A 54223-nucleotide genomic window follows, 5' to 3' on the forward strand; every position below is an offset into this window, starting at 1 on the left:
TTCACAGATGTGGGATTCAACCTGGATGGCATTGGATGACTGTTTCAGGAGGATCAGGTTCACAGTGTAGGAGTGGAGTTAGACTGTTGAAGATATAAGTCACATCCCTGCTCCTGAACAGATGTTTTCAAGGGGGAGGGAAGGATGTGGAGCTTAGGCAAATAGCCACGAGAAGGGAGGAAGTTCTAGAACTTATAGACAAATTGCAAACTAACCTATCACCAGGACCAGATGGTATCTATCCTACAGTTCTTAACGAGCTCAAATGTGAAATTGCTGGTCTTCTGGCTAAGATATGCAACATGTCCCTAAGATCAGCCTCTGGTACAGGACTGGAGAGTGGCCAATGAAAACCTCCCCTTAAAAAAAAAGGAATCCAGGGGGATCTGGGAAATTACAGGCTTGGTAGTTTAATGTCTGTTCCAGGTATATTGATGGAAGCATTATTAAAAATAAAATTGACAAGCATATAGCAGAACAAGCCCTGCTTAATAAAAACCAGCATGGCTTCTGCAAAGGTAAGTCGTGTCTCACTAACCTTTTAGAGTTCTTTGACAGTGTCAATAAACATGTGGACAGGAATGAGCTGGTAGACATTGGCCTTTTATGCATGGCTGTTTTCTGTGCAGTCACCTCCACCTGACTACTTTGGAGCTTTGCTTTGATTATAGATGCATTTTCCGACCGTCAGAGGTCGCCTCGCTCTCCCCACACGTTTCCCCCACAGCTTTGGGAACGCATATTTGCCAAGACACTTTCTATGCTTGGGAGCACTTGTCTGAAGGGTGGGCCAGACTACATGTTATGGCAGTCATAGGTCGAACCCATGGCCACTGACATCATTTCAGAAAAAAAAATTGCTGCATGATGGGGTTCTAAGAACATATCTGTGCAACTAAAATCAATTTCCTTGTCACAGAGAATACTGAAAAGTTTAATTTTGTAAGGAGGAGGTAGAGGACAATTCTGAGCAAATCTACTGAGTCTTCTCAGAGAGAGCCAGTGTTGTGTAGTGGTTAAGAGCAGTGGTTTGGAACAGTGGAGTCTGATCTGGCGAACCGGGATTGATTCCCCACTCCTCCACATGAGCGGCGGAGGCTGATCTGGTGAACTGGATTTGTTTCCCCACTCCTACACTCGAAGTCAGCTGGGTTACCTTGGGCCAGTCACAGTCTCTCAGCCCCACCTACCTCACAGGGTGTCTGTTGTGGGGAGGGGAAGGAAAGGTGATTGTAAGCCGGTTTGAGTCTCCCTTAAGTGGTAGAGAAAGTCGGCATATAAAAACCAACTCTTCTTCTCCTACTCAAGTCTATTCAGTGAGGCTTACTCCCGGGCTTCTGCCCACCCATGCACTGTGCTGCAGTGGCACCAGGTGATTTCAAGTGCTGGGCTGCTTTGGCACTTGGAAAAGCTGCAGGTGATGATGGTGGTGAAACAAGACACCTGGTGCTGCCGCAGCGCAGGCCTTCTCAACAGTTTGTAAACTGCCCGATTTCCCTCTCAAATGGTGTCAGCAGCCACAGGTTGGACCCATGGCCACCATAACGTGTAGTTTGGCTCTACCTCTGGGCTGATTCTAGCCAACAGGCTTTCCCCATCCAGTTGCCTCCGTTAGCTGAGCAGCGATTTGGTTCAGGTTGCCCCACATGCAGACTCCTAACTCAAGCCGTGCTGAAAGTCACGGCTTCAATTGCCCAGTTAATTTCCACTAAAAGATAGCATTTCTGTTAGCAGTACATAACTCCTGTGCCTTCCCCTCTCATTGCAGCCCAAAACACTCCCATAAATGTTGCAATCCCTACTGGTAGACAGGGAGAATCTGCAGTGTGTGTGAGTGTGTGTTGAGTGTGTGTGTGTGGGGTGAAATCAGCAAATCACCCCCACCTTTTCTATTAGTGGAAATTTACTGTGGGATCCATGTCTCTGAGTATATCTTTGAGATTAATATTTCAAACTTTTGGGCAGGTTTAATTCACTTGGCTTACTCATTACAATCCCACAGTTACTGAATATAAAGCCAGTGTTCCTATCTGCTTGTGTCAAAGGTTGGGGTGTGATAACTTTGCTTGTGGCCACAGGAAATCTGGGTTGTAGGACATGTGAATCTACAAAATTAGCAAGATGTTATGACTATTTGGTCTGGCTGTCTTCTGGGGAAACAGCTGTGAGTTAGGCTGCAGAATGGGTCGGCTTGACCCACGTTGCTGCCGTGCCATTTTTCAATCATCCTCTGATAACAAACCAGACAAAAAATTAGAACCTTTTCTGCAGTGAAGTACAAGGAACGGGAAATTCATCAGAGCATATGAATCGCACTTCTATGTGATGGGTGTAAATGACTACCTCCCATGGCTGTTAAGAGGATGAACCAGATAACAATTGCAGAGGATTGTAACAGTGAAAATACACAGAGACAGGCTGATAAGTAGGGTTCCCAGGTCCCTCTTCGCCACCAGCGGGAGGTTTTTGGGGCAGAGCCTGAGGAGGGTGGGGTTTGTGGAGAGGAGAGACTTCAATGCCATAGAGTCCAATGGCCAAAGCAGCCATTTTCTCAAGCTGAACTGATCTCTATTGGCTGGAGGTCAGTTGTAATAGCAGGAGATCTCCAGCTAGTACCTGGAGGTTAGCAACCCTACTGATAAGAGGTACTGGGAAAACATGATATAATTCCGAGGAAACCCTGGGAAGTGTGGGGTTTGGGAAGGGAAGGGAAAGGAAAGGAAAGGACCTCAGCAGGGCGTAATGCCACAAAGTCCACCCTCCAAAGCAGCCATCTTCTCCAAGGGAACTCAACTCTGTTTTCTGGAGATCAGTTGTAATTCTGCAGATCCCATATGGAGGCTGGCAACCCTAGCTTGCATTTATAACTATAAATACCACAAACATTACAAAATACCTTAAATTGGTGTGTGTGCTAGGGTTGCCAGCCTCCAAGTGGGACCTGGAAATATCCCAGAATTACAAGTGCTCTCCAGACCACAAAGATCAGTTTCCCCAGGAGAGAATGGCTGCTTTAGAGGGTGGAAGGAAGGGTGGAAGCCTTGGATTAAGCCCCATTGAATAGACCTGAATAGGCTACTCATTAGACTTGCTTAGAATTGCCCTCTACGTAGGGTTGTCAGGTGGTTCCCCAGCCACTGATGAGGAAACCTCTGGACACTGGGAAACTCCTGGAGATTTGGGGATGGAACCTGGGGAGAACAAGGACCTCAGTGCCAAAGAGTCTACCCTGCAAAGCATCCATTTTCTCTAGGGGAACTGATCTCTATAGTCTGGAGATGAGGGGTACTTCTGGTTGGCACCCCTGTCGCTACATCTTTCTCACAGAATTACAATTTCCAGCATCCTCTGTGACAAAGAAATTGATTTTAATAGCATAGCTATGTCCTCAGAACCCCCGTATGGAGAATTTCACACAGGCTTCTCCCCTCTGGAACAAAACACTCATGGCTCGGGCGCTCCATTGTTATGAACCGAGAGTTCTTTTGTTCATAATCACACACTGTTGAAAGCTGATCATTCACTGTGATTAGGGAGACTACCAATTTCCTGAAAGGAAATGTATAATTTCAAACAGGATCCGAAACCAACTAGTTAATTGTGAAAGTTAACTTAAGAATCAGTTCAGCACTAGTTTCTCCCATTTTAAAACATGTACATACGAATGATGACAGTCCTGCCAAGAAAGATCGGTAAAGTTTGTATTATCTGAATATTGTCAAAGGCTTTCACGGTCAGAGTTCATTGGTTCTTGTAGGTTATCCGGGCTGTGTAACCGTGGTCTTGGAATTTTCTTTCCTGACGTTTCGCCAGCAGCTGTGGCAGGCATCTTCAGAGGAGTAACACTGAAGTCAATTGAATACTAGGGAGGAAGCAAACCACTGCCCACAAGACCAAGTGCTTTTAATTAAAGGGAACAGCTGAGAGTGAAGGCATCCTCATGCTACTTAAGCAATGCAGAGGAAGTAACATAATTTTACAGAAGAGAAAGAAAATACTGGAAATCTGGTGGACATTCTGTAGTGTTTTCATTTGTGACAGCAAAAAGAACAAAGAGGCTTGATGGATTTTAGTCATGTTTTAATGACATTTTCAACAGCTCAGGAACCAGGGTGGACCTCTCACATTTAATAGTGCTTCTCTTTACAGTGGTTGATATGACTAGCTTCCTGGTGAGAGCCATGGTTCCAAACGGGGGGTGAGGGGGACGGGGACGACGACGACGGATGGACCCAAACTAGAAACAAAGCTGGGTACCCAAAGGTTGGCTGGAAAAGAACTCAATTATACTCTGAAATATATTTATTATAAAGCACTCGTGCAGATATTAAAAACAAGCCTATATGGTAACAAATACGAGGCTTTGGCCCTCAGGCCTTCATCAGTGGTCTAATGTGTATGTGTGCATAAGATATTTTATTAATCAACAGACAAAACAATTTTGTAACAGCCTAAGTATGTATTTAAGGATGTATTCCAAATGAACTCTGTGCCTGTGGTGTCAGATTGTTATTAAGCCCCGTGGCGCAGAGTGGTAAACTGCAGCACTGCAGTCCAAGCTCTGCTCACGACCTGAGTTTGACCCCAATGGAAGTTGGTTTCAGGTAGCCGGCTCAAGGTTGACTCAGCCTTCCATCCTTTCGAGGTCGGTGAAATGAGGGCCCAGCTTGCTGGGGGTAAAGGGAAGATGACTGGGGAAGGCACTGGCAAACCACCCCGCAAACAAAGTCTGCCTAGTAAACGTTGGGATGTGATGTCACCCCATGGGCCAGGAATGACCCGGTGCTTGCACAGGGGACCTTTACCTTTTTTTACATTGTAAAGCACACAAATGTGAAATGCAGTCTGAATGTTTATTTCTGGACTGGGCTGACCTTATATACAAGGTGTGCATAATAGTACCAACCAAATAGATGGTCACACAGATTGTGTTAAGTGTATGCGCGCATAAGATTTTTTTATTAGATCACTGATGAAGGCCTGAGGGCTGAAACACATTTGGCATGGGGTTTTAGACTATCAACCTTATATTTGTTGCCATTCAGCCTGTTTTTGATATCTGCATGAGTGCTTTATAATAAGTATGTTTCATAGTATAATTGAGTTTTTTTCCATCCAACCTTTGGGTACCCAGAGAGCCATGGTTCACCAGTGCATAGTTCAGACTAGCAGTTTGGTTGCTCGCCTGAGTAGGTTTTCTCTGAGTGATAAATGATTGCAGGTACAAAAAACACCAAAGGTCAGGGAGAACCCCCTCAGCCAATCTTTCTTCCTCCCTCCATGAGCTACCAAGCCATTTTGCACAGCTGCCAGTGGGCTCCAGGTTAGGGTTGCCCATCTCCAGGTACTAGCTTGAGATCTCCTGCTATTACAACTGATCTCCAGCAGATAGATATCAGTTCCCCTGGAGAAAATGGCCGCTTTTGCAATTGGACTCTATGGCATTGAAGTCACTCCCTTCTCCAAACCCTGCCCTTCTCAGACTCCACCCCCAGAATCTCCGGGTAATGCCCAACCCAGAGCTGGCAACCCTACTCCAGAGGCTGACAGCCATCTTCCTATCACCCTGCTGTACCCCAAGTTTATACATTTGTGTCAGAGAGTCTGTAAACTCCCCCTCAAAAGGAAACAGCTTCCAAATTAGAAGCACCACTATCTGCAGCTAACATTTTATGGTACTGTATACGTGTATGAGCTGCGTGGCACAGAGTGCTAAGCTGCAGTACTGCAGTCAAAGCTCTGTGCACGACTTGAGTTCGATCCCAACGGAAGTCGGTTTCAGGTAGCCAGTTCAAGGTTGACTGAGCCTTCCATCCTTCTGAAGTTCGTAAAATAAGTACCCAGCTTACTGGGGGTAAACTGTAGATGACTGGGGAAGGAAATGGCAAATCACCCCGTAAACATAGTCTAGCTATCTGAAGAAGTGAGCTGTGACTCACGAAAGGTCATACCCTTCCAGAAATGTTGTAAGTCTTTTAAGTGCTACTGGACTCTTGCTCTTTTGAAGCTGGTCGTGCCTTTGAGTGACTATACTCTTAGAATGGACCTCTTCCTGAGAAGTGATATGAGAAGTGATATGTTATCTTATTCAGGTAGTCACCTACTAAGCAGGACTCAACGACTTTACCTGCTTTTAAAAAGCAAGTCTTTTTATTGATGTACTTCTAGTAAATATGCGTAAATGCAAGTTACAAAGACTTCATTCAGTTATTATGTGTGCAGTAACAATGTATTCAGTTACAATGTATGTAGTAAAGCAAGCAAGTCTTACATACTATTCAGTTTTAAAATCCTACTCTTAAAATATAACAGTCAAATAAGTCTGATTTAGTTCAAAGTATCTAATTCACAATATCTAGAATAAAATATTTTAGAGCCATACATACCAACACCATCTTCGAGACCCTCTGAGAGAGGTCTGAAAATCTAGCCTTTCTGTGCCTGTATTTATACTGTTTCAAACCGCTCAATAATGCTGATCTTGAGAAAATTTGTACTGCTTAGTAGTCCTCCTTTCCATTACCAAATGTGGACTTCCTTTCCTTTAGTCTATTTTACTAAACTATAAACAATCAGTTTTGAGTTTTGTGATAACTCTATATACTCAATTTTAACATCATTCTCATCTCCAGCATAATACACTTTCATTACATTCATTTATGAATCAGTAGTATAATGTTTACAATGTTTAAATCATAAAACACAATTATTGCTTATATTGCATTATGTCATCATTAGTCAGCATTGAATAGCCTTGTAGTGTGGAGGGTGGAGAGCATCTCTATTCTTGATGCCATTGGAAAGGCAGGAAGACAGAACACTTTGTTCTTTAGCTGAAAAAATATGAAAAGGGCTACCAAGGTTTCTGCTCTTCTCCATTGAAATGGCTGGGGAAGGTCAGGAAAAAATAGGAAAAGCTCAGCAAGTCAGTCAGCTCTGACCCTGAAATATTTGCCAGTATATTTCAGAAACATAAGCCTCTGGTTTAATATTTCCAGGCTTTCTTCTTAAAAGTAACTAAAACTTCAGCTATATAGTTTGCAGTTTATATGTGTAGTTTTAGTTTGTTGTTTGTATGTGTAGTTTTAGTTTTATAGTGAATATTTCTGCATATGTACAACACAATATTATAGTTCATGTGCTGTGAGATGTCAGAGACTGTGACACTTTTCTATTGCTATAGCCTGCCTAGTAAACATTGTGATGTGATGTCACCCCATGGGTCAGTAATGATCTGGTAATAGGGTTGCCAGCTCTGGGTTGAGAACTTCCTGGAGATTTTTGGGGCAGAGCCTAAGGAGGACAGGGTTTGGGGAGGGGAGGGACTTCAATGCCATAGAGTCCAATTGCCAAAGCAGCTGTTTTCTCCAAGTGAAGTAATCTCTATCGGCTGGAGATCAGTTGTAATAGCAGGAGATCGCCAGCGAATACCTGGAGGTTGGCAACCCTACTGGCCCGTGTTTCCACATGGGACTATCTTTACCTTTTTATATGTGTAAATAAACCCAAAGGCATAAATTGTGTAGGTTAACAGCCTGCCATACCCAGATAATGATATTTCCCTTCCCCTTTTTATGTAAGTAGCTCCCACTCACACCCCCGCTTCCACACCATCTAGTCCGAAATTTCCCTCCCTCTGACTCCCCTGTGAAGTCTTCATTTTCTCTTCTTTCCAATTTACAGCTACTAGTTGCTCTTTCCGATATATGAGTTAGAATTATAAACCAGAGCCTGTGGTGTCGATGAATTATTAACCAGCTTTCCTCCTTTGGACCCCCCTCCCTTTCATCTTGCTGTTTTCCTTTGACGTTTATTCATATGCTTGTCTTTCTCCCGCTTTGCTTCCAACAATGATAAACTGATTAACTACAAGCCTTGGCATTAATAGCTTGCTTTTCCTTCCACCCCACTACATCTGGAAGGGTTTAGGAGAAGATCAGCCTTTTTCTCATATGCTGCAGATGAGGCAACAGTAATCCTAACTCCCAGCTCCACAATGAGTCAACTCTATTACGTAGCAAAGTGTTGGATGAGGACCAGGTAGACTTGGATTCAAACCCCCACTCTGCTAAATAGCTCATTGGATTATCTTTGGTTGGTCCCCCTCGCTCAGCTTAACTTATTTCGCAAGGTTGTTGTAAGCACAATACAGAATCATAGAGATGGAAGGAGTGACCAGGGTTATCTAGTCCAGCCCCCTGCACAATGCAGAAAATTCACAACTACCTCCCCCCACACCCCCAGTGACCCCTATTTCATGCCCAAAAGATGGCAAAAAACAAAGACAAAAAACCCTCCAGGATCCCTAGCCAAAATGGCCAAAATAGAGGAAAATTGCTTCCTGACCCCAAAGTGGTGATCAGCATTATCCAGGAGATGTAAGAAAGGGCCACAAGTGCCACAAACACTGACACAACCCTTCCTGCCCTCCCTCTCATTATTTGCCTAAATTCACAGAAACAGCATTGCTGTCAGATGGCCATCTAGCCTCTGCTTAAAAACCATCAAAGAAAAAGAGGAAGGAAGAACTATCAAAGTGGAGTGACTCAGGGATGTGTCCTGGGCCCTGTGTTGTTCAACATCTTTATAAATGATTTGGATGAAGGAATAGAGGGGATACTTATTAAATTTGGAGATGATACTAAATGGCGAGGGGAAGCAAATACGGTAGAAGACAGAGCCATGATACAGGATCATAAAATCATAGAGTTGGAAGGGACCACCAAGGTCATCTAGTCAAACCCCCTGCACAATGCAGGAAATTCACATCTACCTCCCCCCCCACACACACCCAGTGACCCCTACTTTGTGGGGGGGGGGTAGCCCAGTGTGATGCGGTAGCTAACAGGATGATATTGACAGGTTGAAAAACTAAACTAAAACTAATAAAATGAATATCAACTGAGATAAATGTAAAGTTCTACATTTAGGCAGGAAAAATCAAATGCATAATTATAAGATAGGGTACACTTGTCTTGGCAGTAGTATGTGCAAAAAGAATCTAGGGTCTCAGTAGACCATACTGAACATGAGTCAGCAGTGTGATGTGGTCTCTAAAAAGGCAAATGACATTTTGGGCTGTATCAACAAAAGTATAGTGTCCAGATCATGTGAAATGATGGTACTGCTTTACTCTGCTCTGGTCAAACCTCAGTTTTGGGCACCACAATTTAAGAAGGATGTAGATAAGCTGGAACATGTCCAGAGGAGGGCAACAAAGATGCTGTGTGGTCTGGAAAACAAGTCATATGAGGAAAGGTAGAAGGAGCTGGGTATGTTTAGCCTGGAAAGGACACGACTGAGAGGTGATAAAACCATCTTCAAGTATGGTACTTGAAGGGCTGTCATATAGAGGATGGTGCAGAGTTATTTTCTGTTGCCTCAAAGTCTGACCAAAACTAACAGGTTTAAATTAAATCAAAAGAGTTTTTGGCTAAACATAAGGAAGAACTTTCTGACAGAATGGTTCCTCGGTGGAACAGACTTCCTCGGGAGGTGGTAGAGGAAGGGAGAACTGTCAAAGCTGCCCCGACCTCCTTGGAGAAAGGGTGGAATAACAATGTAATTATTAATAACGAACCCAACACACCATACTATGTAGTTCTTCCACTGTGAAATTGGCTCTGAAGAGCTGATTTCTGAGCTTTTGAACATGCATCAGATTTTAAGTGTATCTCAATGCTCATCTGATTCATCTCTTATGCAACCAGATCAGTTTGCAGTGAAATTATTTTCTACACACCACATCCTTTCCTAAAAATGGACCTGTCCATGAGATGGAGTAATTGAAGGACTACTTTGCCATTTAGCCAACTGCATTTTTTAATATTTGCTTCTGTGAATTGGTCCTGGCTTTATCAAATTGACATGCAGAGTGTGTGGGCTGGATCTATGCAGAGTTCAGCATGGACTGAAGCAGTGGCTCAGTTGCTCAACTCAACTGACATTTAATATTTATCTACTGTTACTATATCAACATATCACTACAGTATGTGATGATAGTTTGTGATTTATTATGATATTTATTATTTATAGGAGCCCCGTGGCGCAGAGTGGTAAGCTGCAGTACTGCAGTCCAAGCTCTGCTCATGACCTGAGTTCAATCCCAACGGAAGTTGGTTTCAGGTAGCCAGCTCAAGGTTGACTCAGCCTTCCATCCTTCCAAAGTTGGTAAAATGAGGACCCAGCTTGCTGGGGGTAAAGGGAAGACGACTGGGGAAGGCACTGGCAAACCACCCCGTAAACAAAGTCTGCCTAGGAAACGTCGGGATGTGACGTTACCCCATTGGTCAGGAATGATCCGGGGCTTGCACAGGGGACCTTTACCTTTTTACCTTTATGTGATGATAGTTTAAGCAGGTTCTCTGAATTCCCATGTTTCATTAAATAAAAGAAAAGTAAGTCTCTAGCTCCTCCCCTCATGGATATATAAGGAAAAAGGATGGGACGAGATGTACTGGGATTACAACTGATCTCCAGGTGTCAAAGATCAGTTCACCTGGACAAAATGCTTTGTCACCCTCTGCTTTGGAGGGTGGATTAGAGGGAAAAGATTAGAGACTTACTTAAAAAAAAAAAAAGAAAGAAAGCAAGCAAGCTGGGAATTCAAACTATCATCACAACACTACAGTGATATATCGATCTTTTAGGGCCTTTCAAAAAATAAAAAATCTTAGCTGATTTATGGCAATCCCATAGGGTTTTCAAGGCAAGAGACTTCAAAGGTGGTTTGCCATTGCCTGCCTCTGCATCGAGACACTGGACTTCCTTGGTGGTCTCCCATCCAAACATTAACCAGGGCTAGCCTACTTAGCTTCCAAGATGTGTCAAGATCAGGCTAGCCTGGGCCATCCAGGTGAGGGTGCAGTAGATGACCCCTTTTCTTCTGTCTTTTTTCTTTCTGTTGTCAGGTTTCTTTTCTGTCTCCTCCTCAGGTCTCACCTCTTGCACACATTTTCATTCTTCTTCATTCCATTCCAGGGATGCTCTCAGCGGGTCTTAGCTTTCTTCCTCTACCTAACCGTGTGCTATATCCTTAAGCTGGTTTTTCCACCTACAGTGGTTCACTCTCCTCAGAATGACAGGTAGGAAAACTTATGAATACTACATGCTTTCTCCCCACTTCACTCCCAGCGCCAACTGAGCTCTGTAGAAAGCCCCGAGCCCTCTTCACATAAGGATTCATGCCACATAACCAGAGACATACAGGATCTACACCAAGAAATTAACTGGCCTTTTTATTTATATCAGAGTGAGTAAGAAATTCCAACTCGCTGTTGTGAGCAATGCTCTCCAGTCCCTCAGGTCTTTGTGACTAGTTCTCAACAAACAACTGAGATAGTCTGCATGATTAAGATGGAAATAAAGGCAGGCAATGCAAACATGCAAGAGGCACAAAGGAACAGAGCCCTAACTGAACAGGACAGCTTCAGAATATGCGGAAGATTTCAGAATTATCACACAGGAACGGCTTATGGCACCAACACTATCTTATAATAGATACATTTCTGAAAGCTATCAAGGATATTAATTACAACCATATTGTTATCTGTCACAAGTAATAATCAGCTAAGGTGGCCAACCTCTTGAAGTTCTCCCTGGAGATAAGTGGCAGCTTCAGAGGATGGACTGCATGTCATTACATGTCATTACATCCCAGCTGAGCCCCCTCTCCTCCCTAGACTGCACTCCCCAGGCTCATCCCCAAATCTCCAGGAGTTTCCCCTCCCAGAGTTGGTATCCCTACAATCACAGAACCAATGATGAGGTGTCCCTTTTGCTGCCATAATGGTCTCTGGTAGTTGAACAAGCAGCTGCTATATCGCTGTTCTGCTTAATTTAGGGCAGCACTGTGAAAGCATGCCATCTGGTTCTTTCATTCTCCCTTTACTCCAAAGAGTCAGCCCTCTCAAGCTGCCATTTTTTCTTAAAGGAACTGATCTCTGTAGTCTATAAATCAACTGTAATTCTGAGAGAACTCCAGGCCCAACCTGGAGGTTGGTATCCCTAGACTCTACCTTCTTTCACTGCAGAGATATAAGGGGAAAGGCACATATCTTCGATGAAAGAGGCTAGAGACTTTTTTTTTTTTAGTGAAAGCTGAGAATTCAGAGAACCCAATACAATGATTGCCATGTTATTAGAACAATACTCAATTGCAGGTTTTAAAAAATACTGAAAAAACTGTGGTGAGGCGGGGAGGGGGGGAATGGCTGCTGATGGGTGACCGGGACAGGGAAACTATGGGAAAACCTGCCAGGAGAAAGCCCCCTTGCCACTATGCTGTATTGACAACTGCAGCAGCAATGGGGAAACTACACAAACCTGTACCCATGTGGAAAATACTTGAGAGTCACACTGTCAGGGCTAGGGTTGTAAACTCTGGTTTGGAAAATCCCTGGAGATTAATCGGTGGTATCTGGGGAGGTCAGAGTTTGGGGAGGGGAGTCAGCAGGGATGTGATGCCATAGACTCCATCTTCTGAAGTTGCCATTTTCTTCAGGGAAAATTATTGTCTGAAGATCAGTCCTAATTCCAGCAGAACTCCAGCCCCCCTGCCCCTCACCTTGAAGTTGGAAACTCAAAAAAGGACTTGAGCCTGCAATGATTCCTGAAATTGTTTCAACTCAACTAAAAATCTTAGACTATGGTAATGTTTTTTAAAAGGCTACACATTTCAATGAATTAACTTTCATAAGTGAACAATAAGCCAAGAATGTTGCTTGCCGGGAGGGAAGCAGTTGTCCTCAGCTGCTGCGGGAAGACCAGGCAGTGAGTCGAGATTGCAGGATATAAATATTTTAAATTAAGTCAATAAAGCCACAGCAGGCATCACAAAGCAGGGAAGCAAAACCTCTTTTTGTACGATGAAACCACACCTGAAACGTTACATTTGGATCTAATCATTTTCAATCTTACTGGAGAAGAAGTTGTATTGAACTCAGAGGGGCTTAATGCTGAGTACATACACATATTCTTGGACTGCATGAATCACATTGGCAGAAGGATGTAGAGAAACTGGGTATAATTCAGAGGAGGAATAGAGAAAATGATTTATTATGGGATAAGATTTAAGTAATTCAATTGTAAATAGTTCAGATATTAAGAGAAGGCTGTACAATAATCCTTCATAGGCCCAACCAACTCAATATAATCAAAGCCCTAGAAAGGTCATGATATGCGTAATAAAGCCCTAATGATATGTCTGAATTTAAAAAAAAATACTGGAAGAGGATTGGCAAGTACACACAAGTTAAGCAGATACAGAAAGAGTGAAAGGAAGGTGAAGGGAGGCAGATGAACACGTTAAGACATGTTGCCCTTTTCTTTGTATCAAATGAGGTCTAGAATCTTAGAGTAGAATCCAGTAAAATGTAAACTCTTGTAAGCCCCATTGACTTCACCAAAGGAGTTAAACATATGCTTGATTCTCTCACTGCCTCCCTTGGCCTGGATTCTACCCATAGCTTTTAAAAAGGAAGGATTCATTTCTAACAAATATTCTCAGTCCACAGAATAATGTTCAGCCTGCTGCATATGGCCCAAAGCATTCCTGTTGACCACAGCTGCTACAGGTATTTCCAGACAGATCGTATTTTTTTGAGCCTGAATATATTCTGATCCCCAGGATCTATCAGGTAATTCTCACTTTCTCTTCTGCTACTGTGACACGCATATTGGATTTTCTAGATTGTCAGAGAGTGCTTCAACGTGTACCTGTGAAAAACAAGGACAACAACTGAAAAATGCGTTCACAGGCCACTTTCTTGTGATGCTACTAGCTAGAGTAGCACTGTACTTGGGGAATTTAATTATAGGTGCATGCCTTTTTCACACTGCCTTCCCCCTCCCAGAACAGATTTAAAACATTATCATCCTTACATAGGGTTGCCAGCTCCGGGTTGGGAAATACCTGGAGATTTTGGGGGTGGAGTCTGAGGAGGTGGGGTTTGGAGAGGGGAGGAACTGCAATGCCATAGAGTCCAATTGCCAAAGCGGCCATTTTCTCCAGGTGAACTGGTCTCTATCAGCTGGAGATCAGTTGTAATAGTGGAAGATCTCCAGCCACCACCTGGAGGTTGGCAACCCTACCTTTACAATGTTTTTGGGGTAGATATACACTTGTCCAAGCAGGTAGCAAATCTGATCAGAATCTCAGATTTAAGGGTTGAGGCATCATCCGCAAAGCAACACCAAGCCCTGTTGTCACCTTGCTAGTTAGGTATTAACATATTTGAAATGCTTAACACCCACTTCTGGAACCCAATAAGAAAAGCGGCTTCTGTAGCTCACTGCACAACTCTCACTCTCTTCAAAACAAGGAAACACTTTTGAAACAACAAAAAATAGAGGGAAGAGATTAAAAACTAAAACAAAGCAACCAGTTTTACGCAAGAATGCATTGCTAAGAAATGAGATTTGGATCATAACGGCAACTAGTAGGGACTCGGGAGATAAAACAGCCGCCAAACATCCCTTGTGGCACAGGCAAGGCAAACCCAAGACATTTTGGCAAGGAAGGCAGAAAATCCACATGTTGCTGTATGGCAAGAACTCATTACAATAAATGAAATCATTTGCTGCCACATCTGTCACAGGAGGCACCAGCCTCAGGGCCACCCTTGAGCAAAATTTATCTCTGCCTTTTTTTAAAAACACAAGGAGGCACAGACAAGATCTACGGTGACACAATTTGAATACAGAACACCACAGTGCTATACAGTCTTTTAAAAAGCACCATTCAGATTTTTTTTAAGCTTATTGGTGCAAAAGCTCTTACGCATACCTAAAAGGTACAAAATTGAGGAAGGAATACAAATATTTCCAGTGAAGCCAGCTGGTGTATGGGCCAGTAACTTGTTTTGTTCCCAGACAAACAGCCTTGGCATAATACACATGGGCAAAAACGCACGGTCGCTTTAGCCTCCTTTATTCCCTGTTTCAGCCAGGATTCAGCCAGGATCGAACGCATGCGTTTTGCTGAACGTGCGTTCAATCCTGGCTCAATCCTGGCTGAAACAGGGAATAAAGGAGGCTAAAGCGACCATGCGTTTTCGCCCAAGAACATTATGTTAGGATGTGGAAAGGTCTGTGACCAGAGGTGGGCAGCAAGATTCTAGCCTCCCGCTCACAAATCTTCCCAAGAAATCCCATGTTAATTTTCTATTCTCATGTTTTTCACACTGTTTCAACCACTGCATGTTTAGCAAGTTTAAAATGATTTGAGCAGCAATGCTCCTTATTCCACTTTTCTCTCTGTTAAAAAGATTTTGCAGGGTTTTTTTTTGATGCGGGGGTGGGGGGAGGATTGTTCCAAAAACTGTAAAACCTATTTGACCAGAGGGGATCCGGAGACAGAAAAAAATGTTTGCTCCTATTATAAGGGGGGGGGGAACCTCTCTCATACAACTTTTACTGTAAAAAGTATCTTTAGCCTGAGCCAAATTCTGCAATATGGTCTTAGGAACTAATCCCTTTCTAATGAGGCTGACTAAAAGGTCAGCCTGATGAATTCCCAAACCTTTTGCGACTTAAGCTTCTATTATTCTATGAACTGGAGGAGTGAGAAATGCAATGTAATAAAAGCAAGCTTTGCAATAATTCTTTGGAGTAATGACATCCAGTACTAATAAACCATTTATATGAACTTTGCTCCCAGTTGAGGGATTAGAAACAGCGTGGAAAAGGCTCTGCTGAAAGGCATAAGCGAGAATCTAAGGATTAACCCCCAAATGCTGCCTGATGAAACAGCAGTTTTCAGAAAGATGGGAGACAGAGGAAATGGTAAAGGAATTATACTGCATATGATTACGGTGTCATTATCTGTATTTTTTTTCCTTTTCCTGAGCACAGTTGCTGCTTTCCTGCCTATAAACCCCAGACTTCTAATCAAAATTTCAGATTTAAGGACTGATGCATCACCAACAAAGCAAAATAGAGTTCTGCTGTCACCTTGGTCATTAGATATTGACATATTCAAAATGCTTAAAGAAGGGGTCCTCATAGGGTTGCCAGGTCCTTCTTCGCCACTGGCGGGAGGTTTTTGGGGCAGATCCTGAGGAGTGCAGGGTTTGGAGGGGTGAGGGACTTCAATGCCATAGAGTCTAGTGGCCAAAGCGGCCATTTTCTCCAGGTGAACTGATGTCTATTGGCTGGAGATCAGTTGTAATAGCAGGAGATCTCCAGCTAGTACCTGGAGGTTGGAAACCCTAGGTCCTCAACATGGTGCTCGTGAGTGCCATGATGACTACTAACACCTTTCCTGGCATCTGCCTAGTCTTTTTAGAAAGTGGACGGGGCCAGGTGAGGCTTTTGCCCAGCAAGGCTTCGGATTGGTCACTGTAGATCTGATCTGCTGTGCAGATTCAAAAAGAATATTTATACCTTGCCTTTCTCTGCAGTGAGGACCCAAAAGTGGCTTAAATTGATCTCCTCTCCTCTTTATCCTTAGAACAGGCCTGTCAGGTAGGTTAGACTGAGAATGCGTGACTAGCCCAAAATCACCCCAGCCACATTCCATGACCAAGTGGGGAATAAATATTACTTAACAGTGAAGAAAAAAATGCACCCGTTTCTTTCTGTGTACTAAGGATTACTTAACAACTAGGCAATTTTGTTCTGTCTTTCTTTCGTCTAGTGAGACCCATGATTTCTACAGCAGCATGCATCAGCCTTTTGGAAATTCGATTTATGCTTTTTTGTAGTCATTAGTGCAAGAACAGGGTATAACTGGTACTATTAAAATGCAGCCTCAATCGCCAATGTTGACATTTTTACTGAGGAGTTATGGGTAGTTTGACTGTACTGATAAAAGTTCACTGGAGTTCGCCTGTTCTCCACCAATCCGTCTGATACGATGGATGAGATAATGATTACCGTGCTGAGAGGAATGGCTCTTCCATTTATAGTATCTGCCATGGTTAAGTTAGAATCCTCCTCCTGTATGTTGAGGAGTTCTGTGTGATGTGTCAGCCAGTGGGGTGTTGTTAGTTTTTCCGGGATCTTCTTCATCCACCAAATTCTGCTGATCAGAGAGGGCTGTGTCTTCTAACTTAAGAGGCCATGCCTCAGGAAGAACCCCTTCTGCCTCTTTCAGCATCAGGCCCTGGTAACACCTCATATTTTCCTCCTGGAGCTGGGTTACCTCAGTGTTCCCTCCATAGAACCCCCCCATATGGTTGACTTGACCATTGGCCACATTGGCCACATGGACCTTGTTGTCAGCTTGCTTCTTTCTGTTCTTGTCCTGAATGAGAAGACATGTGAAGACCTGCTTGAATCGCTTACGGAAATGCTTGGAGATAAGAGCGTAGACAATTGGGTTGAGGCAAGAATTAGCATAGGACAGGCAATGGGAAGCCAGACGACAAACATAGGTGGCTCGGTTAAAAGGAAAAGAGCCAAACCAAAAGCACAAGATCACTAAGTGGTGAGGCAACCAGCACAAGCAGAAGAGAACGGCCACGGCAACAATCATCTTGGTGACCCTGCGCTTGGCTTTACGGGACTCTGAGATTCTCTCAATGGGGTCTACAGAAGTCCACAAGAACTTAATGGTCCTAGCATAAGCCAGGCTGACGACAAATACGGGGAGGACGTAGCCAAATACAAAGGTGAGGATGTCCAAGATCTTGCGGCGTTGGTCCTCCCAAATAGGGATGCAAACTGGCATCTCCTGATAGTGGACTATTTGGTAGTAGCTGAGATAGGGTCCTGCAAAAAGCAGCGACAGTGTCCAAATTAGTACCATGGCAAGAGCTGCATTGCGAGAGGTACGAAGGTCCCTGGATTTCAGTGGGTATCGAATAGCCAGATACCTGGAGAAGGAGATAATGTTTAATACAAGAATTATTGCTGTTGTTGCCACAAACATCATTGTTCTTTTCTCCCTTCAATGTCCCATAACCCTTAAAAACGTCACCCCCTAGATATCATGGTGACCGTCCCTTTCCACGGTCTTTACTGACTCTGGTTGGTCATGAAAATTTCCAGCATAACCCAGTATTTGGACCTACAACAATTTACAAAATGTAGACTTGATATGTTGGATCCAGACTGAATTTTCCAGTCACAGAATGGAACTTTCCTGGCTCTTCCCTCCCATTTCCACCCACCCAAGAAATACAGTGACAGTGAACCCTGACGACTGTCATGAAGGGGGTTTGCAGCAGGAAGGGGGGATCAACAGCAATTGCCAATTTAGTCTGAATCCAACTCAATAGGCTCCAGCTGCAAAACTCCCACTGAATTTGATGTGCCATTTTCTAGGTTTCTCTTTCAATATACAGTACACAGAATACAGACTGATCTCTGAAACCTATAGGCCTAGGGGATGCGAAAAACCTAACTTTCACTGGGAAAATTGGTGTTCTGACAGGAACCTTTTCTCTGTGAAGAAACAAAAAAGTGTCCTAAGTAGGATGAGGTTGCTAAGGAAAGTGCCAAGGCCTGCCAGGGAGGAAGACCTATGAGAAGGATATAGAGTCACAAAACTGGAGCAAGTTTAAGAGGAAAAAGTAAGAAATACTCAATGTGGCAGAAGATGGGATAAAACTAGAGGGAAATGAATACTTGTGAAACAGGTATAAGAGGGATACTTTGGTAGTATGGTAGAGCCAATATGGTTAAGCGGTTAGAGTGTTGGACTAGGATCTGGACAACCCAGGTTCAAATTCCCCCTTTGTCATGAAACTCATTGGGTGACTTTGGGCCAGTCACTCGCTTTCAGCCTCCTCTACCTCAGAGGGTTGTTGTGAGGCTCAAACAGAGGAGGGGAGAATTATATACACCATCCCAATCTCCTTGGAAGAAGGATGGAATAAACATGTACTAATTAACTAAATACAACGGCTCCTCTTCCTGCCTCCTTCTATGGAAGCAGCAGCAGTCCTACATGGATCATGCCTGTTGATTTGGGGGACAAAGAATTGGCCTTCCCGGAGAGACGCTGACATTTACCTGTCCACAGAGACAGCCGCCAGGGTGAAACTGCTGGCATACATGGTGAGGTAGATAAGAAAGTGCACCGCCTTGCAAGCAAAGGCACCAAAAAGCCACCCATCCAGGGTGTAGATGGTGGCCTGGAAGGGAACACAGAAGATGATGAAGCACAGGTCTGCCACGGCCAGGTTGAGGATGAACAGGTTGGTGGTGTTGTATTTCACTTGCCCATTGCGTAGCAACACGACCAACACCAGGCCATTCCCTACAGTGCCCAAGAGGAAGATAAGAGAGAAGACCACCGGCACAATAATGCCCGCAGTTCGTGCTTCTAGGCTGTCTACCGATGAGTTCCAGCTGTCTGGCATCTCCCCATCTGCGAGAATGGGCCTGGCAAGACAGAAAGAAAGATATTAAAAGTGGCAGCCGCAGAGAGGAAAGTGGCGGAGGGTGTTCAGCTGACATTCACAATCCCAACAGGCAGAGAAATTACTGCCGGGCCCGAATTCAGCAAAAAGAACCAATGTTGCCTATGTCCCCTGTCCCCTAAATTTATTATTCTAGCCAGAATCTTGTTCCCTTTCACATAAAACCTGTGACTCTAGCTAGAAACCTAGTTGGCCACTGTGTGAACAGACTGTTGGACTTGTAGGGTTGCCAACCTCCAGGTACTAGCTGGAGATCTCCCGCTATTACAACATATCTCCAGCTGATAGAGATCAGTTCACCTGGAGAAAATGGCAGCCTGGGCAATTGGACTCTATGGCATTGAAGTCCCTCCCCTCCCCAAACCCCGCCCTCCTCAGGCTCCATCCCCCAGATCTCCAGGTATTTCCCTACTTGGAGCTGGCAACCCTTATTAAAAGGCAAATTCATTGCCAAAAAGCATCACCAGACATTAATAACAATTAAAATTAGAGTATTAAAAGCTGCACCTGGCATACCCCCCAAAAAAATTCTGGAATAAAAATATTGTATTCTGACATCTCAAAACCTTTTAGCCTAATATCTAAAACTAAGAAGTCTGGCGGGAGACCATTCAACTGTTGAGAGGCCCCCACTGAAAAAGTCCTGTTTCAGAGACCTTACACCCTCCATGGAAGATCTTACCTCTCAGCTAAGTTCATACTGGAGCAAATGGTGCTTTAAGGGCAGGTGTCATGACTGGGAAAAAACTTGTTTCTTGTAATAATCTGGCTTCTGAAAAAACACAGAACCTGGATTGAAAAGATGACCTTAGTATAAGGTTGCAACTCCAGGCTGGGAAATTCCTGGAGATTTGGGTTGGAGCCTGGGGAAGGCAGGGTTTGGAGAGGAAAGGCACCTCAGTGGGGTATAATGGAGAGTCCTTTCTCCAAAACAGCCATTTTCTCAAGGGGAATAGATCTGTGCAGTCTGGAGATCAGTGGTAATTGTGGGAGATCTTCAGGCCACACCTGGAGATCCTACCTTTCTACCAGAAGAGAGTTATAAGGAGCACATATTTTCCCTCGACCCAGACTATAGAGCTCTACAGGTCAAGACTAGTAAACTGTTCCTGGCATGGAATATAACATCAACTAGTAACGGTCCATAGAACATCTTCTCCAGGCCAGTTGGCAACCTTACTTTCAGTGTAGCTCAAGCAAGAGTTGCTCATTTCTCTTTCTTCGCAGAGGTCCTGTGTCTGTTTATTTTATTTTTGTTTATTTATTTATACCTTGCTTTTCTCCATGATGAGAATCCAAAGCTGCTTACAGAATTGTTCTCCCGTCTCCATTTTATCCTCACAACAACTACCCTATTCTACCCTGTAGAATAGACTAGACTGAGAAAGTGAGTGGCACAAGATCACCCAGCGAACTCCCATGACAGACTGAAGCTTTGAACCTGGGTCTCCCAAATACTAATCCAACACTCAAACCACTATATCATGCTAGCTTTCCAAGTGCCTGATCTGTGTGCCAGGCAGGAATCCACCAGGTACAGCTTCTCCATCATTCCTATGAAGCAATTGAGAAAGCTGCAGCTGTACAAATCTATGGTGAGACCAGACCACACTTGGAATACTGTGTACAGTTCTGGTCACCACACCTAAAAAAGGATATTACAGAGCTTGAGACGGTGCAGAAAAGAGCAACCAAAATGATTAGGGGACTGGAGCAACTGTTCTATGGGGAGCGGTTAGGATGCTTGGGGCTGTTTAGCTGGAAAGAAGGCAGCTAAGGGGAGATATGATAGAGGTCTATAAAATTATGCATGGTTAGGAGAGAGTGGACAGGGAGAAGATTCAAAACAGATAAAAGTATTTTTTCACACAACGCATAGTTAAATTGTGGAACTCCCTGCCCCAGGATGTGGTGATGGCTGTCAGCTTGGAGGGCTTTAAGAGGGGAGTGGACATGTTCATGGAGGAAAGGGTATTCATGGCTATTAGTTGGAATGGATGCTGGTCAGGCTGTATACCTGTTCTCTCTAGTATCAGAGGAGCATGCCTATTATTTTGGGTGCGGTGGAACACAGGCAGGTTGGTGCTGCTGCAGTCGTCTTGTTTGTGGCTTCCTAGAGGCACCTGGTTGGCCACTGTGTGTGCAGACTGCTGGACTTGATGGGCCTTGGTCTGATCCAGCAGGGCCTTTCTATGTTCTTATGTTGAATTTCTGTTGGAAATGCAGTTGTTAAACATAGACAATTCCTGCCTGAGGAAGAAAAGACAACAATTTTAGCAGAGCTTATACTCTACTACCTAGTTTGTAAAAAATTAATCAACAAAACAATTAATGCATCCCAGGGCTTCCCTCCCATCCTATTAATATTCACTATAAGCATTTAATTCCCTCCTCCCATTCTGCTTCCTGGATGCCTGCACTGAGCCCTATTGAACAAAGGCAGAGATTTTAATTGACCAAAACACGAAAGAGGTTTAACAAGTAAAGAGAGTCAAGCACTGCCTGGCACAGGCTTCCTCGAGGAAGGATTGCAGCCAGGCTTTTTGCCTGCTAAGGAGGATGAGATTTTGCTCCCAGACACCTCAGGTGACCTAGAACCAATCCCGATCTACTGGTGCCAGTTACATCACAGAGGAGGAATGAGCGATACCTCTCCAGCTGAAAGGGTTGCCAGGACCCCCTGGTCACTGGTGGGAGATTGGGGGGTGGGGGTAGTGTTGCCAGATCAAGGCTGGGAAACTCCTGAAGATTTGGGGATGGAGCCTGGGGAGGACAGGGACCTCAGTGGGGCACAATGCCGTGGAGTCCACCCTCCAAAGCATCCATTTTCTCCAGGGGAACTGCTCTCTATACTCTGGAGATGCGCTGTAGTTCCAGGGGATCTCCAGGTCCCACCTGGAGACTGGCATCCCTACAGCTGTCAATGCAAAATCAGCTTAATGGCTGATACCATATAGCATTCACTGGCCTGGGGAGAAGGACTACAAGGTCATCAAACAGAAATTCCCAATTCAAACCCATGTAGAAGTGTACTGGGCATTACTGTGCAGGGCCGTCTTTTGGGCACAGAAGATGTGTCAGTGTGCAAAGCCCACACCACCCATAAATCTTGTGTCTACATTAGCACCTTGATCAAAGATGCATTTCCCTTTTCCTAGGTAGAGCTGCTCTCTGCTCATACCTGCAGCAGCCCACCACATATAAATCATTGTGCTTAGTGAAGCTTTCCCTAGCTGTAATAACCATGCAAGGAAATGGTTGCCTGGCTCCGATTTCTTGATCCCATTAAAAACACAGGGCTGACAAAAAAAGAAAAGAAAACGCCAACCTTGTTTGTGGGATTTGTGTATGAATCGATCAGTGCCTCGGTGGCACCCCCAACTATATGTTGAAATATGCAGTGTCATCACTATGTATGCTGTATGTACCGCAGAGGCATGTACAGCACAGCACAGATATCTTAATAATATGGACAGCTCTTTCCTGCCACACACACACACACACACACACACACACACACACACACACACACACACACACACACACACACTGGGTTTAAAAAAAAGCCCCAAACGGTGTTTTTAACCCCCATGGGTTTTAAAATCAATTTGGGAGGTTAGCACAAGAGCTGGTGATAGGGAACCTGGTATGCGCTTACTTTTCTACTGAATGGGTTCTTCTGTTGGCAGCAGTTGCTTCCAGTCAGATTCCCCAGAAAACCCCTTTTGTGCGTTCTGCTGCATGCAGCACACATGCAAATGCTCACAATATGACCAATAAGAACATAAGAAAAGCCATGCTGGATCAGACCAAGGCTCATCAAGTCCATAGGGTTGCCAGGTCTCTCTTCACCACCGGCGGGCAGTTTTGGGGGCAGAGCCTGAGGAGGGTTGGGTTTAGGGAGGGGAGGGACTTCAACGCCATAGAGTCCAATTGCCAAAGTGGCCATTTTCTCCAGGTGAACTAATCTCTATCAGCTGGAGATCAGTTGTAACAGCTGGATAGCTCCAGCTAGAACCTGGAGGTTGGCAACCCTACTTTTAGTGGCTATGTTATTGGTTTGTTTTTATTGTAGATTTTACTTTATATGCTGCTTCAAGAACCATTGAGCTGAAAATACAAGCATGCAATGTTTTTGCGCATATACTGTTTCCCCAGCAGCAGCTTGCCAGCCCTTTTTCTTTAAAAAACAAAACAAAACTGACAGCATCTTTGCTTTGAAGGCTCTTGGGACACATTCAAAGGATTGTGCGGCTGTTGTGGTTTTTAAGGCGTTTGATATTGTTTTATAGTTTTCCCCCCTAAGATTTTGACATGGCGTTTTAACTGCGCATCAGCTTAAGAGCCCTTATAGACCAAAATTACCATTTACCAATCAAACATGCAAACAAGCCCCTCTTGAACCCTTTCCAAAAATTAGAGTGGATATGAATATTTGGGAGAAAAGGCCGCAGCTCTCTGATTACTTCTACAGTGACTCAATGTTGTTCCAATCTTTTAATCATAAAAGACGTGTGACAAGTGGTAATTTGTATGATCCTTTGCTCTGGACTCCCTGACCCTCTGGCTGTACCAGGCTTAGTCAGATGCCAAAGAGTCAGGTCCCTCTTCGCTACCAGCGGGAGGTTTTTGGGGCGAAGCCTGAGGAGGGCGGGGTTTTGGGAGGGGAGGGACTTCAATGCCATAGAGTCCAATTGCCAAAGTGGCCATTTTCTCCAGCGGAACTGATCTCTATCAGCTGGAGATCAGTTGTAATAGCGGGAAATCTCCAGCTAGTAGCTGGAGGTTGGCAACCCTAATATTCTATCTTACATTATTGTGTATAAAGGGAATTTGGGCAAGTGCCACTTATCACACAGTGAAGGAAAGTGGTATGTCCCTCCCTCGGTTAAAGGTACAGATCCTTATTTTCCTGTGGACCCCTTAGCCATATTGACGGTCGAAGATGGACACTGAAAGGAGAGTCGAGAATGGTTTTTTGGGAGAGGCATCACTTTCCATAGTGTCCCATAGTAGCCTTCAGTCAAACACATCTTTGAAATAATATACAACTCTGATTATCAGAGTTGAAAGTGGGAGGTGTATACAAGTAATCACTCTTATCAAATTGCTTACAGCTTTCTGAAACAAGCTATCATCTCTCTGAAGATGAAATTTTGTACACTAGCAATTTACTCCAGTCTAGACTCAGTTCAGGGTCATCATGGCCGGGCATCTGCTGCGGCAGAAGGATCATTACTGACCAGAGATGCTTGGTCTATCAGTGGTTTTCACTCAGAATGGGAGATCACAGGGACCGTTTGGGGGGAATCTTGCATTTCAGACCAAGGCACCCAGAAGGAGCACAGTATGAATTTTCCATGTTTCTTTTAGCCTTGGTAATGCTGATGGTGCTTAGAGGAGAGTGAAAGCAGGGTGTGAGCATGTGCGCATGAAGGGGTAGCGCTTAGTGGAAGGCATCTTGCCCAGGTCCTCCCAAACCTGGAGCCACCCTGTCCCAATTCTATCAGTGTCCACCAAGATCTGGTCGTGCAACTGTCTTGCTTGTAACCAATGCTTTAAAAAAGTTTTTTTTTCCTCAGCACCGATTTTATCTTTTCATGTCTAGTGGAAAATCTGACTCATCTGCTACAAGCCAAACCTGGCTGAAATTTTGTACATTCGTACATTTGGGGGGTTTATGGTAGCACACACAATTGCACAGTTCTGTTTGTGGCCCATGAGTCAAACAGCTGATTCATCATGACCAAGAAGCAGATACAGACATAAAGCAGGGTAATCATCTGCACAGGACCCTAACTGGGTTGAGGCTGGTTGGCTGCCTAGTGAAAAACAAACCGTGTAGGAGCCTAGGGTGTGAAGACAGTGAGACACCACTGCTGACCAAAATGACATCTGAATTAGGATCTGATTCAGAATCACTTATTTTGTAATATTCAGCTGCCATTTCCACAATTTACAACAAGAAAATATTCTAGAGAGTGAAAGGAGCAGAGAAAAAACCCACAATGGTTTAATGTGTATCATAGAGTTGGAAAGGGCCATACAAGCCATCTTGTCCAACCCCCTGCTCAATGCAGGATCAGCCTAGAGCATCCCTGACAAGTGTTTGTCCAGCCTCGGCTTAAAGACTGCCAGTGAGGGGGAGCTCACCACCTCCCTAGGTAGCTGATTCCACTGTTGAACAACTCTCACTGTAAAAAATTATTTCCTAATATACAGCAGGTACCTTTCCGCCCACAATTTAAACCCATTATTGTAAGCCCTATTCTCTGCTGCTCATATTTAACTTACGGTCCACCCATACCCCAAGATCTTGTTCACACCCACTGCTACCCAGAAGTGTATCCCCCATCCATTACGCATGTCCATCCAGTATGCATGTCTTTAAGATTAACACTGCTTATGGATTTTAATTAGTACTGCTGCATTTTTGTCTTGTCAGTTATACTAATGATTACAATATAAAGTGTACAATGATATTAACAGCATCTATACAATTAGATCTACTTAACAAGAAGGAGAGACAGAGAGAGAGAGAGATCAGTGCTACATAGGAAAGTAATATTGATCTTTCTGGAGCTGTGAACCGTTCAGCGTTTTCCTCATTAACTCTGAGGCAGAGATACCTCTTTGTACATGCAACCCACCTCCCCAAAATCTTTCCGAGGTGGTCGCTGTTTTGCTTGCCTCTGGAGAGTCTCCAAGACCTACTCAAAGGATGAGTTTTTGATATACTTCTCTTCTATATTATTCTTACCATATCCCATCTGTGAGGGCTTAGAGCAGGTAACAACCTTTATAAATGCAGTATATTGCAAAAAGCAGTACTATTTTTTAAAACGACCATGTAACAGAACTTCAAAAAACAGGCACTAAAACATACCTATAAAACACACCTTATTACAATATCTTACTAAAATAAACCCTTACATATTCCTGACCACTAAATCCATGTCCAAACAGAAAACTCTTGCAAAACGTCGCCTTTGGAGGATGCTTAGACTCTGCTGGACCTCTCCGTGGTGGACTATAATTTTATTCATCTCTAACTCACCTGTCTTGCAGTATAAAAGGGAACGGCTCTGTGCTCCTCCCACGCAAGCCCTTCTGTGTGCCTCTCAAACCCAGGCTGCCCCAACCTGGAGAGATGGTCACCAAATGCCCCTTTCAGTCTCAGACTGGGCAGTTTCACCCCTACCATCTGCAAAGGAGTGCTACAAGGAGGTACACTGCTGGAGTTCTCTCCCCTATACAAATAAGGAAAGGATGCCCTGCCTGCTGACTCTGGCGATTCTAGGAAGGATTGCTCTCTTTCTCTTCCCTTCTCGGCTCCTTCTGGGCCAGGTTGAACCGTCCCTCCTTTTCTGTCCTGTTTCTTCCTCCCTCCTCAAAAGGCAAGTACTCACTTGTTAGTTCGGAGGTGGCTTCCTCAGGAGACTCCTTCAGGCCTTTGCCACCCAGCAGCAAGGACTGGGCAACAGGGAAGCCCTGGCTCCCTTTTGCTCCTGTGCCAGGGCCAGAGAAACTGGGGAAGTCCGCAAGTTGGGATGAACAAGGAATCTCTTCCGTGTGCCTCTGTCTCTCTGGCTACTTCTCAGTGAATCTTTCCTCCCTCCAGCTGCCTCGGTTTTCTCTCTCGCTCCCTCCTCTCTCTCTCTCTCTCTCTCTGTTGCTGCTCCCCCACTCTTGCTCTGCCAAGCCCATTGATCCTTTCCCCCCTTGAGATTTGGTTGGGGGTTAACTCTTCTATGGCCAGATTTGCTTTTCAAGTATTCTATCTATCATCTATCTATCTATCTATCTATCTATCTATCTATCTATCTATCTATCTATCTATCTATCTATCTATCTATCTCTCTATCTCTCTATCTCTCTATCTCTCTATCTCTCTATCTCTCTAATTTTACAGACACTGCTCTTACTATTCTGCAGGAACATAGAACGGAATATACATATCCCAAGGGCTGGCCCCCACCTGAGAGAGCAATGCATATTTTACAGCAAGATTTAAGCTGCAGGGTATTATTTGCAGTGATCACAGAGGAAAGTATTTACACAACCACCCATGGAGGCCATGAGGAAAGCGATGTGTGATGCTTCCCTCACTGAGACAAGCCGGTCCTGTGTACCTTCTCCCATGCGGAGGATTTGGCTTCCAGCACACGTTGGAGATGTGTGGGCTCCTTCATACTTCCTGATGTTTGCTGAAAACTGGATTGTGGCATGTGCCGGCGAGAACAAATAATCAGCTCAGCATGGACTTGGCGTCACCCCCATATGCAAGCTTTTCATCATGTGTCAGAATGTGCCTGGCAGTGGTGCAAATAGGTTCCAAGTTCCAGTGATGCATTACTGCTGCAGCCGGGTGTGGGAACCAATTGAAGAATCTGGTAAAGTGCCCTGGATTCTGAGGTCTTAATTGGGCGATTAAAAACAAAAGAACAGATTTTCCCCTTGGTGTTGTAGTACTTGCACCAATCAAAATGCAGCAATACACAATCCAGTCCACACGAAGTAGCAAAGGAGAAAATAGGAATAGCCGGATGGGAAAGTAGCAAAACAATGAAAGATGGACTCTCCAGTACTGAAAATGAGTGGGAACATAATCCATTAAAGAAAACAGTAAAGAATGAAATACAATCAGGTAGGCAGTGGTGGGCCTTGCTGTGGAGGAGCGTTTTTTTTTTTCTGGGGCATGGCACTGTGTTGTTGCTCTTTTTTTTAACACGACACAACACAGAGTTGTGTTAAGTGCTCCTGGACTTGAGGATTATTCAAACAGTAGAAAGCTGAAGATCTGCTGAGCCTCTAAAAAACCAAATCATACTCATCAGTAGTGGCCCTATTAATAGAGTTGCTAACCTCCAGGTGGGGCCTGGAGATTTCCTGCTGTTACAATTGATCTCTTAATGACAGAGATCAGTTTCCCTGCAGAAAATGGCTGCTTTGGAGGGTGGACTCTATGGCATTGTACCCCACTGAGGTTCCTGTCCTCCCCAGGCTCCATCCCCAAATCTCCAGGAGTTTCCCAACCCGGATCTGACAACCCTACCCCCATCCTGTGCTGGTGGCCAGGAGACACCTGGTAGCCCTACCTATTAAGGTGCCACCACAATCACTGCCTCTTGCCACAACCTGTCCATCGCACTGCACAGCAGCTGGAGCTGATAACACTCCTTCTCTCCTTCTTCCCCCAGGACTCTTGAAACACATAATGGCAAGCCACACATACCCAACAGGGCTCCCTGAACTCTTGCATCTTGCAGGGGGGGGGGAGGCTGAAGAACATCTTTGCCAGCAGTACGATCTGGGCTGAGCTTCTATTGCTCCTGTGTCACAGGTATTTAGCCTGGCAAGGCCAGAGACATCAGCCAAAGGGGCTTTGGCTTGGGGCCTGTAGCCCTGAGTAAGCCAGAATACTGAAATCAGCATCCATCCAAGGTTTTGGAGTACTGTAGTGTATACGTGTTTGCAGGACAATACTCAGGACAATACTCAGCTCAAACCCAACCCCTTTCTGACTATATATTACTCTTCCTACACCCTTGACACTGAGAGACACTGTCCTTCAGTGTTACTACTCTGAAGATGCCTGCCACAGTTGCTGGCGAAACGTCAGGAAAGAAAATTCCAAGTCCACGGTTACACAGCCCGGATAACCTACAAGAACCAGTATACGTGTTTGTTTGTATTGCATTTTTGCATTTATCTTGTAAGCTGCTTTGCGTCCCCAGGTATGAGAGAGGACTTTTGGAGAATGTAGAGGGAAACAGCATGAGGTGCCCGGATGATGTGTGGAATTAGAATGGGTGGCAGAGACTGCTGCCCCAAATCATTCATCTCACCTCAACTCATTATAGAGCCAGCTACAACAATATACTAAATAGGGCTGTCAGCCAACTAAATAATTCTTAGTTGATTAATTATAGGTAAAGGTAAAGGTCCCCTGTGCAAGCACCGGGTCATTCCTGACCCATGGGGTGACGTCACATCCCGACGTTTCCAAGGCAGACTTTGTTTGCAGGGTGGTTTGCCAGTGCCTTCCCCAGTCATCTTCCCTTTACCCCCAGCAAGCTGGGTCCTCATTTTACCAACCTCGGAAGGATGAAAGGCTGAGTCAACCTTGAGCCGGCTATCTGAAACCAACGTCTGTTGGAATCGAACTCAGGTCGTGAGCAGAGTTTTTGACTGCAGTACTGCAGCTTACCACTCTACCCCACGGGGCTCTTAGTTGATTAATTACCCACATGTTAATTAATTTGTACCTATTTGTATATGAGCAGAAACAATAATCACAATAAAAATGTACTTTGTGTTTATGTGATGCACACACGGTCATAACAAATGTCATCTTGGAAGAGATGAAAACATGTTGCAGCTCTAATAATACTTTTAAACAAAGTTATAGTGGTTCAGGGATGGGGAGGGGAGGATGTTGTTAGTCATCAATTATGTCATAAGCACTGTCCCTGACACCCACGCAATCACATTCTGTACATGAAGTGGAAAGGCAAGCATTTGTTACCTGGCAGAAAGATTAGCATTTTCCCAATGTCTCAAAACTGTAATGTGAGCATGGGGGAAATATGATGCATTGACAACAAACACATCAGATTGGGAAAAGATGTCAGGATTCTCCCACAACAAATGATAATTATGCACTGCTTACCCTGAAAACACTACGGACAGGTGTTAGCCAATGTTAACTAACTTGAAGTCCCATTGATTGCAATAGGAGAAATATGAGCACATGCTTAACTCTCCTGTAATCATCAATGGGATTTTAGAAGCTTAATTTGGCTGGGCCACCTCAGGCCATATATCAAGGGAGGTCCTTTATTTACTCATACCATAAGTAGCTCAATTTCTTGCTGAGGTGCTGAAGATTAAAACTGTTTTTAACTAGTATATTTTGTAAATAATAATTTATAGGGATTATTACTAATCCCTAATTTAAAGGGTGCTGTATTTATATCCTGCTTCGATCGTTGGCTAAAGTATGTAATTATGCCAATAAAGGTATGTGTATGTGTGTACTCATACCATAAGCTGTGAAAATGTTTTATGTGTATTTGCATGCTGACTGAATGGGAAAGTACCTTTCCCTTACCCCAGTAACTATATATGCAGCTAACTGCAAAGCATTTAGGAGTAGGCATGAAATTTCCAGGTGAATAACGCCCTACTTTGCAAATTGAGCACATTGTCAAATAGATTTAGAACCTGCATTTTCTGTAGAATTTGGGACGGATTCGTGATATTTCCTTATTCTTCATCCATTTCTATAGCAGCCCCTTTGAATTAACTGAGTATTCCCATTAGGGAGCTGAAGTCAAGTTAGGGAGCTGAAGTCAAGAAAGAGGTTAATTAAAATAATTCAGTAAGCGTGTGGCAGGATTTAAACCCAGATCTCCAGGCTGCATTCCAGTGTATGGGGTGCATGTTCAATAATGGGATGCTCAGTAGTATGGAGTGATGCCAAACAATTTATGAAGACTGCAGTGTGGCAGCAAAAAAACAAACCCAGAAAGGGAAATACTCCTTCAGATTTTGATGAAACTCAAAACTAAAAAAGTATTACTGCCATATCATAATCCTATACCTGGTACTTTGAAAGTATGGTATAGTGGTTAGAGTGTTGCAGTAGGACTTTTCAAACTTTTACACTCCCATGAAACTCACTAGGGGACCCCTCTCACTCAGCCCCACCTACCTTGCAGAGTTATTGTGAGGATAAAATGGAAGAGGGGGGAGAACCACATCTGTTGCCTGAGTAAGAGGGGTCCCCAAGTGAGCTTCACGGGAGTGTAAAAGTTTGAAAAGTCCTACTGCATTACTCTAACCACTATCAGGCAGAAGGGCTTTAGTGCTTGTTTGTGTGTATATCCCAACCTTCTAAGCTGAAACTGAAGAACTACAACATTGCAGTATTTTATACCTGATGAACTGTTCCTGCTTGGACAGGCTGCACACAGCTGTTTCCATGTATAAGCATTCACATCATCTTCTTAGTATGAAAAATAATGCTATGACGAATTGTCCCCAGAGAAGGCTCAGAAACCATTTTTTCCCTTATCACATCAAAATGTAAGAATATAAGAAGCTGCCAAACTACATCAGCCTAACAGAACAGCTATCCTTTGACCGCCAGATTTTACTAACAGCCCATTATTTGGGATCTTAAGTAGAGATTTCTAAGGCATGCTATTCAGCTTCTCCTTTAAGTGGAGGGAGAGAATTGGGGACAGCATACATGCATACAATGGGCTCTAACAACATAATCACTCACAAAGTGGCAGCAGTAGGAATAGGAATTCAGCCCAATGCATCATTCATGTCTTTCTGGACTCTGCAAAGTTTGCTATCGGTATTTCTCCAGCTTAAAACAATGAGACGCCTCGAACAGACTTCATTCCTACTGGAACCTGAAGGGGTAGGCGTGTGTGTGAAGTGAGAATAAACAGGTGTGGCTACCAAAAAGCCAACCCAATAAATTAATTATATGTATATCCCACTTTCCTTTTTCAAAAGAAAATTTTTGGGCGGCTAACAAAAGCAAACTGGTGAAATGAGTGGAAGAGGCCTGGAGTGGAAGAGTTCCCCTGGAGAAAATAGATGCTTTGGAGGGTGAACTCTGTGACATTGTACCCCCACTGAGGTCCCTGTCCTCCACAGGCTCCACACCCAAATCTCCAGGAGTTTCCCAACCTGGATCTGGTAACCCTACACCCCCATCCCCCACCGGTGGTCAGGGAGGCCCTGGCAACCTTAGAGACCGCTGGCCACTGAATGTAGTGTGAAGGGAAGGTCCACATGACAGCCAGCCAGGCTGGCTGCAGAAAGAGCCGTGTTCTTTCATGACTACCATAGTTTTTTGTTATTTGACCTTGGGGTTCATCCCTGTGGGTACCTGACATACAGGTGTTACTCAGCCAGTGGCTAGAGTATCAGACTAGGATCTAACAGATCCACTTTGCCATGGAAGTTCTCCACGTGACCTTGGACCAGTTATTCTCTCACAGCCTCACCTACCTCAGGCTCACCATTGTGAGGATAAAATGAAGGGGAGTTGGTTTTTAACCCCACTTTTCTCTACCTTTAAGGACTCTCAAAGTTGTTTAAAATCACCTTCCCTCCGCACAACAGACACGTTGTGAGGTAGGTGGGGCTGAGAGAGCTGTGACTAGCCCAAGGTCACCCGGCAGGTTTCATGTGGAGGAGTGGGGAAACCAACCCAGATCATCAGATTAGAGTCCACCGCTCATGTGAAGGAGTGGGAAATCAAACCTGGTTCTCCAGAGTAGAGCCTACTGCTCCTAACCACTACACCACAGTGGAAGGGAGAACAATGTTGTAAGCCACTTTGTGTCCATGATGAGGAGAACAGTGGGAAATAAATGTAAAAATAAATAAGCTGATTCCAGATGTATTATGTGAGTTGGTTTGCGGCTGGGGAGGAGAAAAACAAGGCTGGATAAGGGCTACATAAAGAGTATTGTCGAAGGCTTTCACGGTCAGAGTTCATTGGTTCTTGTAGGTTATCCAGGCTGTGTGACCGTGGTCTTGGTATTTTCTTTCCTGACGTTTCACCAGCAGCTGTGGCAGGCATCTTCAGAGGAGTAACACTGAAGGACAGTGTCTCTCCTACCTAAAGAGTGTTTGTAAATGTGCTTGTTATGGTAAAAAAAAAAAAAGGTAAAGGTCCCCTGTGCAAGCACAGGTCATTCTTGACCCATGGGGTGATGTCACATCCCGACATTTTCTAGGAACTTTGTTTTTATGGGGTGGTTTGCCAGTGCCTTCCCCAGTCATCTACACTTTACCCCCAGCAAGACTCATTTTACCGACCTCAGAAGGATGGAAGGCTGAGTCAACCTTGAGCCGGCTACCTGAAACCAACTTCCGTCAGGATTGAACTCCGGTCATGAGCAAAGCTTTGGACTGCAGCACTGCAGTTTACCACTCTGCGCCACGGGGCTCCTTGGAACTTGTTATGGTTACAGCTCAATATATAATGAATGGCAAACCCAGGTAGGTTCTGCATAGCCCAGGTTGGTTCTGCATCTAGAACAGTGGTCCCCCACCCTTTTTGAGCTTGAGGGCATGATTGGAGTCATCACAACGTGCGGTGGGTGCATCCACACAATGGCTGCTGCAGGAAGGGGAGCCAGCCACAAAATGGCTACTGCAGCTAACCCACAGTGAAGAGCGTTGCGCTGTGATGGCAGCTGCTGCCAAAGCCATGTTCCTAAAAATCTGCACAGCCAATCAGATCTCTAATGGCCAATCAGAAACTTTGCTGGACCAAAGCCCCACCAGGCCCTGCCCACTTTAAAAACACTTGGCGGGTGCCAAAAAAAAAAAAAAGGGTTGGTGGGCGCCATGTTGCCCACAGACACCATGTTGGGGACCCATGATCTGGAATAACTGTGAGGGCAACAAGAATATTTTGAGATTGTAGCAGGAACTTCTGTGCTACTTTCTGAAGACACAGCACTGCACGATTGGCTCTGTTAGAAAATGGCTCCAAGCATGGTGTAGTGGTTAAGAGCACTGGTTTGGAGCGGTGGCATCTGATCTGGAGAACCGGGTTTGATTCCCCACTCCTCCACTTGAGCAGCAGAGGCTAATTTGGTGAACTGGATTTGTTTCCCCACTCCTACACACAAAGCCAGCTGGGTGACCTTGGGCTAGTCACAGCTCTCTCAGCCTCACCTATCTCACAGGGTGTCGGTTGTCGGGAGGGGAAGGTGATTTGAGTGGTAGAGAAAGTCGGCATAGAAAAACTTCATAATCTTCTCCTCCCCTGGAGGCTGGGATAAAAGGGGAGGACAGGAGAGCTTCTTGAAGTGAATCAGACTGGCAGGAGGCCATCTAAAAACATCACAACCGTGACCAGTGGCCGTCCCAAACATTGCACCTCTGATCAAAATGCCTGCCCGAGCCCCACAAGAGATGAATGTTCCTGTCATGTATGAACTGTTCAACCTCTCATTACACACAGAGTTAAAAACGAATTCCATAGAAAGAAACAAAAGGACCCACAGGTTCATGTTCAGCGCAGTACTTTGTTGCTATGGAAACAGGTGCATCTGGAGGTATGTGGCCTTGTCAGTGTGCAGTTCAAGAGAAGAGTTCCTGTCTGTTTCTCACTACCCAACGTGAGTTTCAGATTAGAAGAAACCAGTGCTTCGCAAAATATTTTCTTCTCCCTGAAATCCAGGAGCAGTGCCTTGTTGAACAACAGAAGTGCAGGACAAGGCAAAAAGTACACTAAACTAAAGGCCTCGGTTGCCATCTTAACAAGAGCTCTGGCGAGAGCTAATGAAACGGGCACATTGCCGGTTTATGTGGAATTGCTTTTGTGGGAGCCTTGAACCACTACGATCCATTATGCTTGGCAAATGGTTGTTAGGCCCAAACTGCACATGAAGTTGGGGTCTGTGGTGCTGGAAAAAGGTGTGTTTAACTCTTTCCCCTCCCAGGGTTGAAAGCAGTGTGTGTATGTTTGCGCAGGGGTGGGGGGATATCCAATCAGGGAAATGGCTTGTGGGGACTAGACCGGCAACCTATTGCACCAGCCTTGTTTCCCTCCCAGGATCTACAGCAGCCTGAGATTATTGATATTTATTTTAGATCTTTATACTTAACTTTTTCCTCCCCACCAGAATGCAAAACAGCTTATATAATTCTCCCTGTCTTCCATTCTACCCTAACAACAACTCTGCGAGGTAGGTTACACTGAGAGTGACTGGCCCCAAGATCACCCAGTGAGCTTCCATGGCAGAGTAGAAATTCAAATCTAGGCCTCCCAGAATCCAGTCCTAAGAATAATGGATTTCCGATTAGGAAAACAATGTATATGTGCAGGAGGGGAGGTCATTTCCCCCTCCCCCAGTGCTGCAGCCCTACCCCATATCAACATTCCCACCGGCTACTTTTTTGCAGGTCAGCTGCATAGCTGGAGATCTGAACATAGCATCAACACAGCGTAGCCCTGGTGTTACTAGAGACTGCCCTAGGAGCAAACTGGAGAAGAACAATTCCCAGTTGTTGGCTAATGGCTTCTACCCAGTGGCTGGATCCACTTTCTGAATGGTTGCTACAGGATCCACAGCCCACCTGCCAGACCTTCCACTTGTTCTGAAATGCATGCTTGTGTATCCAATGGCACCTTAATTAAGTGCTGTCAAGTCGCAACCAGCTTTGGAAACCCCATCAAGGGGTTTTCAAGGCAAGAGACGAGCAGAGGTGGTTTGCCATTGCCTTCCTCTGCAACAGTGGCACCTACATCCTAATAATATCCAGCAAGAATCACTCAATATCAGAAACCAAATGCATCCTTCACAGTTTTGCCTTTACAGTGGGAAAGGGCTCATATATTACAGGTAGAGTATTCCTTATCCAGACATCCCATATCTGGACTGATCTGAAAACCAGACCCTTCAAACCGGCATGTAGGCAGATCCATGCTGCCCGCTTTCAATGTTTCCTCTCCTCTATAGAGCGTACACTGCATTGTAGATGGAGACTAGGATTTCCAGGTCCTTCTTCGCTATCGGCAGGAGATTTTTGGGGCGGAGCTTGAGGAGGGTGGGATTTGGGAGGGGAGGGACTTCAATGCCATAGAGTCCAATTGCCAAAGCGGCCATTTTCTCCAGGGGAACTGATCTCTATCGGCTGGAGATAAGTTGTAATAGCAGGAGATCTTCTGCTATTACCCGGAGGTTGGAAACCCTAGTAGGGACTGAAAGCCTGCCGTTGTTAGTTAGTTTGTTGTTGCTCTTGTTTAACAGCTGATACAGGTATTCGGGTGAGATAGTTACACCTTTGCTTTCTGATGGTTCAATGTACACAAAATCATTAAAAATATTATTTAAAATTACATTCAGGCTACGTGTATAAAGTGTATATAAAACATAAATTAATTTGGGTCCCATCCCTAAGATATCACATTATGCATAGGCAAAACTTCCAAAATATTCCAATATACGGAAAGATCCGAAATACGGACCACTTCTAGTCCCAAACAGTCCAGATAAGGGATACTCAACCTGTATCCACTAAACCTGTGCTGTGGATGGAATAATCCACAGTGAACTGGCAAATCAGTTTCCTGAAGGTACAAGCTGTCAAAGTAGCTCTGTTTGCCTTCCCATATCTGCTTGAGATTGCAGCAGGGGCAGAGGTTTGTTTGTAACAAGCAGGCTGAAGATCCAGACCAGACCCCTGGATGCCAGTCGTCCACACCTGACCAATGTATACAAACTGTAGTCCTGGGGTGGTACCTGCTATCTCTGTGACTTCTTGAACCCCTTTACACCAGGGTGGACCATGGCATACCACAAACTGCCTAGGGACCAGACAGATACACAGTATATTCAGCGTTACCCTTCATGCCTTATGGTCACCAGAAATGTCCATTTGGCAAAGAGACAGTAGAATTGCATAGGCCCTGAGAAGCAGTAGTGCTGTCTGATATCAAAGCTTGTAACTAGGGAAAAGGGGAACTAGGAAACTCTCTGTAAAAGGATCTTCTGATAAGAAAAGGGGTGGAGAGAAGCAGCCCACAGGGTCAGCTTGCTGTAGTTTAGAGGCACATAATTCTCAAAGGAGTTGTGGCAGTCATGGATGCCAGAGCATGGCTAGTCTTCATGCTGCTTCTGGGGCTGTGGGCCCATAGATCCGATCATACTGGAGCTGTTTCCCTCCCGCAGGAAAGAGACTTGTTCCTAAGCGAGACGCCTCTGCCTCAGGAAAAGAGTCCTGAGATGCCTCAGTACAATCCTGACGTCCACCTCATCCGGAGTAAACAGAGCAACCAAGCGAGACCCTACAGCCTGTCTCTCTCTCCTGATGACTATCACTACTCTCCCAAACCCAAGCGTCTACGCACCCCTCGGCTGATGAAAATGCTGGGCTCATCCTTTGACCCTTTCTGGATGTCTCTTGAGGACCCCCGTGGTTGGAACACAAGCCTAAAGGAATTGGGCACCCTGAGCGAGGACCTGACAGAACGTACAGCCCGCTTTAAGGGGAAACTCCTGCAGGAAGCTCAAGGACTAGATCTTCCTGAGCTGCTGACTTCTGAGGATGGTGTTCCTCATAATCTGAGCCAAGCTCTCAGACACCGTCTCCAACAGTGGCTCGTGGATAGTGCTACCTGCCACCTGACTTCTTCCTGGGTGGATGTGGGACCCATCTTCTGGCCACGCTGGGTACGCCACACAGACTGTGACTCTACTAATGCAGGCTGCTCTTGGCCTCCTGGCATGACTTGCCAACATGCACAGGTCACCCACATCAAGCTCCTGGCGTGGCATTGTTGGGCAAGCAAGGAGGAAGCTGTAGGCCCTAGAAAGCCCCCACAACAATGCGCCTGGAGGCAGGTCCCTTATCCTGTGGTGGCTGCATGCAAGTGTTCCTGCCAGTGAGAAGATAGTGCTGACTCTGAACTTTTTTTTTGCTGACAGTCATAGCTGGTGCACAGAGTGAAGGAACAGTCTCTTACTATCTGAACTAGAGAGGTAATAGACCAAGAGGTGATTGCAGTGGTGCTCCCTGAAGGTATGGGAAAGGGTACCCTGGAGATATATTTCTTTATAGCAATGGGAGGGAATCAGGCTTTGGTATCACTGCTGTACCAAGAGGGAGAATGCCAAGGAACAATGCAGGGGAAACAGAGGTGCCTTCACCTGTTGGGTTTACATGCTTAATAATTCAAGGTACTGGCTATCACGTACAAATGCCTTCATTGCCTTGGTCCCTCATATCTGCAGAACTGCCTCTCTCCCTATGCTCCACCACAACAGCTTCATCTGAGCAGGGCCTTCTCCGGGTGCCACCCTACAAATGGACAAGACCGACAACCACCCATAGACATGCATGCTCAGCAGTGGGGGGCCCACCCTATGGATTGGCCTGCCTGATTCGGTTAGGAAGGCTCCCAATCTCCTGGCTTTCTGGGACTGAAAAACTGAATGGTTCAGGAGGGCTTTTTTAACACAGGTAATAGGGATGTAGTGTAATGAAATGGTTCAGAAAGATACTCTGGTAAAGGAATAGGGACTGTAGAATATAGTACAGCATACTTTCTCTTGCTGTAAGTATGCTCCTCCTAGGTGATTTCTGCATCGTTTAACATGTCACATTTAAATGCTTATGCTTTGTTTCAGCTGTTTAAGATTTCTGCAATCTAAACCATTTGCATTGTTGATCAGATGTCCCATCCTGTTGGTCGTATTTACCTTACACTGTGTAATCCCCCTTGAGTCTCCGTGAGAAAGGACTATAAATAACATAACTAAAGTAAATAAATAATTTGACTGTAGAAACTGAATGCTTAAGCTTTGGTATCTCAGAAGCAAACACGGCAAATTGTGTTCGTTGTTCCTAAAGGGGGATACCTCTTGTACATTTAAAGAAAAAAATCAGCTTATTAAGATAAGTTTTGAGATAAGTAGTCTAGTCTCACATTTATCTGGGGCTGGAGCAACTACTATAGAGTTGGGTACACAGGGAGTACACACTACTATCTTGCTAGAGAACAGCTCACAGCTCAGCCAGCCAGGGACTGAGAGATCTTAGGCACAATCCATCTGGAAGTTTGCCTGCACAAGACCCACTGGGGGGAAAAATGGAATTGGGCAGATCCGAGAATGTGGGGAGATCTGTTCTGGCTTGTGTTTGGTGTTGGAGGGCCACTTCTTACAGGTTATGCTTCTCTACATGTTTTCATTAAAAATAGTGGAAGGAAATCCCTTTCACAAATTCTAGACAACCAGGTAGGAGACACTCATGTCCTAGCCTCACGGAAGCTTACTGGTTAGCATGTGTCTGAGACAAATACCTTGCAATTTAAAAGTTATTAAAAATTAACAAGTTTGCATCTATTTCCTTAAGGATACCTACAGGAAAATGTAGGGGACAGATAAATAAGACTTCTGACTCACAACAATAAGACTGTTAGTACACTTTCTCAAAGCAGAATATTTTTTACACATTTCAGTATCTGGGGCATTTAAATTGGCTCAACATGCTATTCCCCAAAATCTGTAAGCACTGCAGTTCTAGGAACAGGCAGGTGAGTCAGGGATGTCTTACATCTCAGCAGCAGCACCCAAATACACTTCCCAGGATTTTCTTGCATAAGCCAGGACTGCAGTATATAACTGATCTAGGTTCGTTGTTATAAATAATGAGACTCAGCAGACTAGAGCTGAGTTCATCTCCAACTTGTCATCAGAGTCTGAGCTAGCGTTGCCAATGCCAACTCCTGATTGCAAAATTCCCAGAGATATGGAGGCAGTGCCTGGGGAGAATAGAGTTTGGGGAGGGAAGGGTGCGCAGCAGGGATGTAACGCCAGAGAGGCCACCCTTTGAAGCTGCCATTTCCTCCAGGGCAACTGATCTCTGTAGTCCAGAGATCACCTGTAATTCCAGCAGAAAAACAGTGTTGCATGCACTTACCTGTAACTGTTGTTCATCGAGTGGTCTTCTGTGTAGGCACGCATGGGACTGCGCTTGCGCAGGAGAACTGATTAGAAAGCTTTTAGGAGCTTCAGAGCGTCTGGAGCGCTCCCCCTCCCCTCCGTCCCAGGCCAAAAGCGAGCCGGCTTCCCGCCCAATGGTCATGTGACGGAGGGGGGAGAAGCGCTCCTCCCTCAGTTCTCCCTTTGCCGCCGTGGAAGATCACATAGCCACTAAACAGTAGTCCACAGCGGGGAAAGGAGGGAGGGATGCTTGCCTGCACAGAAGACCACTCGATGAACAACAGTTACAGGTAAGTGCAACACTGTTTTTCATCTTCGTGGCTTCTGTGCAGTCCCACATGGGAGAATAGCAAGCTCCCCTACCATGGTGGCGGGTGTGGGCTTGTCACCAAATTAAAAGACAACTCTCCCAAACAGCTGCTTCCCCCCTGGAATCCACATCTACAGGGCAATGCCGGAGGAATGTGGGCAGAAGGACCAGGTTGCCACTTTACAGAAGTCTTGGGGATCTGTCGTGGCAAGGAAAGCAGTGAAAAAGGCGTGAGCCCTGTTGCAAGGGGCCTCCACCTGGAGTGAACAGTTTACTTCAGCATTGCTATAAACACAAAGTCTTGCAGCGTCCACCCACCCGGAAGCGGTTTCCAAAGAAGCTGCTGCTTCAGCCTTCCATGCACCAAACCAATAGGTTGTTTATGTGCTGTAATGAACCTGAAAGACATGGTCCTCTGGCACTGAGTGCATGAAGAGATTGCCCAGTTAGCGACTGAGGATTTGAAAGAAACAGGTTAGGCAATGGGACCTTACCCTAGGTCGAACTCCAGGCTAGGTAATACTACCTTAACCAGATGGAAAGTGAAAACAGACCAATAAGTCCTCACTCATTTTGGTTAAAATGATAGCAACCAAAACGCCACCTTAGTGGATAAAAGAAAAAAACAGGTTAGACGTTGCCATTATACCCAAAGCTTTCTGTATAACTGACACTATACTATATAAACTGCAAAGAATAACAGGGGTATTAGCGTATGGAAAAAAAATAGACTAGCCAAGCCCCTCAAAACCATTAGCAAACTGGTGCTACAAATATTGAATAAGAATTAATCAGGAACAGAGGGCTGAGATGACCGTCAGATGTGCTTGACGGGAACAACAGCCAGGCTAGTATCATTTAATAAGCATGAGTAATGACACCCCACATAAAGGTGAAGTAAACCGTCTTGCAAACCGTCTGACCTCTATCATCCAAAAAACTAAGCCCACTTGGCAGCATAAGATGATCATATGTGCAGTATGCATAATGCTATTCACAACATTGTAACTCTAGGTAGGTCCTGATCGATGGTTGAGATGACCACGCCACCCAATGTAGTGAAGGGACATTGTGGCACAGTATGGGCTGTCTTCTTGAGAAAGTACCCCAAAACCCCATCAGAAGTAATCTACAGACTGGGAAAAAGAAAACATTGTGGCCAATAGGGACCTAAGAACATCATTGGTGTCCTGGGTCTGTGGAGCCATGGAACAAAAACACAGCATCAAAAGAAACATGGCCAGTGGAACTGGAAAATCTCCCTGAAGGCCTCATGGCAGCCAGTGTCCTGGAGAAAGTAGGGATATTTTCCATCAGCGCTTGAGATAATAGGACTCTACCAACCAGGGAAAAACTGTATTCCCTAAAAAGGGAAAGCAGGGAACATAGAGTGAGGGACTACTTGTGGGTTGATGAACCCTGTCTGCTCAGGAAATCTGTAAGAGTAGACTTCTTCCACCACCTGGACTGCCGGGAAGGAAACGTGTTGTTTGGTCCTTTGCCGCAACTGGAAGAACCTGGGACAGCAGGACAGGAAATCCTCCTTCATGCTATAGATATTTACTTTCCCGTGCTGTATGCACTCATAGCAGCGGCTGAAAAAAGGTACAAAATGGTACTGGATCGTCCTGACTTCCAGAAGAAAAATGTGATCTCATGAAGGGAAATATTTAGGTAAACACCTTTGAACAAGTGCTTGTGAGAACCTTAGAACTGGAGTGAATACAGCACAGTTCTGAATATACGAAGACTATGTCTTCAGGTGGTATCAGCATAAAAGTTGCCCTGTCAGACAGGATCTGTTCCACTAGTCTGGGAGGGACCAGGAACCAAAGGTGTATGCAATAATCCCAATTGTTCTAGAGGACGACAACTGGAAACATTTATTGGGGAGGAGGGTATGGTTTTTAATGTCTCCTTGAAAACCCTTGTTTTGTAAATTCAGCCACCAGAGGTCTAATGGTCTTAGGCTGATGATCCACAATACACACAGAGGGGTATATTCACCAGTCTCAGAACCAAGCTGAAACCCATTAGTGTGTTTATTTGTTTGTTTAATTTTAATATTATTTCATTTTATTTTGAAGCCACAAGGTAGATACCCTAGGATCCAGTCCAGTAACTATGGTGATCAAAAAGATTCCTTTTAAGAACTGATCTATACTTGTAGATAAATCGTGCAGCTACCAGAGACCGAAAGGCCACCAGCCACTAAGGGTTTGGAGAGAAATCATTCAAAGTAGCTGCAAAGAACGCTATTCTTTGAGTAGGTAGCAAATGGGATTACAGAAGAATAACTAGCAAACCCAATGACCCACAGGGATTAGGACGCAACAGACAGGCAAAACTGCAGGACTGGTAAAATTAATTGTCCAATAGCCAATAATCCAATTACGGATCTACAGCACCACCTGCTGATGGCAGGAGAACAAGTGCAACTAGCCTGTAACATACTAGGGCCAGTTAACATAATTGTTCTTAGGTACAGGACTACAACTAAAAAGGCCTCCCAGGCAATAGAGGAAGGACTTTCAAAAAGGGAAGTTTCCTGAAAATTGGGCACATGTGGATCCATATTAAGGAGCCTGAGGCCCTGTCAGGGTCCCTTATCAGCATTTTCCCTTATCAAAGAGAAAAATACTTAGAATAAAAACCTGCGTGTTCTTAAATAAAGGGGTTCATTTGCAGTGCAATATAGAGACCTCAGCAGCAATTAACTCAATATGGAGGGAACCTGGTGCCCTGGATGGTTAAGAGCCCCATTCAGCACCTAGCACTAACATACCCCGGACTTAGCATTTATTAATCTGTAGTCATGCCACCTGAAAAGTCCTTGGGAAGTCAAACAACCTGTGAGTTGAGGAAATTTCCCCCTGATGTTGGGTAAATGCAGTATGCACAGGGTAAACGCAGAATGCACAGGACTTATGAGAAAATGTACGTAAGTTGCTTAGGCTAATTACAGCCCTAACACTGAAAAGTATTCTTCCCTTAATGGGAGATTCAGTGCTCGTGCCCAGAGTCAAAGGGATAGCCCCAGCAACCCCCGGAAAAAAATGGGAACCTGACCCATATTGAGATAGAAGTGTCTCAGCAACCATCAACTAAGAGGAATCCAGCATCCTCATTTCAGCTTTATATAGATTTTCCAACTTCTAGGTGAAAGCATGGCTATAAAAGGAAGTAAGCCAAATGTATACCACACAGGCTTCGCATAACACAACTCCTTGTCAGATCTGAGTTCGAATGTGAGGGAGAATATAAAATCTTCCAAGCCTATGCCATCCAGATTAACTGTTTTAGATACAGCTGAACAACCCTGTGGGTGAGACAGGCAGGAACTCTCATGGGTTGCATATGAGATGAAATGTCCTATGAGCCCTCCTTCCTTGATGCTGAGGCGGCCATGTAAATAGACTTCGAGGTTGGTGGGAAGACACATGTCACAAACAGGATGAGTGTCTATACACCCATGGGGGTATATGCATTCCAGCAGGAGCAACCCAAGAAGAGGCTCTGGAAACATAAGGGGGGGGGGGTAACGGAACATGGATGAGAAGCCTTCCCCACATGCTGGACAATATTTCAGCCCAAGCTTGCTTACCCCACCAGCAACGGCAATGCCTGACGTCAAGGGAAGCGGGGGGGGGGGGGCTGCAATGCCGAGACTCCTCCCCTTCTCCGAACAGATGCCGCCTCGGCAGCAATAGACAGTCAGCATGGAGACAACTCGAACCCGCTTGTCTCATCACCGAGTAGGAATCAGTGTATGACTTCGACAAGAGCCCGGTGGCTGTTGTAATGGTGCATCAGAGGCGAGCCAACATCGAGACTTTAACACCCGGAGGTGTTTAACACCTCCTTGGAATTGTTCGACCTCAAGAGCTCCTCTCTGCACATCATGGGGGACTGATCCCCTAGTGCTGTAGACTAGCAGGCTTTCCACGGAGCCTGTCGATGTCGAGGCATCATCCATGCACGTCATAGGGGCCAGAGCCCCTAGCGCCACAGTAAAACGGCTTCCTATGCAGCCTTTTGACTTTGAGGTCTCATCCATGCACGTCATGGGGGACGGAACACTGAGCCCCTAGTGCAACCGTACAACGGCTTTTCTCAGAGCCTGTCAACTTCGAAGTCTCATCCATGCAAGTCATGGAGGACGGAACCCCTAGTGCTGCAGCATATCCAGTCATTATCACAGTCTTTGGGTTTGAGACCTGTAAAGCCGGATTTCCTCACAGACATTTGAACTGGAGCAACAGAGCCCGAATGACTTGTAAAAATGAGAAAGAGACAAGATTAAAACAAGCATCTGAAACAGAACAGACCATTAATTTGTGGCATATTCATTCTGCATTTGGCAGAATTGTTAAAGAAAGCCATATTGGCAAAACAGTGACATCAAATGCTGAGAGAATTTTTTTTCTGAGGTAGAAGACACAAGTCTCTCAAATAGAACAAGCATTATTAATTTGTACCATACTATTGTACATTTGGCACATTTGTTAAATAAAGCCACATTGACAAAAGAAAAGAAATCAAATCCTGAAGAGAAGACTCTTCTAAAGTGAAAGAAAAGACATACCGTATTTTTCGCTCCATAAGACGCACTTTTTTCCTTCTCAAAAGTGAGGGGAAATGTGGGTGCGTCTTATAGAGCGAATGTGCGCACAGAGCCGGCTGGGCGCGCTGGGAGGCAGCCGGGGAAAGCTGCCTCGCGCCGTTCCAGCGCGCCCAGCCGGCTCTGTGCGCCCGCCCAGCCCGCTCTGTGCGCTTGCTCGCCTCCCAGCTGGGAAGCGGAGGGGGGGCGGCTTGGCGCGCCCGCCCGCCTCCTCCCCGCCCGCTCTGAGCGCTTGGCTCGCCTCTCCCGCCCGGCTCCTCCCAGCTCGCTCTGAGCTCTTGGAGCGCCCGCCCGCCTCCTCCCCGCCTGCTCTGAGCGCTTGGCGCGCCCGCTCCCTGCCCGCGTTTTTAGAGGAGTAAAACAAGATTTTTTCTTGTTTTCCTCCTCTAAAAACTAGGTGCGTCTTATGGAGCGGTGCGTCCTATGGAGCGAAAAATACGGTAAGTCTCTTAAACAGCACAACACTCATCGTTAGTTTGTGCTATAATCCTTTCATATTTGGCACATTTGTTACATAAAACCACACTGGCAAAAAGGAAATCAAATCCTGAAGAGAAAAATGTATCTAAAATAAAAGAAAAAGCACAAATCTCTCAAACGTAACAACAGTCAGTATTTTGTGCCACACTATTTCTACGTTTGGCACAGTCGTTAAATAAGGTCATAGTGGCAAAAAAATAAAATCCTGAAGAGAAATTTTCTCTGAGGCAACAGAAAAGACGCTCTGAAACAAAGCTAGCGCTCTCTCCACGGTGGCGAAGAGAGAACTGAGGGAGGAGCGCTCCTCCCCCCTCCGCCACATGACCATTGGGCGGGAAGTTGGCTCGCTCTTGGCCTGGGACGGAGGGGAGGGGGAGCGCTCCAGGCGCTCTGAAGCTCCTAAAGCTTTCTAGTCAGTTCTCCACGGCTGGCATGCGCAAGCGCAGTCCCATGCGGGACTGCACAGAAGCCACGAAGATGAACAGGCCCCTCTCGGAGGTTGGCAACCCTAGACACTGAAACCAGGCAAGGAACCGCAAAAGGACTACTCAGCTGGTTATCTAGTCGCCCCTTTAAACAAGAGAGCTCCAGGCCCAGAACACAGGGAGTGGTGACATTTTAAACACACACCGGCAGGTGTATTGGAAATATAAGTGGCTGGTATTACGCTCCTTTTGAAATGCTACATGCAGTGCTTTCTTGGGCTTATTTCTGTTTCCATTTTGGGACGGTGGGGGGTTGACAGCAGCTGACAACCACTTAGAACTCAGAGCTAAACATGAAGTCAAAGACTCTTTCTCAGCCCTTACTGAAACAAACAGAGTTTAGTCATTAAGAAAGCAGCAGACTTGGTTGCGCTGAAAGCAACAGAACAAGGAGAACTGGGGATGGTTGACAGGGGTGTAGCTGTGAAAACCATTTGGGAGGGGACACCATTGCTTACCTTGTATACAATAAGGTGGGGAGGGATAATTTTTTTTGCTCAGGGTAACAAAATAGCCCTGATAAACCCAGCAAGGTAAGGATCAAGTAGGAAGACAGGGGAGAAACAACCCCCTCCCACTTTCTCAAGTTCCACAGCAACCATGTGGGATGTGGCCAAGTGACGCTGAAATTAATAGTTGGATGCCCATGATAACATTGCCAATGAAGCCAATGGCAAGAACCACACCAGATGAGACATTTTGCATCAATCCCCTCTCATCTTAACTGGGCTCCCATCCTGACTGGAAGGTAAAATGTCGGTCTTCAGGACATAGCGGTGGAAGGCAACGAGCTGCGTCATGAGATGATGCAGAAAAAGGCATTGCTTGTAATGCTCGCAGAGAAAGGCTTTGCTTGTAATGCTCGCACACTAACGCCAGGCTTGCAGCCAAGAAGTGTAGTGGAGAACAATGCTGAATATTTGAGCAAATGGACACGCACCCTCTAAAGGAGTTTTACTCTATGAAAAGTGGCAGCCAACTTACTGTGCAGATGGCAAAACTCTGCTGTGCACACGTTACGGCAGTGGTCAACAGCACTCCCACCTATACTGTCTTCCAATGCTATAGCAGAAAGGTAGGGTATACTCCAGTGTAGGGCTGCCAGCTTTTAAATGGGTCCTTCTAGCTATCGTTTTAATATCAATTTGATGCCCATTTCTGCAAATTAAACCTCTCTTAAAGGGGATTGGACATTTTTTCCCTGGCCCATTGGGCAACTTTACCAGCACCTGTTTAAATCTTAAATCACTTACACACTTGAAGTTGATGTCTGTATTATGAGTTAGGAAATTAAGCTTTTTTTGGCTTAATTTAATCTTGCAACTGGGACAAAAGGATCCATGTAAAGTCCTTAAAATACCCTTCTAGATTCCTGGAAATGTTACTCAGTGATACCACAGCACCTTCTCAAGGTCTTCAGAACCTTAATAACCACTTGATTTCCCCCCCTTCAAAGTAAGATTCTAAGGATAGTGGATTCTCCAACCAATATCAGACTCCACCCTCATTTAGTGCAATTGTTGAATCCACCACCCAGAATGCCATATTATGGAATCAACCATGGCAGCCACTGGGAAAAACTGAGGAAGTAGGTAGGAGCAGGAGAAAAGAAAGAGGCAGAGAGTTGGCGGGCCACTGAGAGGGTCAGTAAGGCTGAGTAACCCCTACTTAGGAGGTGAAACATAACTACAGAGCCCAGAAACTCTCCATCTTTCCTGCTAACAACAGCTGAAAGAAAGAAAATGTAGACCGTGTAGAATATGACCAGGAGATTGTCACACAAGCCAATATTTGACAGTCCCATAAAGCATGAACACAAGACAAGTCACTGGCCACCGTGTCCACCCATTTCCTTTAGCGGATGCTGCGTGGCAGTACAAGCTGCTCTGAAGCCAGCCTCAAAACGATCTTTATTATTATTCAGTCTTCCAGACATGGGTCCTAACATGGTCCAATCTGAATAGAGGTAGAATGCCCTATGCTGGAGACAGGAAAAAGAGCAGAGAGTGGTCTGATGCATCACTTCCTGTACTATATGTACATTTCTCTTGCTCTGCTGACACATTTGTCTCAATGAGCTTTTGGAAACAAAAGGTGAAAGTGAGGTAAGTGAACCCACCATGAGCAAACAGCCTTCCTTTCTGAGGAAAAAGAAAATGGTTTCCAGCCTCAGGTTTTGAAAGAACAGCCTAGTATTCTCCAGCCATTCAGGGCAAGGCCCCATGTTTACGGCCCACTTCAACAAAGGTCTCCACACACCGATCAATATCTTCTTCACTGTGAACAGCTGAGATCTGTACACGAATCCGTGCCTTCCCCTTGGGCACCACTGGGTAGCTGAAGCCTATGACATAGATGCCTGTTGGATGAGAAAACAGAGGTTGGACAAGGGCTTACATATCTCAAAAAATGGATGGTGGTAATATGTGTTGATTCAAATATGTGGTGATAACATGGTCTGGGTTGGTGAAGCATCAGGACTGAACCCATGTGGTGGTAGGGTATTCAACTGCTCAAGGAACTGAACATTTTGCAGTCTATTATTTCGGCGAGGCAAGGGAAAGCTGCCAGTTTGGCTGGGATCTAAGCTTCAAAGAGGCAGCCTGAGGACTGGGTTGTTAAGATAGATACAAGGAGACTGAAAGGAAGAAAGAAATCGGGGAAAACATGAAGGGGGGGGAAGGAACCTAAACGAAATGTAGATGGCTTGAAGAAAGAGACAGAGGAGATCGAGACTGGGTAGCCACCTCCTGCCTCAAGTGGGGGCTCTGAAGAAACTCCATAACACTTGACACAGAGGGGCTGTTTGCTATAGAAAGCAAGAGATGGTGACAGGAGTGATAGAAATCACTTTGACTCTTGATCAGACTGATTAAGAAGGAAGCTGTTGATAGGTCTAGAGTCTATCCTGAGTGACAGTGGTAGCTTTTACAATCACTGCAGCAGGGTGACCTAGCAATGCTGGTGGTGGTGGGGAGAATAGACAAGGGCAAAATGCATTTGAAGGGAGAAGGTAAATGGCTAATTCAAATCAATACATGATTGTTTGGGCTGCAGGCCTTTGGTAATGTTCAATACTTCCAATACAACACTATTGAGAGGTACATCCCCATGATCCTTGACAGGTCCCAGTGGAAACTTTGGCTGACACAGGACAGCAAAATCTCTTCAACCAGCTTCAAAATCTGGTCAAGAAGAAAGGGAATATTTGGCCTTACAGGGTGCCTCCATGGGCTGCCCACGCGAGGCTGGCTTTCTAGGGCCAATGCTGCCCCCTAGAGAGCTGTCAGGAAATATGCCATGTAGAAAATGGAATCATAGCTTCGCTTCAGCTCATCTGACCTGACACAATTAGAAAGAAAGGTGTCTATGTTGCTCCAGTCAGCCAGTGTAAAGCTGAAGCCTTACACTGGCAGGGCTTCTTGTAAATTAACAAATGCATAACAGCAGGTATTCAAAGAGATGAAGTCTTACCCAGCTTCGCATACCCATCTTATCTCTTGGTTCGCAGAACTGATTTTATGGACAAGAAGAACGGCATTCTGATGGAACGGCTTCTGAGCTAGGGAGGTGGCAGGTGAGTTTTTCCTCCTCCCTGACAGAAGCTTTAGAACAACCTCTGGCTGGCTTGGACTTGGCCTATCTGTGGGCAAAGACATCAAAGGCCACAGTTACCTCTCTTCAGCATGTCATCAGCCATCAGGGTCGCTAGCCGGGCATCCCCCAACATCACAGGGCAAATTGGGTGATTATTTCCTGAAATGGTGAATCCCGCTGCTGCCATCTTGCTTCGGAACCTGAAAGGAAAAAGAAAGCTTTCATCCCTCTCTTCAGAATCTCCCTGACCCTAAGATCGCTGGCCAGATACACAAGTCAGTACAACAGTACCAGCTGTCCCTCTCAAGTGTTGTGCAGTGACAGGACTGTATTTTAATATATTACTTCCATTCCAAATTATGAAACTTCTACAAAACCATTTTACCGGTAGTACAAATTAAGATACCTAGCAAATGCTGCTTCACTTTGGTCCTGGATATGTCACCATTTTCTCTTAACACTGGCAAGTACTGAGATGGTGCCAAGTAATTTGGATACAGTGGCAGAAGTGGAGGCCCCTTGGCCATCTTTGGGTCCAATGTTGATCCAATTCAGCCAGCTCTCATCAGCAGGACCTTGTTGACAGGACCTTGGCAGCTGTGAAGCCTACGACTTGCCTCTTGGACCCATGCCCCTCCTGCCCGGTCAAGGCCAGTGTTTGGGGGGAGGGTATGAGATTCCCTGGAAATTATTAACTCTTCCCTTAGCTCAAGGGTTTTTTCTTGAAAGAGGCAATTATAAATCCACTGCTCAAAAAACCATCTCTTGACCCAAGCAATTTGGCCAACTACTGCCTTGTGTCTAATCTGACTTTCCTGGGTAAGGTAGTTGAACAGCTCCAGGTTTTCCTGGAGGACTCTTCCGCCCTTGACCCCTTTCAATCCTGGTTCCAGCCCGGTCATGGGACAGAGACCACCCTGTTGGCCTCACAGACGATCTCTGTTGCCAGCAGGATCAAGGTAGATCCGCACTGCTGATTTTGCTTGATCTGTTGGCAGTGTTCGACATGGTCGATCACGATCTGCTGGCCTACTGCCTCGCCAACGCTGGAGTCTGTGGAACTGCCTTGCAATGGCTGATTTCCTTTCTTCAAGGCCAGGGACAGAGGGCGATGCTTGGGGAACTTCCACCTGGTGCCTTCAGGTGTGTGGAGTTCCACAGGGTGCGAATCTTTCCCCAATGCTTTCTAACATCTTTATGCGCCCCCTCGCCCAGTTGGTGTGTAGTTTCGGGCTAGGCTGCCATCAATATGCAGATGACAGCTTTTTCTGTTGCTGGGAAGCTGGCCTGGTGTTCTCCCTGAGGCCCTGACCTTGGAGCCGTAGTGAAATGGTTGAAACAGAGCCACCTGATGCTAAATCCAGAGAGGACGGAGGTCCTGAGGTTAAGTTTTTTTTGAGGGGGGGGGGTCCAGGTCAGGCAGTCCAATTCCCAGCCCTTGACAGGTTGCAGTTGGTTCCATCTCCCTCTGTCAAGAGTTTGAGTGTGATCCTGGATGTCTCTCTTTCTTTGGAGACCCAGGTTAACAACGTGGCCTGGACAGCTTTTCTCCATCTCCACCAGGCGTGCTAGTTCTTGCCTTACCTGCCACCTGCTGATCTGACCACAGGGACCCACAGGGACCCATGAAATGGTCACCTCCAGTCTGCACTACTGCAACTCGCTCTACGGGGGCTACCCTTGAGATTGCTCTGGAAGTTGCAACTGGTCCAGAATGCAGGCTGCGCACCATGCAGTGCATGTATCCAGCCTGCGCTTTGACAGCAGCACTGGCTACCAGTTGTGTACCGGTTCAGGTTCAAGGTTTTGGTGCTGACCTTCAAAGCTCTGTCCGCGGACCCTCATATCTTTGGGACCGCCTTCTCCAGTGCACGCCCGTGAGCCCTTACAGTCATCATCAGAAAATCTAGTGGTGGTCCCTGGCCCGAAGGCTATCTGGCTGTCCTGGACTAGAGCAAGAGCTTTCTCAGCCCTGGCCCCTACCTGATGGAACGTTCTGCCTAGGGAAGCCCGAGTTCAGTTTCGTCAGGGCTGTAAGGCAGAGCTGTTCCGCCAGGCATATAGTTGAGGGCAGCGACGGTATACAGCGAATCTATTAGCTGGCCTAGAACTTGTGCCCCCCCCACATTATGTACTTTTAGATCATCCAGTCATCCCGGTTAGCCAGTGTGCATCTGCTCCCAGTGCCTTTACTGGCAGCTGTATTTCAGCCGAGAGTACTATTAGAACTTGCACACTGCTGCTTTCTTAGTGCATCTATTGTACTGTTTCTTAATTTAGTTTTAATCCTTGTATTTATTTAGCGTATTTTAAATTGTTGTTACCCGCCCTGAACCCTGCTATGCAGGGGCAGGGTGGGTTATAACAATAACAATGTACAGGAGAGATTTGAAATAGCAGGGGGTGAGAAGGAGAAAATGAGGGCTAAGGGACATTTCATAAACCAAGCCATGGATATCCAGTGAGACCCTGGTGGGTGGGCCCTTGCCCATTTGTTGTAGGGTACTGAAAGCCCCAACTAGGATGTTACACAGCTCCACAGATCTTGGCCATCTTCTGGGCATGGAGTAGGGGTCACTGGGTGTGTGTGGGGGGGAGGTAGTTGTGAATTTCTTACACTGTGCAGGGGGTTGGACTAGATGACCCTGGTGGTCCCTTCCAACTCTATGATTCTATAATTCACAATCACTCTCTTTCTCTCACCGTGTAGTCTTGGCAGCCATGGACTGCGCAATGGCATTGCTCTCCATGAGCAGATCCAGAGCCTTGGAAGCACAACCCACCACAGCAGGAGGCAAGCTATTGGAGAAGAGGTAAGGGCGAGAGCGCTGGCGCAGAAGATCAATTAGTGCTTTGGGGCCAGTGGTGTAGCCACCTGCAAAGAGAAGAAATTACTACGATAGAGCTGGTTTACAAAACCTGGGACCCAATAAGCCATACATTGTGGCCTACCAAGTACTTGATACCATCCCTTACACTCAAATTTTGGAGTCCTAGGCAAATAGCAAACCCAGGAAGACCTTGATGGGCCTTGGTACATGAGTAGTGTGTTCTTGTGTTCTTGGTAGAGAAATCTTTAAGGAAGAAAAGCAGGAAGCAAACAGCAGGAAATGGCTGCCCAAGGGCTTCGCCACGCCATGGAATAACCTTCCTCTCTGCTAGCGTGGCTCCGTGCCCAGCAAGTCAGTGAAAGATAACCATAACAGACAATTCCTTCCACCAAGGCATCAGGTGCTACCATAAGGAAAGTTGGATAGCAGAAGGCTTTGTTGTCCCAATCCCACCTCCAATTTTTCTTTAGAAAGAGTCACTGGATGGCCTTTTGCTCAAGGTTTAACCTCTACATTTGTGGTGGAGAAGACAGTGGCACTTCCTGGTGCAGGGGTTATATCAGCTGCTCATCCAGGAAGACAATGCTTGTCTTCAAATGCCCTCCTCCACACACACACACAAATGTCCCCACTGGGCTGCTGGGTCCATGGCATCATGGTTGAACAATGGGTTCGGTTCAGAGACCACCAGTGCACCCCTATTCTAGTTTCAGTAACTGCCCCTGCTGCAGTGATGTTCATTAGGTCTAATCTCCTTAGCTTTGGCCAAAATACTGGACATATGGGGGGGTATGTGAAAGGGGTGAGAGATCATGGATGGTGCTGCTAGGCAGAGTTGTGGGACACAGCTGGGTATTTTAACAAAATTCAAGCCTTTGCAAACAGAGATGGGACAGCACTAGTTAGAGACTGCACCTGCTGCTCCCCCAAGTGCCTTCCCCAGGGTTGAGTTGATTACAGCGACTTGGTCCATCACACCCAAGAGATCATCAGTGCCCCTGCAAGGAGAGAATTACCTTTATTAGCCTAGGCGGCTCAGGCACTGCTTGTTTCCCATCTCGCGCAACTTGTTTTTTCCCAGCACAGCAGGGGAAAAGTCTCAAGATCCCATTCAATCTAAATTGGTACAGGCAACCGTGACCCACTTACTTAGAAGATTGTGGCCAAAAGGGGTAGCGGTGGAAGAGAGGATATCTACTGTTAAAATGAGAAGGGTTGCCAAGATTCTTCTTTCCCTGTTAACATCACGGGAGGTTCTACAAAAAGACCCACTGTTAAATAATTTCAGATAGGTAGCTGTGCTAGCCTACAGAAGCAAAATAAAACCGGAGGCTAGTAGCACCGAAGGTTTTGTTAGACTTCAAGGTAACCACTGGACTTCTGTTTTATCCCAGCATTAAACAGAATAAAATGTTTATTTGAGCTTATAAGGCCCATTTTATTAAAGCCAGACTTTTGCACTTTAGTTAAAGGTGATGGCATTACACAACATCATAAAATATTATAACGCAGCAGTGCTAACTGCTGTTATATTTACACCATGGATTAAATATCAATGACAGATCACCTGGAATAGCAGAACACAATGGAGTAGAACTCTCTTAACCCTCTCAAATACGAACATAAGAAGAGACCTGATGGATGAGACCAGGGGCCCATTTAGTCCACCATCCTGTCTCACACAGTGGCCAACCAATTCCTCAGAAGGTCCAACAACAGGTCACAGAGGCCAAGGCCTTCTCCTGATGTTGTCTCCTGGCACTGGTATTCAGAGGTTTACTGCCTCTGAATGTGGAGATTCCCTTTAGTCACATGGCTAGTAGCCACTGATAGTCCTATCCTCCATCAATCTGTCTAATACCCTCTTAAAGCTGTCTTCGCCTGTGGCCATCACCACATCTTCTGGCAGCGATTTCTGCATTTTAACCACTTGTGGAAAGAAATATTTCCTTTGTCCATCTTGAATCTACCTCCCGTCAGCTTCGCTGGATGTCCTCAAGTTCTAGTAATTGCGGAGAGGGTGAAAACGTTCTCTTT

At 45.4% G+C, this 54223-nt stretch overlaps 3 protein-coding genes across 3 annotated transcripts in view; 1 reads left to right on the plus strand and 2 right to left on the minus strand.

Annotated features, from left to right (window-relative positions):
• Positions 1-16924: 16924 nt before the first annotated feature.
• On the minus strand, positions 16925-26865 carry GALR3 (galanin receptor 3). The gene is made up of 3 exons (XM_056846555.1): positions 26777-26865; positions 18958-19329; positions 16925-17816 (listed from the first exon to the last, which is right to left on the minus strand). The coding sequence occupies exons 2-3, from the start codon at positions 19305-19307 to the stop codon at positions 16925-16927; spliced, it is 1242 nt and encodes a 413-aa protein (XP_056702533.1). The 5' UTR covers positions 19308-19329; positions 26777-26865.
• Positions 26866-36997: 10132 nt separating this feature from the next.
• Positions 36998-37804, plus strand: LOC130474862 (noggin-like). Its single transcript, XM_056846556.1, has one exon. It carries the CDS (start codon positions 36998-37000, stop codon positions 37802-37804), a length of 807 nt encoding a protein of 268 aa, XP_056702534.1.
• Positions 37805-47897: 10093 nt separating this feature from the next.
• GCAT (glycine C-acetyltransferase) overlaps positions 47898-54223 on the minus strand; it is a 12989-nt gene continuing 6663 nt past the window's right edge. Inside the window, exons 6-9 of the mRNA XM_056846695.1 lie at positions 53102-53184; positions 52059-52230; positions 49434-49555; positions 47898-48117 (exon numbers count right to left, since the gene is read on the minus strand). Coding sequence (XP_056702673.1) covers positions 47966-48117; positions 49434-49555; positions 52059-52230; positions 53102-53184 — 529 coding nt within the window. The 3' untranslated portion in view covers positions 47898-47965. The remainder of the gene's footprint in view (positions 48118-49433; positions 49556-52058; positions 52231-53101; positions 53185-54223) is intronic.

This window comes from Euleptes europaea, chromosome 3 (assembly GCF_029931775.1).
Source record: "Euleptes europaea isolate rEulEur1 chromosome 3, rEulEur1.hap1, whole genome shotgun sequence".
NCBI classification, from domain to species: Eukaryota; Metazoa; Chordata; class Lepidosauria; order Squamata; family Sphaerodactylidae; genus Euleptes; species Euleptes europaea.

Excerpts from the sequence above, each read along its gene's own strand:
- GALR3 (XM_056846555.1), bottom strand. The coding sequence starts at position 19,307 with ATGCCAGACAGCTGGAACTCATCGGTAGACAGCCTAGAAGCACGAACT. Across the intron at positions 17,817-18,957 it reads GCGGCTGTCTCTGTGGACAG|GTATCTGGCTATTCGATACC; the intron begins GTAAATGTCAGC and ends CTCCTTCTCCAG.
- LOC130474862 (XM_056846556.1), top strand. The coding sequence starts at position 36,998 with ATGGATGCCAGAGCATGGCTAGTCTTCATGCTGCTTCTGGGGCTGTGG.